The sequence below is a fragment of the Eublepharis macularius genome, chromosome 8 (assembly GCF_028583425.1).
Source record: "Eublepharis macularius isolate TG4126 chromosome 8, MPM_Emac_v1.0, whole genome shotgun sequence".
Classification (NCBI taxonomy): domain Eukaryota; kingdom Metazoa; phylum Chordata; class Lepidosauria; order Squamata; family Eublepharidae; genus Eublepharis; species Eublepharis macularius.
In genome coordinates this window covers 20,273,449-20,345,537 of record NC_072797.1, presented here as the reverse complement: position 1 = coordinate 20,345,537, position 72,089 = coordinate 20,273,449, and the positions used below count along the sequence as shown (strand labels likewise).

General features: G+C 44.4%; 1 protein-coding gene across 1 annotated transcript; it reads right to left on the bottom strand.

Annotated features, from left to right (window-relative positions):
• Window positions 1–29,922: 29,922 nt before the first annotated feature.
• Window positions 29,923–69,487, bottom strand: ZNF532 (zinc finger protein 532). Its single transcript, XM_054986970.1, has 8 exons — window positions 67,151–69,487; window positions 53,856–54,037; window positions 47,151–47,327; window positions 43,998–44,160; window positions 42,316–42,594; window positions 36,317–36,429; window positions 32,761–32,908; window positions 29,923–30,417 (listed from the first exon to the last, which is right to left on the bottom strand). The coding sequence occupies exons 1-8, from the start codon at window positions 69,485–69,487 to the stop codon at window positions 29,923–29,925; spliced, it is 3,894 nt and encodes a 1,297-aa protein (XP_054842945.1).
• Between the last annotated feature and the right edge of the window lie 2,602 nt (window positions 69,488–72,089).

Genomic DNA, 72,089 nt, shown 5'->3' with positions numbered 1-72,089 from the left:
CTCTTTAAGTGGGAGAAAATGGAGGGGAGGGATGATGTCATGGATGCAGTGACATCACTTCTGGTTGCTGGGTATGTGACGGTCTAGGAATTTACCCAATCTTTATGGTCTCTGCAATAGAGATTTGGGGAATTCTTAAGAGTGTTGGGAGGTGGTGTCATAGCTGCATCAGCAACACTCCTCCTCCCTACACTCCATGCCACAAAAGGTGGCTGCTGCAGGTCTACTCAGAAGTAAGTCTCATTTTAGTCAATGACGTTTACTCCCAGGAAAGTGCTTTTAGAGTCAAATAGTTTGTGGGAAATGGACATTAGAGAGTTGTTAACAACTTATCTGGTGGTGGAGAGTGCCCTCAAGTTATACCTGACTTATGGTGACCCCCTAGTGGAGTTTTCATGGCAAGAAACTAACAGAGGTGGCTTGCCATTGTCAGCCTCTGCACCTCTGGTCTTTGTTGGAGGTTTCCCATCCATTTACTAACGATGGCTGACCCTGCTTAACTTCCAAGATCTGATGAGATCAGGCTCACCTGGACTATCCAGGTCAGGGCTAACTACTTATCTAGGTCCTAATTTTTCCAAATGGGCATCCCCTCCTAAAACTGGCTCTCCTCCTGACATGCATACACATTCCTCCCTGTTTCTTGCCTCGTTTTTCAGGACAGCTCATTCTACTGTCAGCCTTGCCTCAGGGCTCAGGAAAGCATGGCATTAGGGACATAATCATTTGCCATCTGGAAAAGCCCAGAGGAGACACCCTAGCCAGGGAGCAGTCATGATGCCATCAGCTCCTGTGTGGACCACCAATGGCCTGAGAGAATTCTGATATTTTCATTGTCTGTATTTTATTTTATTGGTCTGTTTTTACTATTTTAAACGTAAACCACCTACAGCGGCATTGGCAGAAAGGTGACCCATAAAAGCAGTCATAAGTGTCAGTTTACTTACCTGATCAGGAAAAATGTGTCAACACCTAAATAAAACGGACCACTTACAGAATACATGTAAACAGGGTTTTTTAGCACTTTGTCTTCCCACTCCAACACATTATCTGCAGCAACATAGAAAGAATATATAAGGACATGATTTTTGCTCCTGCTTGCAGTTTATTCTGCCTCTCCTAGACGTAGTATTTGAGGGGATCCTCTCTGATAGCCGTGTCTTCTTGAAAACTGCCAGTGAAGGGGAGCTCACCACTAGAGATGGGCACAAACTGAAATACGAACCAAAATTAAGCATGAACCAGGCTGGTTCGTGGTTCGCGAACTGTGGTTTGTCAGATCCCATTTCTGACGCACCGCCACAAACTTTAGGCAGGTTCATTTGGTTCGTTTTTTGGTTCGTGACTGCAGACTGTCAGGTCCAGTGTATATCTAAACTGTACTGACTCCATTTTCTAATGCTTCTAGTGTTTGAGGGTTTTCTTCCCAGGTGCACCAGTTCCCAGGCAGCATTCCCACCGGAGGAGACTGTTTTGTCTAACACCGTTCCACCAAGCATTGGCCTTGAAGGAGAGCAGCTTCCCAGGACTGAGAGATGTTGTTTTGAGAACTGTGGGGGGAGGCTGATCCAGATGGGTATTGTTACTCTGTATCTTATGCTTGCTCTTCATTGGTAACAATGATCATGTACCATCCTGATTCTCCTATTCAGGACAGTGGACTATAATGGACCTTTTCTGCAGTAAAGTTTCCTTTTCCAAACAATGGACTTGTGTTTGCTTCTAAAGGGAACCCTGTAGTGAGTGCCTTATTTAGCCACAGTCTGACATTTTGTTACCAATCATGTCTGAGTCGGGCCCAGCGGAATCCAAGGTTGTCCCGGACAGGGATCCTTTGTTTGATCCGTATGCGTCTCCCGACAATCAACCTGTGCAACCCGTGCAAGCCCAAGACTCCCAGGAGCTGGGAGCAGCCGGGAACGGAACCGGAGCCTCCACTTCCACCCCGCCTCTCATCGAACTCAGTACTCGGGACGAGACCGAAGCCGACCTCGAGGCAAGGCCGAAAGCGACCGCTCTCCCCTTGATTTCGGTACCCACCCCGTCGGAGTGGGGAGCCAGACCCCGAGAAACCAGAGAGCGTCGGGCAGGTGGACTCCATCCACGAGTTTCGATGGAAGGGCGCCGAAGCCTAGGAACCGTCCCGGAGCTAGACAGCAGCCAACCATGGCGATATTGGAACAGGACGTTCGAGCAGACGGAGGGGGACACGTCTTGCCGCGGCGCCCTGAGTTGGGATTACTCCGAACTTGCTCCGTGGAAAGAGCCAACGGAGGTCCCTGAACAAAGTTGGGAGCAGATACAAGGTCGCACCTATGCGGTGGATACCAGCATCTCGGCCGTGACGGGTATGGCCAAGGGAATTCTAGCCGCGAGATCGAGAGTCGTCCAAGGGGACCCTCCTCCTTGGGGCCCCTTTTCCCCGGTGAGTGCAACGAATGAAGGTTCCATAAGCGAGCAACCGGGGCCAAGTCGAATGCAACAGTTAGAAGCTAAACTGATGGATATGGAAGAAAGTTTGGCTCATGCCATCCATTTAATTTCGGCAATGGGAGCAGGGGAAAGACTGTCCCCTGAAGAGATGGCGATACAGCTAGCTACCCTCCAAAGTGTCATCTCCTATCCGGTGGAGGATGTCCAGCAGCGGCCGTCACCTACCGGCGAAGGGGGCACCTATCCTGGCGAATCGGGAGAGCAACCCAAGGAACTTCCCGCACAGCAGGAAATTCCACCGAGAAGGGATGACCCGGTTGAGCCACCCGGAGAGACCCCCACCGAACCTCCTAACCAGGGAGGGGATGCGCCGCCAGACGAGACTCCCGTTGAGAGGCCTACGGAAGGGGAAGAAAAGCCAAGTGATACACCGGTGATACCCCCTCTTACTTCTCCTATAACGGTCCGGCCGGACCAAGCGGGAGCACACGCGGCTCCATCCGAGGAGGGAGCCCCTCGCCAACCGCGAGACACTGTCCCCGTCGGGCAACCTACGGGGGACGGTCTAACAGCGCCAAAAGGCCAGCCGCTGCTTCCCAGATTAACAACGCCCGGAGGGGCAAGCCCGCGCGGCCTTCCACCTGTTCAACCCTCGCCGCTGCGGCCCCTCTCACCTCGACCGCAGCTCATACCGTTGCAGCAGCCCCAGGACCAGCCCGTTTTACCACCCCCGAACCAACCGGGACGGCCTGCACCACTACGACACCTCCAACCCCCTCCTCAGCGGCCGATCTCCATTCAACCACACCAACCTCCTCCACCTCGACAGCTACCGCCAACGCCTCCCGTGTTACCAGCCAGACCGAGACTGCCGCCTCCTGCTCGCCCGCCACTGCAGCCTCCGGCCCAACCAAGACCAACCCCGACAGCGCAACCACGGCAACCTCCGCCAGCACCGCCGGTCCAACCTCCGCCCGCACAGCCAGCCCAACCCCAGCCGGCACCGCCGGTTCAACCGCCGCCAGTACAGCCGGCACCGTTGCCCCGACCGAGACTCCAGTTACCTCCTCCTGTGCCTCAGGCGCAACTAAGACTGCCGATGGACTTTTACCCAGCGCCCGCTCCGAGACAAGAACTCCCGATGGGCTGGGTGAAGCTGGAAGCCACCTTCGATGGGGATCCCTCCAAATTGGGATTTTTCTTAGTACAAGTGGTACAGTTTTTCAACCGATGGGGGCACCTTTTCGGCAGTGAGGCCAGTCAAATCGAACATCTTGGATCTCGTTTACAGGGCAAAGCAGCAGATTGGTATGTAGGACTATACAATGTCGGGGCCCCAGAACTCGATACTCTCCAGGGGTTAGTGGATGCTATCCGAGCGCAATATGAAGACCCCTTAGAGGAAACCAGGGCCCGAACAGAATTGCAAGCCATCAAACAAGGCAGCATGTCAGCCAGAGACTATGTCACAAAATTCCGGCAATTAGCAGCCAAGTGCCCTAGGTGTGAGGAGTCCACCAAGATTATTCTGTTCAAACAAGGCCTTAACCCGAGACTTTTGGACAGAGCCCTCATGCAAGACAATCCCCCCACGCTGTTAGGGTGGATCCAACTTGTTTGCGAAGTAGAGAATCGCATTTTGGAAGTCCGTTTGGTTGAACAACAACAACAAACGGGACAAAGAAGACCATTGACCTTACAGAGGGGAACACGGGGAGCTAGCTACGCCACCCGTGGAGCGAGAGATGCTAGATGGCAACAAGGGCTGTGTTTGCAATGCGGACAGGCTGGTCACTTTGCAGCACAATGCCCTTACCGGCCTGTGCAAAGACCTCCGCTCCAATTACGGCGTCCAACCCTTGCTCCGTTTCCTACGCTCCAACGCCCGACTCCAGCACCACGAGCAAATAGAGGCCGCGGCGCTTCCCAAAGGCCAGCCTCGGAGAGAGGGCTGGAAGCGGAAGAAGTCATGGAATACGATCCCGCTTCCCCAACCGCAGAAGCCAATCCAGAAAGTCCCCAGTCGGGAAACGAAATGGATCTGTCGTGAAAGGACCCAAACGACAGATCCGCCCTAAGCCCGTCCCTGCACGGAACCGGCCGCCTGGGTCCATCTTATTCATGCCAGTGACTCTAATCAATCCAGAGAGGAAGATGCACATTCGGGTGCAAGCTCTTATTGACTCGGGCTGCTCAAGAGACATCATCGCCCCTGCTCTAGTCAATGGACTAGTCCTACCAACTCGGGATCTACAAAATCCAGTAATCTTTGAGCAAATGGATGGTACCAACATGAATCCTGTAACAACTGAAACCATCCCAGTGATCACAGGCATGGGACAACATTGGGAAAAGAGGTCCTTTGTCATCAGCTCTACTGCCAAGTACCCGTTAATCCTAGGCAGCAAATGGCTATGTGATCACAATCCCTACATAGACTGGGCACAAGGATGTATTACCTTCAGTCATACCAACTGCAAACATCACCGTTGGAATCAAAACTGGGGCGAAGATCCAACTCATACAGAAAAGGCCCTTCTCACCCAAGAAGAAGTCAACCAAATACCCGAACCGTACTGGCCTTTTCTAAATGCTTTCTCTGAAGAGGAAGCAGATACTCTACCCCCGCACCGACGAACGGACTGTGCGGTAGAAATTTTACCCGGAGCCTCACTGCCCAAAGGACGACTTTATCCCATGAGTCTCCATGAACGCGAAGAGCTCCGGAAATTCATTGACACCAACCTCCAACGAGGGTTCATCCGCCCAGCCGCTAGCCCCCACGCCGCTCCAGTCCTCTTCGTGAAAAAGAAGGATGGGGGACTTCGACTGTGCACAGATTTCCGAGGTTTGAATGCAGTGTCCACCAACAACGCCTATCCTATACCGCTCATCCGAGACCTTCTCAACGTCGTGGCCCAAGGTAAGATCTTTACGAAATTAGATCTAAAAGATGCTTACTTCCACGTTCGTATCAAGGCAGGGGATGAGTGGAAAACCGCTTTCAATACGCCCCTCGGACAATATGAATACTTAGTTATGCCTTTTGGTTTGACGGGAGCCCCGTCTGTATTCATGTCCATGATAAACGAAGTTCTACACGAATTTCTGTACAAAGGGGTGGTGGTGTACCTTGATGATGTGTTAATTTACTCGGACACCGAGGAGGAACATATTCAAACGGTACGAAAAGTCTTAGCCACCCTAATGAAGAATAAGCTACCCATCAAACTGTCCAAATGTGAATTCCATAAAACCGAACTCACTTACCTCGGGTATTGTATCTCCCAAGAAGGTCTGAAAATGGATCCAGCCAAAATACAGGCGATCCAGGACTGGCAGACACCCACCACCCGTAAAGAACTACAATCCTTCCTGGGTTTTGCCAACTTCTATAGAGACTTCATAGCAAATTTCGCCCAAATCACGCTCCCTTTAACAGACTTGCTGAAAACCAAAGATAAAGGGGACCAAGCTAAAAAACCCTCTGCCAAACTGCAATGGACCCCCGATTGCCAAACGGCCTTCGATTGTCTAAAAAAGCAATTTGTAACAGAACCCATCCTCTCCCACCCCAACGAACAATCCCCTTTCATAGTACAGGTCGACGCCAGCGATACGGCAATAGGGGGGGTTTTACTGCAGAAGGGGGAGGATGGTAGGCTGCGGCCTTGTGCTTTCTTGTCTAGGAAATTTTCGGAGGCGGAAAGGAATTGGAATGTGTGGGAGAAGGAGGCCTTTGCAGTAAAAGCGGCCCTTACTAACTGGAGACATTGGTTGGAGGGGGCGCGATACCCTTTCGAGGTCTGGACGGATCATAAAAATCTGGAGGCCCTCCGAAGCCCACGCAGACTGAATGCCAAGCAATTGCGATGGGCGGAATTCTTTTCCAAATTCAACTTCACTCTAAATTATCTCCCGGGCAAAACTAACTTTTTGGCAGACGCCCTATCGCGCATGCCCCAACATAAGAGCAAACGGGAGGAGACTGTCGACACTGTCTTCTCGCCTACGCAACTTGGGGGCGTGGTGACTACTCGCAGCCGTGCCAAGCAGCCCCTCCCGGCCAACCAAGAGTGGAAATCGAAACTTAAAACTGAAGTGGAGAAGGAGGGGGATAGGGCTCCGCGAAGCAAACTGACCCAATCCCCACAAGGGGATTGGTTAGCCGGGAGCAAGTTTTATGTCCCAGACAGCCTCAGACTGGAAATTTTGCAGCGCTGTCATGATGCTCCCACTGCTGGACACTATGGGTATCTGAAAACTTTGCACCTAATCCAAAGACAATTCTGGTGGCCGGGCATGCGCAAAGACATTTCCCAATACGTTAGTTCCTGTCCTGTTTGCCTCAGCGCCAAAACCAGGAAAGGGAAGCCTCCGGGTCTCCTGCAACCATTGGAAACGCCAAACAGACCCTGGGAAATAATATCCATGGACTTTATCACTGATCTACCTATCTCAAAAGGACATAATTGTATTTTAGTTGTGGTAGATCTGTTCTCCAAACAAGCTCATTTTATCCCCTGTACTACTATACCCTCCGCTCGAAAACTAGCAGATTTGTTTCTAAAACACATCGTAAAATTACATTCTTTTCCGTCCAAGGTGATTTCGGATCGCGGCGGACAGTTCGTTGCCAACTTCTGGCGGGAGCTTTTGAAAATGTTGAATATTGAACAAGGCATCAGTTCAAGCCACCACCCACAAACCGACGGGCAATCCGAAAAAACAAACCAAATATTAGAACAGTTTCTTCGTTGCTACATCAATTTTCAACAAGATAACTGGGTGGACCTTCTCCCTCTGGCCGAGTTCTCATATAACAACAGTGTACACGCTTCGATGGGGGAGGCCCCCTTCAAAATTGTCTACGGAACTCACTTCAATCCCTTCCCGTTGGATGCACCCCCTCTCCATTCCTCTAAATTGCCAGATGTATCTTCGTGGTGGGGGGAGGCGGCGCAGCAATGGACTCTTATTAAGAAACACCTTGAAAAAGCCAAACTGGATTACAAAAAATACGCAGACCGCCATCGTGTGGCCGAATGGGAATTACAACCCGGAGATCATGTGTATATTTCCACAAAAAATCTAAAACTCGCTCAGACAAGCCGCAAACTCGCTCTGAAATTCCTAGGACCTTTTCCTGTGCGCAAGATAATAAATAAAGTGACTGTTGCTGTAACTTTGCCCAAGAACCTGCGCCATGTGCATGATACGTTCCATGTCAGTCTTCTAAAGAGAGCTCCCATCGACAACAAATGGCACGTCAAAGCTCCACCCATTCCAACTTTGATTGACGACCAAATACACTATGAGGTACAACAAATCTTGGACTCTAAACTCAAACGAAATCAGCTTTTTTACCTCATTAGATGGAAGGACTTTGATTCTGGTTACGATGAATGGGTGAACTCTGCACATGTTCATGCTCCTAGATTAACCAAAGCTTTTCATACTCGCTACCCATATAAGCCAGGGGGGGATCTGTTTTAAGGGGGGCAGAATGTCAGGTCCAGTGTATATCTAAACTGTACTGACTCCATTTTCTAATGCTTCTAGTGTTTGAGTGTTTTCTTCCCAGGTGCACCAGTTCCCAGGCAGCATTCCCACCGGAGGAGACTGTTTTGTCTAACACCGTTCCACCAAGCATTGGCCTTGAAGGAGAGCAGCTTCCCAGGACTGAGAGATGTTGTTTTGAGAACTGTGGGGGGAGGCTGATCCAGATGGGTATTGTTACTCTGTATCTTATGCTTGCTCTTCATTGGTAACAATGATCATGTACCATCCTGATTCTCCTATTCAGGACAGTGGACTATAATGGACCTTTTCTGCAGTAAAGTTTCCCTTTCCAAACAATGGACTTGTGTTTGCTTCTAAAGGGAACCCTGTAGTGAGTGCCTTATTTAGCCACAGTCTGACACAGACAGCCTGGTGCCAATCAATCAGTTTCCTAGGCAACAGAGAATGGACTTCCTGCAGACCTTCTGCTGGCCCAGAAGTGACCTTCTGCTGGCTCGGAAGTGATGATTTTCTGACTCGGATGTGATGTTTTCACAAACCAAATGAACTGCAGCAGGTTCGTGAAAGTTTGTCATTCATGAAATTTGACGAACCACGAACCGCATGGTTCGGGTTTTTTCCGGTACGTGCCCATCTCTACTCACCACCTCCCTAGGCAGCGGATTCCACCTTTGAACTACTCTGACTGTGAAAAAGTTTTTCCTAATATCCAGCCGGTACCTTTCTGCATGTAATTTAAGCCCGTTGCTTCGGGTCCTACCCTCTGCTGCCAACTAGAACAGCTCCTTGCCCTCCTCCAGATGACAGCCTTTCGAATATTTAAATAAAGCAATCATGTCCCCCCTCCATCTCCTCTTCTCCAAACTAAACATTCCCAAGGCCCGCAGCCTTTTCTGCAGCAGAGCAAAGAAATAACCCCACCCTCAGGCCGTTTTGGCTCATGAAAGGGGCATGGAAGGCCTTCCCCTCTTCCACACCACAATTCTGACTTTAACCAGGCTCCCACTAATTTTTAAAAATTCTTTGCAGCTCCTCTGTGGCTTCTAGAAAAACAATCTAGTTTGGAGAACCTGACTTTTTAAAAGCATCATGTCTAGTTTGTCCCTCAGAAACTAACAGAATTGATTCCAGCATAAGATTTTGGGAGTCCACATTCACTTCATTTGATGCCTTGCAGTGTATTATTGTACATGCATTGCCAATGGATATTTGCTGAAGAAATATACGCCTCAACACATCATCACAAAAGCGTATGCTGGGATAAATTCTGTTTGTCTAAGGTGCCACAGGACTCCTGTATAGTTTCACTTCTTTAGACAGGCACTTCTTTTTCATGCATGCGCACACACCCTCATAGCCAACCAGGCCCTATTTGGGATTAAATGAAGGTTAAGAATCCCATTTTGTTGGGAAGAAACAAACTCCAGCACATCCAGGGGCCTGCCCTGCATTCAGATCTCAAGGAGCTGATTCAAGGCCTCCCAATCCAGAAAGTTTTTTTAAAATCACATTCCACACACATTCCATACAAAAATACACTGGTGCTTGTCATGGACAAATCTCTGTTGGTTATGATGTGTGGACACAGCCGATGTGATTAACTACTTTATAGCTTTTTCTAAGACCTCATTGTCCTGCACTTTCTCTTCATAATTGATTATGCCCTGTAAAAACAGCCCAAATTATATGCCAGCTGGTCCCAGCCCATGAAACCATAGCCCTGAATGTCAAGCATGGAATAAAACAGCCATTGACTTGATAAGCGAGTACATAAAGAGAACAACGAGTTTGCTTTAAATCAGAAATATATCTACCTTGATAACTTTGTGGCCCATACCTAAGTTCTGCCAGGTCGTCATTTGACTGGTGTGTCCAGAAATAATCCATAGGAGACTCAGGGCTCTGATCCCATTTAGAGCCGTAGAGACTTCTCTCGAAGGCTTTGTCAGCCAAACAGCTGAAAGATTCTTTTGCAAGGAAAAACATTGGAGAATCCAGTCCAAGGTACCTGATAAAGTTGACCAACAAGAAGGAAATCCACTGGGAGTTTTCATTCCTTTATTATGCTATAAATTCTGTTTCAGGTGAGGTTTGAAGATCTCTTGGAATTCGACCTCCAGACTACCGAGATCAGTTTCCAGACTACCGAGATCAGTTTCCCCTACGGAAAACAGCTGCTTTGGAGGGTAAACTGTAAGGTGTTATGCCCCGCTGAGGTCCCTCCCCAAACTCTGCCTTCCATAGGCTTCATCCCCAAATTATCCAGGGATTTACCAACCCAGAACGGGCAGCCCTATCTGTCATGCTAAGTGCAGTGAAAGTCTTCTTTTGAAGGCTAGTTACAGCCTGGTAATGAATGGGGAACCATTAGTATTGATTAACAGGAAATAAGTAACGAGAAATCTTGCTTCCCATCTTAAGAGTTGAAATCTTCCTTCCAATCTTAAAGAGTTGAAAACAGCATTGTGTCCTTAGCACGGGGAGGCAGGGGAGGGGAAGAGATTTTCATAGACAGTTTTCAAAGACAGAGCCGTGCGAGATCGCTGGGGGAGAGGAACTTTGCAACTGTTTTCTTACAATCTCAATGGAGTGATGAACCACCAGCTTTGTCCCTCCCCTGCTGTCCCGTGCAAAGGACATACCGCTGTTTTGAACGACAGTTCCCAGGTAACGTTGCATCCCCGACATGTTAAAAAATGTGTAACTGGCATCACTTGTAGCTTAGCTCAGAGCAGGGATTCAAACTTGGGTCTTCCAGATCCTAACCCAGCATTCTAAACACTGATCTACTTACAACTGATTTTTTAAAAAACTGACCAGGACACAGACACATGCAGCTGGGGAGGGAAAATGCTTGGTGTGAGAGGAAATAGGAGAGAAAGGAAAACCTAGAAGATTGGCAATGGCAGGGTGATGTTGTGCAGAACCCAAACATGACTCCCTGCTGTGTGGAGGCCGGGGAGACATGGATTCAAACCTCCATGTGGAAGCAGCAATTGTGAACTCCCCATTTTTTGCTTGTTAGCCTCCCTCCCTCCCCTTTCGTTTTGTCTAAAAGCAGATTGTAAACTCCTCAGGCCAGGGACCTGCGTTTTTTATGTTACTCTATGAGCAGAACCACAAGTGACAAAAGGCACAGATTGGACACTGGTCTGCTTCCCTCAAGTTTTGATGGGAAATGTAGGAATCCTGGTCTCGCAGCTTCACTCTCTGACTGCTGTCCAATGGACTTTTCAACTGTCACTTGTCCAACATCCCGCCAAGCTGCCTACATTTCCCATCAAAACTTGAGGGAAGCTGACAAGTGTCCAACCTGTGCCTTTTGTCACTTGTGGTTCTGCTCTATATCACAACATGTTCATGGTCGGCCTTGTAAAAACAGTGTGGATTCCTGTTAATAAAAGGCTGCCTTTGCTGTGAACCATCAAGTGCAAGTGGTGACATGAACAGCCATTCCTTTTCATCTCTTCTTTTGATTTACCCTCCTCTTTTTCATTTGAAGACATCCTTCCGTAATTTGAAGAAGGCAGTGCTGGGGGCTTGCGTTTAGCTTTCCTGCATACATCAGAAATGGTCCCAGCGATTGGCAAGACGAGAAAGGAGACACTAATAAAGCTGGGAGAAACAGAAACTCATTACTGAAGGATAACAGTTGCTTTCGGAAGGATCCAAGGAATCTTCCCACCCTCCAACTTACAGACAAACAGCTACAAATGCATCAAAGGGGAAAAGGTCCTTTGCACATCTGGCCACAGACACATAGGAGAGTGTCGAATTCAGAGCGAACGGAGAGGGGAGAGGCAACAGGAAAGAGACGGTCTTGAATTTCAATATATCTGTCAAGAAAGAATACATTAATCTCCCTCAGCCAGGACTGTTATGGCCGCTGTTCTGAGCAGCTCATTCAAGAAAGGATCCAGAGAAGTTAGCCGTGTTAGTCTGTAGTAGCAAAATCAAAAAGAGTCCAGTAGCACCTTTAAGACTAACCAATTTTATTGTAGCATAAGCTTTCGAGAATCACAGTTCTCTTCATCAGATGCATGGAGGGCAAAAAGAAACTGGTCAGATATAGAGGAGGAGAGGGGAGAAGAGAACTGTGATTCTCGAAAGCTTATGCTACAATAAAATTGGTTAGTCTTAAAGGTGCTACTGGACTCTTTTTGATTCAAGAAAGGAAATGGAAAGATTTATTCTTTGATGTTCTGGAAAATATTTCTATTTGGCACAAAGAGATTTTATTATGCTAACTCTAAACACATCTCCCCCCACCCCAAATCATGATTTTTTTCAGCATTTAAAAAAACAACTCCCTCTCTTGAGCCTTCCATTTTTCTCACAAAGATGTAGAAGAGACAGAGAAGACACGTGGTTCAGTTCAGACACAACGCAAAACCAATTCTTCGCTATCATTCGTTTATGAAATCAGGTTTCAGCTCATAGATGAACATTTAAATCCTAGTTTACCTTGAGAAATGCTGGTTTCACCACCTTTGCTTTTTACCCTACCAGGCCCTGGCTGGAATCCCAGCCTGCTTTTTGTCAAAGGCAAAACTGGGGGAAAGGTCAGGACTGGGACAGGATGTCCCCCTCATATGAAACCATAATTAAGACTGTGTTTTATATACCACCTTCATACCATGTTTCAGATGTGCGTCTGATGGACCCTAACAAACCATTGCTCATCAAAGGTCCTGCTGTGAGACGGTCCACTAACCACAGTTGGTTTATGTGATGTCTAAACTGTGAAAGCGGAACTACAAGTGACAAAAGGCACAGGTTGGACACTTGTCAGCTTCCCTCAAGTTTTGATGGGAAATGTAGGCAGCTTGGTGGAATGTTGGACAAGTGACAGTTGAAAAGTCCATTGGACAGCAGTCAGAGAGCCAAGCTGCAAGACCAGGATGCCTACAGTTCCCAACAAAACTTGAGGGAAGCTGACAAGTGTCCAACCTGTGCCTTTTGTCACTTGCAATTCTGCTCTGAGCCACCATCAATGGGTGGTCAAGGCCAGTGGCAGTTTAAAGATCACATGACACATTCGGGATGGCAGCCCAGGTCTCAGAACTTGGGTTGCTGCCAAGAAGCAAGCAGTGGGGTGCGGTGGGTGGGTGGGAGAATTTCAATCCAAGAAATGCAAATTGATGCGGAACCTTCCACCACTCATCATTTCTCTCCTGCATACGTCCCCCTTGGATCTTGGCTATTCCCCTCCTTCATTCCCCCCCCCCAACTCATTTTGATTTTGGAGCTCAACGATGGTGAAAAAACAGCAGGAGGAGGAGTGCAAAGGGGCAGTTTCAGGAGAAGGATACAGAATCACCTTCTTCTCTTGCTGTTCACCTCTACTCCACTGGTTGTCTCCATCCAGCTTGGTACCAAGCATAGAGTATGTCTAAGCAACGGTTAAGTTTCCATCAGTGCTAATTTTCTAGTTCAACCTTAATAATCTTGACTGGAAAATTAAGAATGATATTGGGATGGATCATACCCAGGGCTTTTTTTCAGCTGGAAAGCAGTGGAACGGAGTTCTGGCACCTCTGGTCACGTGGCCAGTGGCCCCGCCCCCTGATCTCCAGACAGAGGGGAGTTGAGATTGCCCTCCGTGCCACTGGTGCAGAGGGTGATCTAAACTTCCCTCTATCTGGAGGTCAGGGGGCAGGGCCACCGGCCATGTGACCAGTTTCGTCGAGGGCGATTTAAACTTTAACCCCCCCCCCCTTGTTCCAGCTGACCTAAAGTGACATCATTGTGCAGTCCTGAGTTCCACCACTGAGTTCCACCATCTCTTTTCCCAGAAGAAAAGCCCTGATCCTGCCCCTAAGTCTAGCACTCCCCTGGGCAAAGTTTACTCATTTATTTATTAAAACCCCAACTTTCCTTTTGGCTGAAGCTTGAAGTCTTCCTCCCATTTAAGGAGACTTCCTCCAACATCAGTGGCTCTTCCACTGGAGGAAGAGCAATTTAAGCTGGAAGAGCCCTTTAAGTTGGAGGAAGACTATTGCATCCCTCCCAATAAGACTTCCAGCTTACACTTAAAGACAGAATCCCATAACCTGCTTCAATGCACTTTTGTGTTATTTGATTAACTCTGTTGCTCTTTGAAAGAAACCAAAAAGACAGAATTTCAGGGTTTAGTGAAAAGGTGTTTATAACTCTTGAAGAGGTTATACAGTCATTTCAGTCAGCAAGTGAATAGATTCTGTTTCTTCTGTGAACATTAAAATAACTGGATATTGGGTACTATAGTCTAAGCAAAACAATTCCGAAATCAATACCTTTAATGTCGGTTGGTTTTTACATTGTGGGCTGGTTCCTGGGTTAAGTCAGAGGCAGGCAATGGCCAACCACTTGTGGGATTCACTGCCAGTAGGGATAGTGAGGGGGGGAAGGCAGCATGGTATAGCCTGATCTCATCAAAGCTCAGACGCTAAGCAGGGTCAGTACTTGGATGGGCGACCACCAAGGAAGACTCTGCATGGGCAGGCATTGGCAAACCACCTCTGCTTCTCACTTGCTTTGAAAGCTTCTTGCTGGGGTCACCATACGTTGTTTGTCATTCAATGGCACATACACACACACGCACAGATAATGATGGTCATGAGCACAGATGGCTTTAAAAGGGGTTAGACAGATTCATGGTGGAGAGGTCCATCCATGGCTTTTAGCCAACAGGACAAAAGGGAACTTCCATATTCAGAGGCGGAAAATTCTGAATGCTACTGTTGGTGGCACCAAACACACATACATGCCTTTGCCTCTATTCCCTGGTGGCTTTTCCTCATGGATCCTGATGTCTCCATTTGCAAAATGGTTGTGGGCCATTTGGCTTCTGTCTTTTGGGGCGCCTTTTTTGGGAACGCACTTTCTGCGGTCCCAGAAAAGGCACTGAAAAACGGAAGCCAAATTGCCCATATCCATTTTGCAAAGGGAGACATCACCAGAGTTCCGTTTCTGTGCCATCCCTTTAAGGGTGTGCGGAAATGGCTTTGATCTCTTACCCCACTGTAGCAACAGAATTGTACAACTCTGAGCCATCAGCCATCAGCCAATGGGCAAACTTCCTGTACTGAAATATACAGTGTTCAAGTTTTCATTGGCTGATATGAAGGTTCCTGTCCATGGTGGTTCATCTATACTGGCTCATTTACACGATGGCACAGCATCACTTGAGGCTCTGGTCAGCAGCAATCTATGAACTCGCATGTCAATAATGAAAGGTGCATTTATGTGGGTTGGAGGGAAGAAATTAGGTTTAGGGAGCAGAGGCACCGGCATTATTGAGAAGCTAAAACTAAGTGCAAAGTGCAGGGATCTCAGTTCAATGTTTTCTGGCCAAAGCAGGTTGGTGCTATCATCAGGAGTCATAGATCCAGAGGAGTTAGCCATGTTAGTCTGTAGAAGCAAAATAGAAAAGAGTCCAGTAGCACCTTTCAGGCTAACCAACTTTACTGTAGCATAAGCTTTCGAGAACCACAGTTTTCTTCATCAGATGCATGGAAGGTATGAAGAAACTGGTCAAATATATATAGGTTGTGAGGGGAGCGAGGAGTCGATGCAATCAGTGGCTTCTGATAAAGGGATCAGTTTGCTTCTGATAATGAAATCATGCTGATAATGAAATCATCAGTCATGCTTCTGATAATGAAATCACTGATTTCATTATCAGAAGCAAACTGATCCCTTTTAGCCACTGGTTGCATCTACTCCCTGCTCCCCTCACCACCTATATATATTTGACCAGTTTCTTCATACCCTCCATGCATCTGACAAAGAGAGCTGTGGTTCTCGAAAGCTTATGCTACAGTAAAGTTGGTTAGTCTTAAAGGTGCTACTGAACTCTTTTCTATCATCGGGAGTGCTATTTGTTGTATGGTATTATCGGGAAAATAAAAGAAACGGCCTGAATGTATGTATTCTTTAAATATATATATATTTTCTATATTGCTTTTCAGCATCCATTGTAGTTTGATACGGTAATGTAATAATAAAAATGAAGGAAAAACTAGAGAACATGCTTAAATAAATCCGATATTTATTTAGGAAGGATGCTGAGAATCAGAGCCGTGCAAGAACCACAACTCCAGCTCCAGGTCCCAAAGATGGACACGCACACAGTAGATCAGTACACATTAGTTCTTCAGACAAAACTTTACAGGAAGCTTTACACAAACTGTAAAGCCTCAATTTACCTAGGATAGCTAGTTCTGTGACATCTTCATCGGAGCAGGAACTGGGCACGCAGATTCCACTGTAGTAATCAGTGCTGTCCTAGAGGACATAATCCTTTTTTAGTACTTGTCTTATTGTCTGAATAAATTGAAAGGAAAATTGGGTTGATACAGGCAAAAGCAAACATACGAACGTACTGATTTCAATGACGGTCAAGCAAAACCTTTGAAAAATCTCAGGATTTCACATAGACCCCGGATGTGATGAGTGTTGGAATATGTGTGTGTTGCAAGGTCTGACATTCAGTCATTATGGGGTTCATGTGTTTACCTACCATGCTATTGTTTAGATTGACCTGGAAAGGGAACCTGGCACAGAGCCAATAATCTGCAAGCCCGGGAAACTGAAGTGTGTTTGTAAACTGTTATTGGTCAACAGGTCAGGTGACTTTCTTTCTAGGGTCAAGAAGGAGGAGGAAGAAGAAGATTCTCCATTCAGTTATCCCAGCTCTTTGTTTGTAACAAGTAGTAAGAAAATGTAGCTCTAGGTGTTTGTTATTTTGTAGGCAACCTGTGACCCTTTTCCTTTAGAAGTAAATGATTTTTAAAAGCTAAACTCGTGTGCTGACTCTCTATTGATTCGAGATCCATTGCAACTCTGATTTTAAGCTATTTTAACCCTTTTCCCCAACAATGAGCAGCATTGCAAGAGAAAAGCCGTACCTGCAGAATTCCTTCCTTCTGGCCAGTTATTAAAAGCTACAGAACACCTGTTCTTTCTGTGGCCTCCTTAATTTGTAACTGAGCTCAGAGGATAGTTAACTGGGGTTATCCTGTTTTCTCATTGCAAGAAAACCTGTAAAGTAGGTTAGGCTGGGAAACGAAACTTTGCCACCGAATGATCTTCATGGGAATTTGAACCCAGATTGGAGTCCAAATGTTTTGGTTGGTGTTCGATAGCTCTGTACTGGTACCCTAGATTGGGCATTACATCATCTTTGGCCATATCATTGTAATATTTCTTTTTAGGTAAGGAATTAGGAGCTCTGACCTGGATAGCCCAGGCAAACACGATCTTACCAGTTCTTGGAAGCTTAGCCACAATGTGCCACAGAAGCAATGCCTAGTCTAGAGTACCAGGGTTGGCTTTGGTTAGTAATTGGACGGGACACCTCCAGAGAAGACCAGGGTCACTATGCAGAGTTCTTTTGCTAAAGTTGCCCTCAAAGGAGAAATACCAGGATCTTAACAGCCCTTCACCAAAAAAGGGCTATGCACCCAGGCGACATACCTGCTGTACTTGGAGTTTGCAATACTGCCCTCGGAATCTTCTGGAAGGAGCTTCAGCAGAAACACATTCACTATAACTGCCCAGTCTGTCTATATTCCCTCTAAGGATATTGCTGCCGAGCTTTCCAACAGAATCATACACTGAAATGTCAAAGAAGAGAGGCTGAATGTTGCCTACCTACTAATCAAGTAAAGGAGAAAGGAGCAACTTCCATTTTATTAAAACTCTTTTATCCTGCCTTTTTTCATCATTCACAATGACTCACGGCAGAAAACACATTAAAAGTAAAACAACAACTTTCCACGGACAATAACATTGAGAAAAAGGCCTCCAATATCCTCTCAAGCATGGCTCACCGCCACAATCTTTACACCAAGGTCCTGTCTAGAGAAGGCAGCCTTAGGCTACAGTGGATCCAACCATCTTCCATGAAGCCTTCTGCTTCCAGCAACAGAAGAGCCACTTAAGTTGGAGGAAGGCTCTTAGACTGAAGGAGGGCTTCAAACTTGGCTCAGTAGAGAGGAGCTGCTGTAGTGTAGTGGTTATGTGGTTGGGTTCTGAATCAACACTCTTCCGGTTCAACTCTCACTATTGCCATGAGTTCAATAGGTGGCCTTGGGTAAGCCATTCCTCTCAGCTCCAGCTCCCCAGCTGTATTGTGGGGATAATAACAACACTGACTTTTTAAACTGCTCTGAGGGCCAAGCTACAAGTGACGAATGACACTTGCCTGGCAAGTGAACAGACTCACTTGTATTCCTCCCTATTCACTTGCCATTCACTTGTGCTCCAAGTGAATGGCAAGTGAACAGGGAGGAATACACATGAGTCTGTTCACTTGCCAGGCAAGTGTCATTCATCACTTGTAGCTTGGCCCTGAGTGTGGCAATAATTTGTCCAGAAGGGTGGTATATAAGCACAATTATTGATATTATTATTATTATTGGATAGGGGTAGGATCCACCTGAATTTGCAAAACGGAGCAGAGCGGGGGCCCTCCTTACGGGGGCTGTTCCAAAGTAGCGGGGCCGCTAACAAAAGGGACCAAGCTCGGATCGACGAGTAAATACTTGGGTTGAAGAGAGGGTTCCAAATGAAGGAATTTCTAAGAGGTCCTGGGGAAGCACGCAGGCTCAGGCCAGGAGAAGCAAGCAGGCATGCCCCAGGTTGAAAGGACCTTAAAGGTCAATAGCAGCACCCTGAACTGGACCCAGTAGCATATTCTATATGGTTAGCAGCTGCTTTGTTCTTCCTCAAAGTATATTGTGGGGTAGCAGTAGTTAGGGTGGAAGGTGAAAACTGGACACTCACTGATAAGCAGTGACCAAGAGGAAAGGGTGATGAATGACCTCGTGCTAGTAGGCTTCATGGGTAATGATTGTGACCTCAGTGGGTGGAGAGATCAGTACCATGTGAGTACACAACTGCCTAATGGAGAGTAGCATTCAGCACGAGACACTGATGTCATTGTCCACTGACGCAGCTGCTGCTGATAAAACCCTGCCCCCCCCAGCCACTTATGCCCCAAAACCGCAATAGGGACTAGTCACCGTGCCTTGTACCTTGAAAACATTTTGTTCTGACAAGTGAAACTGTTGACAGACTGTTAGAAACACATGAAAAGCTCGGAGTGAAAGAGGCTGATCTGCCTTTCAGGCTTCTGGTTAGTCACCCCAGACTGAAAGTTTTAGATTAATGCAATTAACGTTTGCAGTCTTAGGTTTAATATGAAAAGTATGTTCTGGGTTATATAGAATTTTGTTCTGTACATAAAGGCAAAAGGGTTCAAATTAGGGTTGCCCGGTCCCTCTAGCCTCCCGCTGGGAGGGTTGGGGACCTGGCACTTACCTCGTGCCAGCAGTGTGTCGTTTTTTGCATGCATGCTTTGCACATGTGCACTCCAGAGACGGTGTAATGATGTCACTTCCAGAAGGGATGTCACCATGCCAGCCGTGAGAGTGCTCCTGTGCTCTGCATGAGGCCGATTCAGCCGGTTTGGCGCCCAAATCGGCTCCAAACGAAGCATGAAATGCTCCTGTGGCTGGTGCAACAACAGCACTTCTAAAAGTGACTTCGCCGCTCTGGTTGGGAGCATGCGCATGGCACATGTTCCTGAGGTGCCTGCCAATGGCAGGCAACATCCGGGAGCTTGCCCCCTCTCACTGATCGCTGGGTAATTGGCAGACGAGGGGGCAAATCCCCGGGAGTTTGCCCGGCACCAGCAGGCACCTGGGAACCCTAGTTCAAATACAGGCACATTACATTTGTGATTTCTGCATTTAGTAGTAGCAGCTTTTCCCTGTCGTTACGTTTTTGGTGCTCCAACAACACATAAGGGGAGACGATGTTATGTGTGATCCTCTCAATATTTGTGGTTGAAATTGTGTGAACAGGTCAACATTAGGGTTGCCAGCTCCAAGTTGGGAAATTCCTGGAGATCTAGGGGGTGAAAGCTGGAGAAACCTAGAAAAAGTGGGGTTTGGGGAGGGAAAGGACCTTGGCATGGCATAATTCCATAGAGTCCACCCCCCAAAGTAGCCATTTTCTCCAGGTGAACTGATCTCTGTGGCCTGGAGACGAGTTGTAATTCCGGGAGATCTCCAGCCACTACCTGGAGGCTGGCAACCCTAGTCAACATACACATTCTCTTGCTTCAGTATGTCAAAAAAGTACCCTCGAAAACCTGGGTTTCCAGTTGCAGGTACCAAAATATACATACTAATATATACTACCTGGAAAATATACATACCCTGTTTACACAAAATGGCAACCTCACATATTAAAAAGTTCACCCACAATCACCAAAAATGTAACAACTGAAAAGGGCTGTTGAAACAAAGAATAGTCATGGGACAAACGTCTAAGATCCCCAAGACAGAAAAACCAAACCCCACACACACGTTCAATGGTGATAAATTATGTAGAGCCAGTTTGGTGTAGTGGCTAAGAGTGGCAGGACTCTAATCTGGAGAACCAGGTTTAATTCTCCAGTCCTCTGCTTGAAGCCAGCTGGGTGACCTTGGGCTAGTCACAGCTCTCTCAGAGCTCTATCAGCCCCACCCACCTCACAGGGTGATTGTTGTGGGGATAATAACATACTTTGTAAGCCGCTCTGAGTGGGCATTAGATTGTAATAATAAATAAAATAACTGACAACTTTCCCCTTTACAATCAACTCCAAATCCTCCACCTGACACTGCCTCCATCTGGCCTTGCCGAATACGACAGTAGAGTTCACATCAGAGCACAATTTATGCAACTATACTTTTAAAAAATTCTACTTACTCTTCATGGCATAAGCTTTAGGGTTTGCCGCATTCAGGTCAGAAAGGAACGCAGTGACATCTTCCCAACATCCGAGGGAGAGATTTCTTGCAAAAGAGGCATAAGGCAGTAGCAGCAGGAGCTTGAATATGGATGCCACCATTTTGTCACCACTCTTGTTTACTTCCAGGCTTCGTTCTTTAGGCCTGGCGATATATTTAAGGACCTCAGGGGCTGACTTGCTTGAGGACAAGCGAGGCAACTCCACCTCTTTATCTTAGTCAGAAGAGGCTTAATGCACAACTGCTGCGTGATGGAAATTGTACCAAGCGTGAAAAGGTCTTTAGGCACTACCATTTTCTTGAATCAGACAGCTTGTGTGTTTCCTTTGTGCCCTTTTCCCCACCTGCTACAAATTAGTTACACAGATCAAGACAGGGCTTCTTTGCCCTTTGGTGGCACTCTCTTCACAGCTTCATAATTACTCCACATGCGCGCACTTCAGGAGTTGTTATGGTTGCTCCAGATGGTGCTGAACTGTCAGTGAAAGGTCTCGTTTGCCCGTGTTAGGTGACAGTGTAGTGACAACTCAGTATTTTTCTGCTAGCATCTTACCATTTATTACACCTCTGTCTTGCTCTTACTTCAAGGAACACAGGGCAGTGTACATAATTCTCGGGCTAGTCAGTATAATGTAGGGGTTAGTGGCAGACTCTGGCTGATTCCGCCCATGTTGGATAATGCACTTTCAATGCACATTATCAATTGTTTAAGGTGGATTTTTTGTTCCGCACACAAAAAAATCTGTTCCAAATGATCTATAAAGAGAATTGGAAGTACATTATCCAATGTGTGCGGAATCACTCTATGAGAATTCTGAGTTCAATTCCAAGAGAATTCCACTCTGCCATGAAACTCACTGGGTGAGCTTGGGCCAGTTACTTAGCTCAAAACGGTTGCCATGAGAATAAAAATGAAGGCGGAAAGAACCACAGAGATAGCCTTGAACTTGCTGGCGAAGGAGCAGAATAAAAATACGACGGAAAGAGCCAGTTCCTCTCAACATAAGGTCACCTGGTAAGCTTCGTAGCAGGATGGGGATTTGAACCTGCATACCTTTACCTTTTTACTCTCAGACAACAGTCTAATCACTACATCAGTGGTCTTCAGCCATTCCAAATCTGAGACCTGCTGAAGATGGCCTCCACTGAGCTGCAAGCTCAAGACAGGATGTCACATGACATCAGAGATCTGTGACAGGAAGGGCGGGCAGAGTTATGACTTCACTAATTTCAAGGGTCTTAAATCAGTGCAAATGATTTTCTAGGTGCTGCAATGGCTTCCTAGAACAGCACTTAGAAGCACTCAGCGTTTCCGAAGTGTTAGAATAGACAGTCCTATTGCAATCTGAATAGCTCCGTAATAGTTTTCTCAAGCTTTAGGATTGCTACTTCAAGTTTAAGTTACAGAGCTACTAAAAACGCTGGTCATTTCGAATTGCAAACAATTCACGGAGGCCATTGGCTGAGCCACCCAATATAACAGGTTAGTATTGAGAGGTTAGATCATCCTAGCACTGAGTAGCGGTGCTTTCATGTCTTCCAACTCATTTTACTGCTTATATATTCTGCTTTTGAAGAAACATGAGGCAAATATCTGTTTTTCTGGGCTACTGAGAAACCTTAAAAAACGGACTTTCTGTTTTTCCACAACGGAACAGCTAATATATGAAACAGAAATATGTTCAGGAAAGGGAAACGAGACAGCTCACCAGTCTGCACATACTGACCCCCAAAGGAGTAAACAAATCCACCTTCAAAACATTTTGTTGGCTCAGTCTCTGGCATACATCTTCATAGACCCCCTTGTTCTCAACTCTACTTTGTTTCTTCTTCGCCTGAGCTCTCTTATTCCTTGCACCTTCCAAGAAAATGGATTCGGAATGGACAGAACAGAAGCATTCTAAGACTTATCCCTTGTTGTGGCCTCAGACACAGAATATGGGCAGACAAGTGAAGAAAGGCGGCATGCATGGTCAGGAGGCAGAAGTTCTGGAGATTGAGAGCAGGAACAAGCAACAAAGAAACGTGCCCCACCTCCTGAGCAAGGAGACAACAGTCTCCACAGTTTACATTCGCACTTCCCTATCTACTATTCTAATTGCCCACCTTTCCCTTTCTTTCATACATGTTAGTGCAGTGAAGACAAGGGATAGGTGGCCAGCCCTATGTCAACCACATACGGCCAACAAAGCCTTGCCGGGAATATAGCAATATATATTTTAAAAGTCATAATCCATGCACGATGAAACCATTATTGCCGACGGTCCGATGTGTGCACTGATGTTTCAAATCCCGTTTCGTGGCAAAAAGGCACTTCTTCATGGGCATTTATCTTCTGGAAAGTAATAACACCCGGTCCAACACACTCCCGGATCCAATATACAATCAATTAATATGACAGATTATGACTTTTAAAATTATTTATGAATTTTCCTGGAAATTCAGTTTCCAACTGGAACTCCACCTCCCCTTCCTTGGATCTCCCATTGTGGAATATATATATGAACATTGACGGATTTGATTGTGACTGATATATTTGTTGCTTTTTGTACACTGTTCATAACACCTTTGCTATTTGCACTTCAATGCACTTCAATAGAATAGAGATATATATTGCTATATTCCCGGCAAGGCTTTGTTGTTTGTTCTCACTAACCGGGTGGTCTCCCTGATTTTAACCACATACGGCCTACAGTTGTATTTCCAGCCACAGCCAACAGCCTGCCTGAGAACCTACTTTAGTGAATATTGGTTTTGTGTTAGCTTTTTTAGTTTTTGTGTCGGTTGATGGCGGTAGCACAAACCTACAGTCTCAGTGTGTTTCACCATTTAAGGCCATGGATAATGGGAAGAGTTGCATGCAAATCAGTTGTTCCTTTAATGCAAGAAGGACAAGTTTCTTTTTGATCCCACTAAAGCTATGCTGGAGATCATGAAAGTGGTAACAAAGGAATCAGGCGAGATTGCCCTTTTCCCCTCTTGCATTTGCAGAAAAGTTGGTGGGATCTAAACTGTTGTATATGATATACAAAAATAACTACTAGGAACGATTCCTGTAATAAAAAGGTAGCCTTTATTATTTCATTCATTCTGTACAAAAAAAAGGAAGAAAAAAACCACACCATCACTGCATAGTGACAACCCATTTGATATACAAGTCAAAAAGTGCACACCAACAAGCGTGAGGGTTTCAAGAGGTACACATTTTTTTTTAAAAAAAGGCAGTGATAAGCAAGTACACATCACTGATGGAAGGATAATGGGAGCCCGAGTATACTCAGCTACAGTTTCAAAAAAAAATCCAGAAGTTCTCCATAACCACCCAACACTTGAGGAGTAGAAAGAGAAAAGAAAGGGGGCAGAAAAACGAGTATTCATTAGTCACCAATGAATGAAGAGCAAGGAATGTCCAGAAGTGGTAACTCTTCTCTGACGGCATATCTAGAAGAACTCTTAGAAAGATCAGCATTTACTCTGTTCCCACACATACAAAGTTTTCATCAATAAATAACAGAATCAAGCAATTCATTAGGGGCAAAAAAATCCCTCACATTTATTTACATATGAAATGTGTTTAGTACAGTCATTATGGACAAAGGATTTAACACCCGAGAGCAGCGAGACTTCCTCTTTCAGAATGGAACATTTACCTATGGTATAGTCATGCAGATAATCTCTCTCTATGTATATATACATACATACAAACAACATTTTGCGTTTTTTTTTAAATTTTAAAAAAGTACAAAATTGGTTTTGGGGAATACATGTGTGGTATAAAAGCAAATGAAATAAAAACATAACTCACAGAGAGCTCAATGTAAAGGAGGCAGTAAATGGTACATTTTTTCCTGTACTTCCTGAAAACATTCACTAGTAAAAACAAGTACACTCAAGAGTGTTAAAAAAAAGCACCAGACCTTGCACCAAAGGAATCCATAGCCAATACTCATAAAATGCAAATCAAATGATGTTAATTTAGGCATTCATGCCATGAGAATAGGGGTTGGAAGCCACACGGGGAACAAAGACTTTGAAATGTTTTCTAATCCACCTCCTGCCACATGCCCAGGCAGGCTGTCTTTTGACATTCACCCTTGCCAAGTGGTTTTGGTGTAAATAGTAGCAATGCCACCATGTACAGGAAGCACCACACTCATGAGTAAGGGACAGCTGTCGGCACAGAATCCCTGTTTTCGCAGAAAACAACGGCTGTTTCCCTTGTACACCAGCATCTCCATTTCAGCATTTGATGACTGTAAACCTCTAGATCATACCTGCTGCCGGCACTTTTGCAATCTTAACTATATTTTGTAGGCATCTCTGACAGACTTGGGATCTGAACGACGTCCTTCAATATTGATGGGAGCTTATCATGTAGTGTGGATTGATATGTGGCGAACGCAGCTTTACGGTGGACAGCTGGGGGGTTGATGATTGTCAAATCTGTTACTACTCCTACACTTCGTAAGGTTTACAAACTTGTACTTTAAAAAATGGTTTTCAGGAAGAGCCCAAATGCTACACTTGGTACCATATTTTAGTATAGAATACCGGGCACTAGGATCTATATAAAACACGCAGCCCTGGGTTTGCTTTTTGAGAGGACTAAGCTAATGCCATTTCACATGACTTTGGGAGCAACGCAATGCAGGCGAGAGCATTCCTAGCAGGGAAGAGTCTGAGCTAGGAAATACAGAGTTCAAATCTCATCCCAGCCATCTCATTATACGACCCTGGGGAATCCACTGACTGCCAGAATCAGTTCTTCCTCCATTGCCTGTTGCATGTGCAAGATGGGGATAACAACACAGACCTACCTTACATGGTTGTTAAAAGGATACAAGTTTCATCCAGAAAATGTAAAAATCTACAGGATGTAAAATGTCACTTACGCCCCCGACTGCAATGTCAGAGCACCATGGGGCAATTATTAATTTACAGTATACTTGTATTCAAAGTGCTTTACAATCCTTAGGTCACTGATCTCCATGTGACGTCTACGGCATTACCGTATGGCTACCACCTCCTTTAATGCACGCCTTAAAAAAACCTCTGTGGTTCTACAGCAGCAATCCTTCTTTCTAGCCTATTAAGCACTCAACCTTCACAAATCTCTGTCTCATTTATAGAGCCAGAAGGTTGAACAGGTACAAGGAGCTCAGGTTTACCTCTGGTTTTAATCGAGACAAGACTGCCACAAAAACAGTCACCTGACGCAGTTCAGAATTCAAAGCAAAAATACTCAGCGAAAAATTGTAAACAAAGGTATATATCAGGCTGAAATGCAGCTAATGGCCCACTTGTCGTAACTAAAGGTGGGCAGGAACAGGGAAAATGGCTGTTTGTTGTAGTTCGTCACGTTTCATGAACCACAAACTGGCATGAAATGACCTGGTTCACAAACCTCTTTGTTTAGTTTGTGAATACTTCACTTCCGGGGCAGCAGAAGGTCTGCAGAAAGCCCATCCCCCACCCCTGCATTGCCTAGGAAACTGATTGATCAGCGGCAGGCTGTCTGCAGTGACGAACCAAAAAATGAACCAAACGAACGGGCTTAAAAATCATAGCGGTTCGTCAGAAATGCCCTCCGACGAACTGCTGATTTGCAAACCAAAAAGAAAAAGAAAAAAAGGCCCGGTTCGTGACCAACTTTGGTTCATATTTCAGTTCGTGCTCATCTCTAGTAACGACCTTCACTCAATAGACTCCTAGTTTCCTGAAATGAGCAAACAAGACAAAAGAGTCTTAAAGACAGGCCACTGTGTCATCAGGCCTCCCTGCCAAAGTTGTCAGAAAGCAACAGCCCTGTCAAGCAGGATTTTCACAGTGTAGGAGATTAAGAGATCGCTCAGGCCTTAAAACATAGAACCAAGACAAGGAGTCAATTGTTGGCTGGCGCCACCACACCTTCACAGGGGCAAACTTGCCATTGTTTTGTTATGAAAGATCCATCCAGTGGCCTCTCATTTTGTGCAGACTCCAAACTGAGTTCTACATCCTATATCAATGATATACATATATTTGCCGATTCTGCATAATTTATTCTGCTCCAGCTAGTCATGAGGGCGGACAAGGAACTGCGCATTGCATGGAAGTATCAACCCCAACTACTAGAAAACATGCTCAGACTGGTTTCTGAGAACCTGAATGCATGATGCCCTTGAGTTGGGCCTGGGTCTGCAGAGGGGCCATGGCTTAGTGGAAGAGCATCTGCTTTGCATGCAGAAAGTCCCAGGTTCAATCCTTGGCATCTCCAATCAAAAAGACAAAGGAGCAGGTGCTAAGAAAAGATTTCTGCCTGAGACCGTACAGAGCCTCTGTCAGTCTGAGTAGACAATACTGACCTTGATGGACCCATGGTTTGATTCTATGTAAGGCAGCTTCGTATGTGTTTGTGGGCTCTGAGGACCATCAGTCAAGATGTGCATCTTGCAAGCTCTTCACCAGGAACTCAGTTTTCAGAGCGTGGGGCTTGATATGGATCGGGACTGTGGTGCCCATGGTGCTTTTGTCTGAAATGGGTCTGGTGGAGTGCTATTTGCCCCATTCGGGAAATCTTGGTGTACCAAATCAATACAGGTGGAGCCCTCAATATTTATTTATTTTTTATTTATTTATGTCATTTATAGTCCATTTTTCTCACTTTAGCTGTTTTGGAAAGGGGAAATCGCATGGGGAGGAAGCCAAAGCCCCTTCTTGCACACCAGAGCACCACAGTTCAGACTGGAATCAGGCCCAAATGACTGGAAATAGAGTTACCAATAGGGAACTTGCAAGCAACGTGTGGATTGTACAGACCTGGGGTGGGGGGGGGGAGAGACATTATGGGTTGGATCCTACCAGCTTTGTCTCTTTTGACAACCAAAAAAGGTCATGCCAGACATCATGAAATAAGCATGGATGGAAACCATGCAAGTTTGGGGAGGGGGTACATATGTAGTGAGGAAGGGAACTCAGTGAGTTTGATCCAACCTAGTGCGTAACTAAGCCCTGTGGATTCTAAGTTATTCTTCGTAACTTAAAGGACTTTGAAAAAAATGTAAACTGAGATTTTCACAACCAGCTTTTCCGCTAGTGAAAAAAGGGAGAAGGGGGTCTCATTGGACCAAAAAAGCCACGCTGGGGATCATGAGCCCTGCATAGAACAAAGCCATGTGGGATGGGGCCTGTAGTAAGGAGGCAGGAAACTGGGTGGATCCAACCCTCTTATGTTTTGGTAATGCAAACACAGAACTGTGGAAGACTCACCTGCCTAAAGCTTTCAGTCACGGGCAGCAAAATACACTTGGCCCAACACTGTCCGTTAAGGTGCCGGGCTGGAAATGCTCAAAACATTTAGAACAAGCATCTGAAGCAAAAATTGAGTGTTAGCTTATTAACCATATTAGAGGTTTCATATTTATCATTCAAGCATTGGAACAGTTGGCTTTAACAAAAAAGAGTGACCCATACCATCCAACGCAAGCCATGCATTACGACTTACTGTCCTTCCAATCAAGTTAAAACGGATAATGCCTGATTAATGATTCCAATATAAGTGTTTAAGAAATTACATGATACACAACGTTCCAACCCCACCCCATGTAACCCTCCACAATGGTAAACGTATTCACAGAACTGTACACATCTGTTCAGTCTCGAGCAGCTAAGCTTACTCTGCATCACGTTTTGCAGGAAAATACAAACTTAAATACTGGCTTACTGATTTTAACTAGGTTTATGCGGAGTCCACTGACCTTACTCAAAAGTGCAACTGAGGAGCTAAGGAGCATGGTGCTTAGAAACACAAGCAGCACGATCCACAGGCATGTTCTCTGGCACAAGGGCCACTGAAATGATTAAGAGAGTTCTTGTCTGGTTCCTATAAATTTCAGTGGGGCTTCAGAGCAAGAAAAACCCCAAATGGATTAGATCCAATGCAGTTCTCCATATATGCAGAGACCTGCGCTCTGAAAATCTTTCCGGATAATGTAGGAAAATCTCTCCATGTATATTCAACGCCCCAGAGGTGCGCAAATACATCTGAATGTCCCACCTGCACTAGTCTCCATAGTGCTCTTACATGGCGCCGCTTCATTTCAATGGGCCTCTTTTGCAAGTGAACAGCCAGGTGCAACATGCCCAAATGTGTCCTTTCTGTGTGGAGAGACTCTCCTACATTATACAAGATTTACAAAAAAGCACCTATAAGTATTATGCAAGAGATCATATTAACATGATTTCAAATACTCCCCCCTTTTTGGTCATGAAAATCTACAAATACGCTACATTATTTGGGGCTCCAGTCCTGTTCATTATTCAGAATAAAAACAAATGGAAAAGAAAACCTCAACTTGCCTTCGATTCGGTTTTTATCAGGCATAATCTTATCCTAAAAACACTTCTTAGGGCCCAATCTGACTTTTAACTTAAGAAGCGAGGAGGATGCTTTGTTGCGTATGTCCTTCCTACATTGGTAAATCCAGGAGCTCTTAAGTTATGCAGGAGTCCAATGGCGGCTACCAAAAGCACTACCTCCACCGCCCTGCAGGGGGAGTGCTGGCATGGGAAGGGATCATGTGATAAGGGCTTCTCTGTCACTTGATTTGGGAACTGACATTATCAGAGCTGTTCTGGAAGGATGCATCTGTCTCTCACACTGCTTATGTAACATCAGAAAGGGACCATGTGTTAAGCTGTTTAACGGAACCCTAAGTATTGCCCCAATATTAAGAACTCTGCTTTAAACAAACTATTTAAAAAGACAAAACAAAAACAAGGTTTTTCTACTAAATACCAATACAAACACATAACAAAGAGTATAAAAATCATCTGTTTAAATATATACATACTCTGTTCAACTCAAATACTGTTTTATTTAATGCTGTGTTTTGTGGGGGGGGGAGGGTGGACTTTATGTGAGTGTATGTCTGTAGGTGTATACACACATACACACATGTCTATATATATATATCACTATCTCTCTCTATATATCTATTATCTATAGTGAAGAAGTGAGGAAGATACATTTAAATATAGACTATATTGCAACAGCCGGTGCAGAACCGTTAACACTACTGTAGGTGAAATTTCTGTACCCGCCAAAAATTGTTTGTGTTCTGAAGTAGAGAAAGCTTTCTTCTTCATCTTCTTCTTCTTCTTTTGCTTTTGAATTGCATGTGTGAGATGGAGGAGGGGCAGGTTATTTTTCAGTCGAACTCATTCGTTTTGATTTAATGAAAGCCATCCCATGGGTCCGCATGTGGGTGTTTAAGGCAGCTTCCGTTTCAAAGGTCTTTGAGCAAACTTTGCATTTCCGGTCGGACATGGCATTGTCCGATGCCTCCTCCTCGTGGCTGGGTTTATTTTCCTGTTGGCTATCTTCCCCGGATCCATTCTGTTTGGAGACTAGCTGAGGCTCCTTCAGCTTATGCACAATGAAGAGGTGCCTGGAAAGAGAGACGTGGGAGGTATAGCAGAGACCACATTCCCGGCACTGGTAGGAAGAGCCGTCCGATTTATGCTGGGGGATATGTTCGTGGAACTGAAGGAGGTTTTCTGTTGTGAAGCCACACACTGCACACTTGTGGACTTTGAAAACGTTGATCTTCAACTTCTTCAGTGGCTGCGTGATGGCACCTCGAGGGGGCCTGAACTCTAGCACTGGTTCCTCCAATTTACGCTTTGGACTGGGAACCTGAAGTGGACAAGACAGCCATTTTATAAAAATCCAGCTATAACCATGCAGTTTTGCTCCGTTATATCCCGTGTTTCCATACTTCTAAAGAAGCAGAAAACCACTATTTGAGCTAGGATCTGTTTATACAACAGATCAATCAATCTGACTAGCAGTAGAGTTCAGAACAGACAAAATTAAATAAATTTTCACACAACGGAAGTGCTCTAGCAGTTCACACCAATGGTCAATCCACTCCCTATTTCTGTTTCCTACAGTGACTATCTAGATAACTTGGACAGGCAGGGCAGGGCAGGGCAGGGCAGGGCAGCAAACCTTCCCCATTCAAAGAGATGTTGCCTCCAAACAGGGAGATTCTATTTAGCATCAAGACGAAATCCCTTTTTGAAATTATCTAAGACCATGGTTACTGCTGCATCCAATGGCGAAGAGTTCTACAAGTTAATAATGCACTGTATGAAAAATCTAACTTCCTTTAGCCTGTCCTAAATCTATGGTCATCATCGTGTTATTGCAAATGAGCCATAGAAAGTCGAAACAACGTTGAACACAAACCACTGTTGCATTACCAACAGCAGGGGAGGCCGAGAGCATCAAGGCATCTAAGCCAACTGTGCAGACACCCCAGAGTTCTAATATTTTAAGTTCTCCACATGCACCCTTCTGCAATTAATTTTATGGAATCCAGTGCCACAAACCTGATCTGCTCATTGCTTGCTGAGATGGTGCAAAAAAAAATAAGACTGAACAGGGAGGTCAGGATTCTCCATGACTGCCAGTGTGGCTTACTACATTACTACGCCGTTCTCTTCTCCTCCATTTTATCCCCACAACACACACCCTGGGAGGTGGGTCAGACTGACAAAGCAAGACTGGTCCAAGGTCACTCACTGAGCTTCCACAACAAAGTGCGGATTCACACCTGATCCTAGTCCTACATTCTTAACTCTCTAGCCAACTAAGTATAGCTAAATGAGGAACTATATTTACAAGCAGAATCCTTCTGCATATGAGATGCTGGAGGCAGTTCATTGTGGAAGGCCACCACACCCTTATCTTCCTTGTCAGTTTCCACAGTCATTTGGATAGTGGGTGCAGCAAGACTTTTTTTTTTTTTGCATTCTTAACTAACAGGCACACGACAAGTTTCTTGTTTGCTAAGTCTTGACAGAAATTTGATGATGATGAAGCTGGCTCTTAAAACACCGACGGCAATCCAAAACACTGCCACAAATGTTTCTGAGTGACAATTGTGGTTCCAGGCAGGCATCCAACAGCAGAGCCAGTGTGGTGCAGTGGTTAGTGTCAGACTAGGATCTTGGAGACCCGGGTTCGAATCCTCTTCCACCATGAAACATCAGTGGGTGACCTCAGTCACACACACTCATGTACCTCACTAGGTTGTTGTGATGATAAAATGAAGGCGAGAATGATCCAACCCACTTTGGGTCCCCCTGGGGAAGAGGGGAAGGATTACAAATTAAGTAAGTAAGTAAGTAAATACTTGCTGTCCATATGAGGAAATGTAAAAATCCTGCAGCAGACACTGCCTACATTTTCCCAAACTACTCATCACCACCCACATTTTCCACGCATATCTTTGTACAGACATGCAGCTCGACCCACAGATGCCTACTTCACCTCCAGCACTGCGACTGTAATCTTCCTTTATTATGGTGATCTAAACTGTTTCTTAGGTCAGAGCCAATGTAGCCCATGAGCCCAGCACATAAACGCCGTGTTCTGTTTTCCAAGCCAATGACAAATAAAGTTCTCCCCCTATGGGAAAAGCATAGATAGAGCTTCACTGGACTGGACCTTGTTGGGAGAGTTCTATGCATAGTGCTAGAGCACATGCCTCGGGTCTAGGTTTAATCTCTGGTTAGGGAGAAAGACACTTGCCTTAGGAGAGCCACTGCTAGTCAGAATAGCCAGTTGCAGGGTGGATCAATCATCTGACTGCATATGGCTGTATTATACAAGACAGGATATTGGGTGGCCACGCTTTTTACACTGAACACTGTCCTTCTGCTCAGGGCCAACTCAGTCTGGAGTTTGTGTGTACCTCGCCTCTTTAAGCATGCCTGTCTCAGTTGTACCAGAAATATCTCTGGATCAGGCTAAAAAATCAACACACACATTAACAACAACAACAAAAAGGTACCCATCCAAGCACAAAGACTGTGCCAATCTTCAAAATGGGCCACAAAACAGGACTGCAAAAGGCTTTCTCCTGATTAATGAGCCTTCTGCTCTTTCTAGCTCTGATTTGTTGTTCAGTGGAGAGGATTCCGGTAACAAAAAACATCTGTAGAGAAATCAGACTACTCGCATCTCTCTCACCTTGGTGTCTTCCTTGACTTCACTTTCTCCTACGTTGGTTGATTCTGTCATCTCTTTCACATCGGGCTCCTTAATGCCATGCATCAGCTGAATGTGTTTTTCGAGCATCAATCGCTTGGTAAAAGTCCGTCTTGAATCTGGGCAATGTCTGTAGAAATGCACAGCAGGCATAAGTAGGCACCAGGCTTTCATGCCACTTGAGCCACACAAGACCAAGAAGGAGGAGGAGGAATGCGTGAGCATGCGCACATCGCTCATTTGTGCATGCAAGTGGTATAAACTTACTGCACGAGGATCTGACTGACTGAAGTGAGGTGTCACAAAAGTGCCCAGGTAACTTTGCACCGATGCCCATGTGGAAACAAACTGGATTAGAACTCAGGAGCACCAGCTAAAGCTGATGGGCACTGGATTCAATCAACCATTAATTAAGTTGTGGAATTCACTATCAGTGGACATAGGGAGGGCCATGAGGGTGTGACAAAGACATTTTTCATGCCTTTTCAGGCTCTTCATCCAAGAGCTGCAAATTGCACTTAAAAAAAGACAAAGCACCACCACAAACACAAAGCATACCGCCATTCAACTATTATTATAATATTTCTACGTTGCCTAGGACTTATTAGAATTATAGAAAAGAGCCAGTAGCACCTATAAGACTAACAAAAGTTGTGGTAGGGTAGGAGCTTTTGTGAGCCACAGCTCACTTCTTCAGATAGCAGTGAGCTGTGACTCACGAAAGCTCATACCTTACCACAAATTTTGTTAAGTCTTATGGGTGCTACTGGACTCTTGCTCTTTTCTACTGCTACAGACAGACTACCCACTTTGATCTTATTATAATTAAGTAAACTTTAAATAAAACCACCAAAATCAGCTAGAGACGTAAAGCAATGGCCCAATGAGTGCAAGATCCAGGAGAGGTGATATTTGCAATGTCTTTTTGGAAAGCCAGAGTTAGGGGTTGTTCTCAAATTCAGTGGTAGTGTCCAAGCAAACCTTCTGGCTTTGAGAAAACACTTTTATCTACCCATTGCCCTCACCACCACCTTTATCTCTAACCTAGACTAACTTCCCTTATTCCTGTTTTTTGCTTGACATCAAGGGAGATAAGCGTTTTGGCATGCAGATTCCTAAAGCATAATCTGGAATGCCTTGATCAAATCAACAATGAGCAGCCACAGGGAACAGTCTAGGGTGCGCTTTCAGCTCCAACTGGACCAACTAGCTTGACTGTTGCCACATGAAAAGTGACAATGCCACCGAAACTGTCTACCATAATCTTTTGAATCATGCAAACTTTCACAGTGGAAATGTAAAGCTTCTGAAGCAGATGGATTAACCTGCAAAGGGTTCCTAGCAGGTGCAATGTTGAAATCCTCTCTCCTTAGGTCCTGGATTCTACACTGAGTCAAATGCTTATCAAAGGAAGGATTACTTTGATGAGTTTGAAAGTGCAATACAAATGTTAATTATCATCATTAGCAGGCCGGCACCAGCATTACTTGCTGCCGCACGAGCCGAGGCGGGCAGCAGCAGCGAAGGGGCGGAGAGGCAAGCAGGGCATCCTGCTTCCCCACTCGTCTCCTTGCTCACTGCCAGGGCGCCCAGCTTGCCGGGACCTGAGCTGAGGCGAGCAGCAGCGGCAAAGGGGCGGAGAGGTGAGCGGGGACGGCGACTCCTTCTAAGTTCAGCACTCACGGCAGCTGCCCCCACCACCTCAATGGACGCGCCAGCCCTGATCATTAGTAACAATAAGGAAATTTGAGTAAATCTGGCTGCAGTTGCTTTTTCTCCCTCTCTCCCTTTCAGAGTTTTAAAAACAAAACAACTTTAACATCTAGATTAGATTGTTGCAATGAGCTCTTGAAAAGTGCTCTGAAATTTCATTTTGTGCAGAATGCTGCAGCCTGGATGTTGATTGGAGTAGGTCGTAGGGACCATATTCCTCCAGTCTTGGCCCATCTACGCTAGCTCCCAAACTGTTTCAGGACCCAATTCAAGTTGTTGGTGTTGACCTTTAAAGCCCCTATACGACTTTGGACCAGCATACTTGAAGGACCGCCCACTCCCATACAAACCTATCTGACTGCTAGTCATCTTCTGAGGCTCTGATTCAGGTGCCCCCATCTTCTGAGATTGGGTGGCTAGCAATGTGAGAGAGGGCCTTCTCAGTGGTGGCACCAAAACTACTCTCCCCATAGATATTCATCTGCCCCCTTCTGTTACTGTCTTCTGCCAGTGGGTGAAGACGTTTTTGTTTCTTCTGGCATCCCTTCAGGGGTCCCTTCTTCCTGTCCTATGTTTTAATTGCTGCCTTATGTGTTTTTAAGTTTTGGTTTTAATTGTTTTTATGATATTTTCCTTTCTTTGGTGGATGCACACCTTAATGTCGACAGGGGGTCGGAGTGTGTCAATTAACCTGAGAGCAATAACATCAGTTACTCAAAGTGGCATGGGCAAAGCTGAAACACCATACTAAGATGTATCCACCCACTTTAGGGCACAATATGGGGAAACCGAATGGTTTCCAATTGGCCAAGTTGTCAGACAGGATATATTTTATCACCCTGTCTGTTCAGTATATGTGCAGAACATATCATAAGAAAAGCTGGATTCGTTTTAGATGAAGGCGGAGTGAAAATTACTGGAAAGAATATTAACTGTTTGAGATAGGCAGGTGACACTGGCAAAAAAACAGTAAAATCTTGAATCAGCTACTGATGGTTAAAAGACGAAGTTCCAAAGCAGGATGACAGCTGAACATCAAGACAACAGAAGTAATGACAACCGAGGAATTACACAACTTTAAGGCTGACAATGAAGGAATTGAAATGGTTAAAGATTTTCTATTCCTCAGCTCAATCATCAACTAAAGGGGAGACTACAACCAAGAAATCAGAAAGGGAGACTTGGAAGGCAGCAATGAAGGAACTAGAAAAAAAATCTTTTAAGTGTAAGGACATGACACTGGAGACCAAGATCATGATAATTCATACTGTAGTATAGCCCCTTTCCTATTTATGGAAATAAAAGTTTGACAATGAAGCAAGCTGACCGGAAGAAAATTTATTCATGCGAAACATGGTGTTGGAGGAGAGTTTTATGGACACCATGGACCAACATAAAGCCAATTAAGTGGGCTCTAGTTCAGATCAAACCCAAATTCTCCCTAGAAGTTAAAACAGTTAAACTGATGCTATCATACTTCAGTTACATGAGGAGAAGACAAGATTCATTGGAAAAGATAGTAATGCTAGGAAAAGCTGAAGGCAGTATGAAAAGAAGACCTAACATGAGATGGATTGACTCAATAAACATGAGGTGGATTGACTGGTTGCAAGAGCTGAGCAAGGCTATCAACGATAAGATGCTTTGGAGGACATTCACTCGTAGGGTTGCTCTAAGTTGGAAGGAATTTGAGGGCATATCACACACACGCAATATTTTTATAGTGTTTTGTTCTAACTGAGAGCCACCTTGGTTGCTGTGACGGAACAGAAAGGAGGCATAGAAATGCTGGAAACAACAAATAGATAATAAAAGCAGAACTTACGAGCAGGTATATACTTTCCTAATGCCTTTGTGCTTGATACGGTTGTGGCGGCAGAGACTGTGCGAGGAACTGAAAGATTTGTCACACTGTCGACAAGGATGCTTCTTCATTTGCTTTAAAGAGAAAGGAAGAAAAAATTAACATGGAATGGACACCGTGACATGTTAGTAGCAACTCGGGGAGGGACTTACTTTCACATTCATTGGAGATTTCCCTCACTCATCACCCCTTCTACCTTTCTACATCACAGAAGAACCACAGACTACATAGAAACTTCCAAAGCCATACATCCACTAGAGGGCGCAAGGCTGTGTACTAAAGGTCCGGCCTCCTTTTCACCTCTGCCACGGTGCTAGTTATAGAGACCTGAGTTACAGTGACAGGTTCTTTTGGCGTTTCAAGCAGGATCTCTTCCACCTTATTACCGTTGATCCTTTTGCTGCAGATTAAACCAGGGACTTTTTTTTTGCAGATGAACAGAATGCTCTAGCACAAGCTGCAGTATTTTCCTCTACTTCCACCATCCCATGATCAAAAAGATCTCCTCCACACACACACCCCAGTTCATCCAGCCACCCACCTCTCCCCTTTTAAGCCCTCTCTCAAGAGGGGCTGTGGATCAGTGGTACAGGACCTGCTTGGAATGGGTCAGTCCCCAGCTAAATCTCCAGTTAAAAGGGTCAAGTAGCAGGTGATGCGAAAGACCCCTCTGCCTGCGAACCTGCTGTTGGTCAGAATGGACAATACTAACCTTGACAGACTAGTAAGTGGTTCTTAAAGTACACAGGTCCACCATGTCCCCTAACTAATCCCCTAATACCAGCTTTGTTATTTGTGGGTCAAACACTCCCTTTCCTAGTACGTATGCCATCCATTGTGGACTGGAACAGTATCTCCTTCTATTCTCTGTACAGTTTGTAGCCTGTTATAAGAAATGTTCTGATCTGGGCCCTTTTCACACTGCTTACCTGCTGCCGCAACGTCGCGAAATATCGTGCAAAAAACGCAGAAGATAGCGTCTTCTCGCGAGAGTTTTGCGTGATGTCACGTAAAACTCTCACGAGAAGACGCTATCTTCCACGGGTTTCGCGCGATATTTCGCGACGTTGCGGCAGCAGGTAAGCAGTGCGAAAAGGGCCCTGATATCATATCAGTAGCTTAAAAACTACCAATTTTTTCACTTTCACTCTCCTCTTCTTTAATTACTAATTACAGCTAATCCCCAGAGGCAACCCAGCGGTGAAATGGACTAGAGCAGACGGCAAATAGTTCCTGATCTAATCAGCCTCACATAGGAGGGAGGGGACAAAGTTCTTCAACGGCCGGCTACTGATATGAAGGAGATAGTCTTACACTTAGTTTTTTTTTTAAAAGGTTATGAATTGATGTGTACATAACCAATCATTCATCAACCATTACCCCAAAATATGCACAAGTATATTGTGGCTGGGCATTTTGTGTCACTGAATAGCTTTGGTTTTGCACAGGTACTGGTTCTCGAAGCCTGAGTCAGGGCAAAACCAGCGTGACTTGTGGAACAAGAAAAAAAAAAGAAAGTACCAGTTTGTGTTGCAGATAGCAACAGCTCCTCAACACAATCTACAATGTTCTGAAAAGCTAAAGGTTTTATAGACAGACTTGCAATCATTACAGACCCAGTGCTCTTGGTTTTAAAAAAAAACCTTTTTGGATAACGCTTGTGCATATAAATAGTGCCGTCAAGTTGTAGCTAACTTATGGTGACCCCCACAGTTTTCTAGGCAAGAGACAAACAGAAGTGGTTTGCCATTGTCTTCTTTTGTGTAACAACCCCGGTGGTCTCCCATCCAAGTACTAACCAGGGCAAACTCTGCTTAGCTTCTGAAATCTGATGAGATTTTTTTGCTTCAGTTTTAGGAAATAATTAGCAAAAAGAAAAGGTCTGTCTTGGACTCCAGGACAGGAGGTGGAAGGGATGGGGTCCCTGGGTGAGCTCCCTCTCTGGAAGAGGGCCTAAGAATGATGTCCCCGAAATTTAAAAAAATAAAACATCAAATCAGCCGTTAACAACCTACTGACAGCTACACCTGCAATTGTATAGCTGTCTTTCTGGGTAGCGTGCTTCTGCAAAGGTACCTTCAAAAGGTGTAAGATTCGGGTCCAACAGCACCTTAAAGACCAACTAGATTTCCAAGGTATGAGCTTTCGAGAATCAAAGCTAAAAGTCTAATGAAGGGAGCTTTGACTCTAAAAAGCTCATACCCTGGAAATCTACGACAGTCCAGTAGCACCTATAAGATTAACAAAATGTGGTAGGGTATGAGCTCATGCCCTACTACAAATTTTGTTAGTCTTATAGGTGCTACTGGACTCTTGCTCTTTTCTACTGCAACAGACAAACACAGCTACCCACCTTGATCTATCTCCCTGGGAATCTAGTTGGTTTTTAAGGTGCTTCTGGACCTGAATACTGTAGAACAACATGGCTAGCCACCCGAGACTATCTTCAAGAGGAGTCAATCGCTTGCCTACAATGCAAGCCTAAGGCAAGCAGGGGAAGGGCAATGGCCGACAGCCACAAAACCTCGATGCATGGGAGACAGCCTCATCCTGACAGTATATCCCTGCTGGAAACAACAAGTGTAGAGAGGCAGTTTTTAGGAGTGTAATTTGCACGAGTGTAAGCTCACATGCCAGTAACTGAGAGAGAACAGACTAGAAAGCTTGTTCCCACTCAACCTCTGTGCACAGTATTTCCACCCAGGAGGCGTCATCTGAAAAGGGCTAGTATCTCTCTTGGAACAAGGAGATGCCGGAGACAAAAACAAGAGTGTAGAGCACGACCTTTCTGCCCTGCTAGGCAAGAAGAGGAAGGCTTACTTCTTGGACCAGAACGGAATGAAGCAGACGTGAATGGATGGATGTGTGAAGACAGAAAGGAAGAAGATGCATCTGGAGGTCCTAGTGTAGCCAGTACTTTGGAGTCTGAGGAGTAGTTCTCAGGGAGCTCAGGATCATCGTGAGAGGATATGCCAACCAGAGACTCCCAAGGTGACAGTTCATACACCTCCTCAGAAGAGGACTTCCTGCAAGCTCCCAATCCCAGCCCTCAATCGCAGTCCCCAGCGATGAAGAAAAACTTCCGCGAAGTCGGCATCCAATGTGATGGGGTGTCCCTGGCAGAAGCCACCAGCTGGGAGAAGGGAGATGCAGGAACTGACAGCAAGCTCCAGGAATCTGAGATGGTAGGGTATCACCCCCATTTGTTTGTCCCCAGCTTCTTTTATTCAAAGATTGACTGCTTCTGTATGCAGAAGCTCTATTTAACCCTACAGAGAGTTCAGTCTTCCACAAATCTGTGACTTTTAATGTATTTCTTTAATGTTGTTAGCCACCCTGAGTCCAACTGTGGGGAGGGCGGGGTATAAATCAAAATAAATAAATAAACAAGATCTCTCAAGCATCTGTCAGGTTATAGCTGGATGCAGATTGCAGGACCGATCCCTCAAGGCAATTCTGAGGGCTATGCTCATAGCTCACCCTAGCCACTGTAGTTCTACAGCTTGCTGGTGTGCAGACAGGACTACTGCTGCCACTCTCTCTCTCTTGCACCTGAGCACAGGGTTGCCCCATAAGCTCAGCCGCAAGCCTGTCTTAGCACACCACTACACAAAGGATAAACACCAGGAAGGATCTATATGTAGGTGAAGACCTACATGATTCAGCTTGGGGGGGAGCGGCTTCCAAATGTACAGCAAATGGTACACGCAATCCAAGGGAACGTACTAGCCGTCAGCACATATCCCAAGAACTTCTCACAGTCTGGTACGATTCACTTCTGCCCTTTTCAGCTTCTGTCTCGGAAGGCTGCTGTGTGCGGGAATTTCATTATGCTGCCCTTCACCCACCAGGTCCAGAAAGTTTCGGCTGTGCTAACACCTATGAGCTTATTACATTTTCACAATATTTCCCACACGGCATCTGTAGCTTTCTCCCTCTGCTACCTCAGGCAGCAAAACTGACATGATTTTTATTAGTTTTACTCAAGCCCAGGGGTTTCTGCTGAATATCAGCCATGGAAATTATGTGCTGGGTCCCCCCCACTCGCCCCTTTCCTCCTGTTTAATTTTACTACTTCAAAAACATTCTTAATAGGAGGAATCAGGCTGAAGGCCACAGACAGATATTGGCTTACATAACATGGGGAGGGGAGCAACGGCTCAGGGGCAGAACATCTGCTTGATGTGCGGAAGGTGCTGGGTTCGATCCTCACCATCTCCAATCAAAAAGAATCAGGCAGTAGTTAGTGTGACAGACCTCTACCTGAGATACGGTGCTGGACAGACCAATGGTTTGACTCAGTATAAGGCACTTACGTGGGTGTGTTTCTGTTTGTGCGTACGCATGTGTTGGAGGGAAATTCCATGAATTTGAGAAACTCCAGTGTGGTTTCATAACTAGCTGATTTGATGCACGTGACATCCAATTACATCTGATCCAGTCTGTCAGGATTACCACAGCTTCTCCCACAAGCCATTTTTCATTGTGGGGGCTCAATCCAAGGCATTGTGGGGCTAGGGGTAATGGTAAAATGCCATCATGGTGAGTGTACAGCAATCCCTGTCTGAAACAGTCCAACTTTTAGGGCAAAGAGAAGCAGAATGATCAGCTCACAACGAGGGCCTTACTAGCAAGCTTCAAAGCAAGCACCCTCTTGTTTACAGAATGCCGTTGCTAACCTTTCCAATGTGGGTTGACCTACGGTAGAGAAGATCAGAGTTGGTGCTTGTTATGAGTTATTGCAGGGGGTGGGGGGAAAGATCAAGGATGACAATGAGCAGAATGGATGCATGAACTGGCCCGAAAACAAGTTCTGTGGAACCTTACCCGCTAACAGGCTGGCTATCTATGGTCAAACAAAATGTACGAAGTACTAGAAATCTTATATATAAAAGTATACTGAGAAGCAGAAATCACTCAAGAGTTAAACATGTCTATACCAGCGTGTGACGGACTGCATGTTTTAAAGAAACCTGGAAGGGCTGGTTACACACACATTTGCAGCACTGTTAAGAGTTAATCCCTCTCAGAATCAGAGAGCTGTGAGCGGCAGGCTGCTCCAGGGCCTCTGATCGAGTAGCTGAACCAAGAAAGGAGGATTTTGAGTCCCGGCAGAGAAAAATGGAAGTGTGTGAGGGGAGTGGAGAGATGGAGTCCGCAGGGAAAGCGGTTTCAGCACTGGCAGGAGAGCTGGGAGAGTTGGCAGGAGGTTTAGGTAGTAAGTGCAGAATCCCAAACGGGCCAAAAAGAAAGGGGTGGATCTTCTAAAGGAGATGGTCCCTTCCCTGTTGAAACAGGGAGACAGCTCTAGGGAGAGGGGAATCCTTGGTCGGGTGTGCGGAGAACGGCCTGAGGAGCCTCCCAGATTCAGTTGAGGACTGAAGGAAAGAACCGGTGTGTATGAAGAGAGGGGGCTCAGGGTACTAAAAAGAGTGTACCAGCCTTCCTAGCCCCGGAAGTGAAGGAGAATACTAAAAAGAAAGTATATTCAACTGCTTGAGGGAAGAAACAAGGGAAACAGAAGCCTTAAGTGACAACGAAGAGCCTAAAAACTGAAGTCTGTGCATGTTCTGAAAGTTACCTCAATGAACTAGATGCATATATGTTGAATTTTACCTCAAAAAGCTTCACCTCCTGACTTCATCTAACCTTTCCCCATCAATGTAAGTAAACTCCTTAGTTATTTTTGAGTTTTAAAAACACCTCTGGTGCCATTTCTGTGGTTGAGGAAATGTCATACAGCTATTCACAACTTGTATGTAATATGTCAATAAATATAAGAATACAAAATACAATGTATGTACAGTGATTTTAAAAATACTGAAGCTGATATGAGAGCAAATGCAATCCACCTATTTATTTGATGCACCCGTGAAAAGGCAGACTGGTAAAATCTTTCAGCGTCAGGCTGACAGATTCTCTCTTTCTCTCGTCCATGGAAGATACAGCCTTTTATTTACCTTTCCATGCTCTTTCCTCATGTGAGATATGTAAACATCTCTCTGCGTAAACAGCCGGTCGCATTCCCAGCATGTCCAGCCAGGATTGGGTATTTTTTTGGGCTCTGCTTTCTTTACAGGGGAGGGGGATTTCTTCTCTGTCTTTTCGGTCCCGTTAACGGCCTTGGAGTCCTCTTTGTTGTGACCCACTGAGTTCTGAGTGGTGGGCTTTGTGCTCAGCGGCAGACTGATGCCCAGGTTTGGAGGCCCCTCAACACTTTTCAGCGTCCCGTGCATAGACTGAAATAAACAAACAGATACTCGTTGTTTAGAGAGGACCCAATGAGCTACCATCCCCTGACTTAATAAGCCGAAACGTCAATTACTCAGAAGTTCAGCTCCACTGAATCAAAGGGACCCAAGGCCCGTGTACACTTGCTGTGCAACACCTGATACAGAAGCACTAGACTTCTTTGGGCAGATAGCAGATGCAGAAACACAGAGCTAGAAGGGATCTCAAGGCTCATCTAGTCCAACCTCCTGCACAATGCAGGAAATCCAGAGCTCCCTCTCCCTACTCCTCCAGGGACCCCCCCCCCCTCCCTGCTTAATGCTCAGAGGAAGGTAAACCTCCAAGATCCATGGCCAATCTGGAGGAAAATTCCTTCCTGGCCCTGAAGTGGCAATCAGCATTACCCTGGGCCCATAAGAAAGGGCCGCAAGAGCTGAGCACTGGCTCACCCCTTCCTACCCTCCCTCTCACAATCTAAGTTCGTACTGAGTCATACAATCAGCATTGCTGCCAGTTGGCCATATTAGCCTCTGCTTAAAATCCTCCGAAGAAGGAGCTCTGGGTTGTTTTCCATAAGAGTGATTCAAAAGTTATCTTATATATGCATTCTCACTAGTACAAATGCAATCACTTACACTTTGTTACTGAGCCAACTCTGACAGATGCTGATCAGGCTCTAGTCTGCAAAATCGTATGCTGTCATAAAACGTTAAGCATTAAGATGTCAAAAGGATCCTGTTTAATTTTTGCTACAGGCTAAGAGTGCCATCCTAAGCCACTTTCTAAGTCAGAGCTTAGAAGTCAGAGTTTAGAGCTTAGAATTAGAGCGGAACTACAAGTGACAAAAAGCACAGATTGGACACTTGTCAGCTTCCCCCAAGTTTTGATGGGAAATGTAGGCAGCTTGGCGGAATGTTGGACAAGTGACAGTTGAAAAGTCCATTGGACAGCAGTCAGAGAGCGAAGCTGCAAGACTAGGATGCCTACATTTCCCATCAAAACTTGAGGGAAGCTGACAAGTGTTCAATCTGTGCCTTTTGTCACTTGTAGTTCCGCTCTTAGACTTGCAAGATAGCTACCCCTCTAGACAAACTACTGGACTCTCTACTATTTTGCAACTACAGACTAACACGGCTAACTCCTCTGCCTCTAGACAAAGAAAAGCCTCTGAAAAAGGATTTAGAAGAAAGTGACGTCATCTTTGTTCCGGGTAAACCACTTTTTTTCAGCCCAATACTATGCAAATTATATTGTGAAGTTCTGCTGGATTCCAAGGGCTGCTTGCCTGTTGAGAACAGGTGAACTACCACCTACCGTCATTTACAGTGGTAGCTTCCCTGCAATTAGCTGACTTCCCACGATTGTTGCATGCAACAGTCTTGTTTCCAAACGAAATGAGACACCCACAGACCTTGATATGATCCATCATCAGCTGCTTCTGTGCGTACAAAAGAGAACAGTCTGGGCACTTGAAGACTGATACTTTCTGGTTGTCAATGTGCTGGTCAAAGTGGCGATAGAGCAAAGGCTGCAGAGTAAACACTGTGTCGCACATGGAACATTTGTATATTATTCTAGGAACAAAAAGGAAAGTTGAAGAAATAGAGCCAATCACCACTGTTACTTATTTCTTGGCACAGGTGACACTCCAGTATTCGTGTCCACAAGAGAAAAAAAAGCATCCAAGCCAACCTTAAGATGTGCAAACTCTCTTCCCCAAAAGAAAGCCCTGTATCCCACCACTCCATTAAGCAAAGTTTGAAGCTTTCCTCCAGCCTACAGAATCTTCCTCCAAATTAAGTGACTCTTCTGTGGGGAAAAAAATCCACTTAAGTTGGAGGAAGGTTCAATAGTAGGAAGTTTCTCCAGCCCAGGGCTTTTTTTCAGGGGGAACATGGTGGAACGGAGTTCCGGCACCTCTTGAAAATGGTCACATGGCCGGTGGCCCTGCCCCCTGATCTCCAGACAGAAGGGAGTTTCGATTGCCCTCGGCACCAAGCGGCGCGGAGGGCAATCTACACTCCCCTCTGTCTGGAGATCAGGGGATGGGGCCACAGGCCATGTGACCATTTTTGCTGAGGGCGATTTTAACTTTTAAAAACTCCCCCCTTGTTCCAGCTGACCCAAAGTGATGTCATTGTGCAGTCCTGACTGTTCCACCACTGAGTTCCACCACCTCTTTTCCCAGAAAAAAAGCCCTGCTCCAGCCTATGGTAGTATACCAGCCCAAATATATTATAATTCAATCAACTGCATTCTTCATGGTTTATTAAACAATACACCACTGAAAATCAAAGTTAAAAGTTAAATGAAATCTTTGACTTCTGACTTCTCTCTACTCTTCACCTCTGCTGATGCCTTTTGCTCATCTGTTTGCAATGGATCTAAGCAGATGGAGATTGTCACAGTACCTCTGATAGCCTTTGGCTAAGCAGATTATACTGAATTGGGCAAACCCGATGGAGACAGCCCAGGGCAGCAGGAGATTTAACTCTAAGGCAAATGTTACAGAATTAAACAGCGTGTCGTGCTTTTTGGCCATAGGCTTTCAAATGGCGTCTAGGGACTGCAAATCATTTTGGGGGGGTTCTGGCATCTTTTGCTGGCGGCCTGCAGAAGACAACTGCTGCTGCTTTTAACGAATAATCTACTCCTTAAATAGAAGTGGACCCAAAGCAAAATGTGAGGCCGTGACACATCAACATGACTGTCAAGGGCAAAAGACTTGTGGTAAGACTCCTTTTCACAGTGAGTGCATGCACATCCTTGCATATTAAGAAAAAGGATTATACGTACATCCCTGCCACAGAGTCCATCAACGAGAAGCCAGTTTAACCATAATAGTAATAACATTCGATTTATATACCGCCCTTCAGGACAACTTAATGCCCACTCAAAGCGGTTTACAAAGTGTTATTATTACCCCACAACAATCACCCTGTGAGGTGGGCGGGGCTGAGAGAGCTCCAGAGAGCTGTGACTCGCCCAAGGTCACCCAGCTGGCTTCGTGGAGGAGTGGGGAATCAAACCTGGCTCTCCAGATTAGAGTCCCATGCTCTTAACCACTACACCAAACTTTGGCCATAGGCTTTCAAATGGCATCTAGGGGCTGCAAATCATCACAGCTTCGCTCGAGAAATCCTAGTTTGGCAAGAGTGCTCAGAATTCTCTAGTCCTTTCAGACAACATTTAGTGGAGACTGAACATACACATGGGAAGGAAGCGGCATTGCAATGACAAGTTCAGCCCACACGATGCATTTTTGGGAGGAATCCCCATCGCATGGACAGGTGCCGACACATATCCTTCTTTATACATATACTGCACTTATGCTGGGGTAGCATTTGCTACCATGACAGCACTCTCTGCCATATACATTCTGTCTCTATGGAATACTGTGCAAATGTTAACATTGGTAACTTTTAATCACCATTACAGAAACAGAGTTCCCAGAGTTAACATTGAAAGGAATGAGAGTTAAACTAGTTTGCATCTGGAGTGAGAGTAAGATTACGCCCAGGTCTTCAACAACAAAGATGGATTTGGTGATCGGGAAAAGGCTGCAAAATTCCTACATGGGAGTTGCTTCTCTGCAGGAGATACGGGCTGTCATGCATAGAAGCAACCACAGTATTAAATACTGCTTTAGCTCGAGATCTTTTTAACACACTCAAACTAGATGAATCACAGTATGATAATTTCATTTCATCTTCCACCTAGGAGGACAGCAGAATAACGGGCATTCTTGGGCACCCATGTCTTTGGAAAAACCAGGAGGCCTTCAAAATGCTTATCAAGTTCCACCTGGTAGGTAAAACGCTCTTGGCTTTCCAAATGCCAGAAATGATTTCTTACAGATGCACTATGGGGCAGCTGAGCATTTGCCCTTGATAAACCACGATCTTAAGCAATTCCAACGGCAATATGACATTCACTCTCTTGTGCCAAGTAATAACTTAGCAAAGAACTTTGCCAAGTTATTTTCTTTAAAGGACAGAGGACAGTTCATATGTTACACAGGAGCACTCGAGTTCTCATTCCCCTCTTACGCTGTAACACAGGAGCGAGACTCGGGGCAAGCATGAGATCCACAGACCTCTGACGAAGAGAGCTGTGGTTCTCGAAAGCTTATGCTACAATAAAGTTGGTTAATCTTAAAGGTCCTACTGGACTCTTTATTATTTTGCAACTACAGATTAACATGGCTAACTCTTCTGGATCCTAGACCTCTGAGGTTCACAGTACAAGCTTTGAGACATTCAGTACACGATGTGGCCCAAAACCTTAGTTTGCTGCTGATTCTATCTTCCGCAAGGACCTCTCTGATGACTGTTACTTATATAATACACATTTCCAAACTTCTCTTATTGACACATACGGTGGAAGCAGGGAAAGAAAGTGTCCAAGTCACCCCTGCTTCCCCTTTCCCTGCTTCCCTAATAGCCTTCAATCAAGATCTGCATCCAATACAGACTGACAGCCATTGGAAGCACAACACTGAATGCCATTTGCCCAGCAGTTACTGAAAGCTGTCAAGCAGGAAGACAAGATGGGCAATGCTTACTTTGGCTCCCCTATCTTGATTCCAGGGTGCTGCGTATAGGCGTGGGAATGGGTGCTGGGTGCTGACTTGAATGCCATTGGACAGATGGGACATTTGTAGAAGACTTCACAGTGGGAGCCTTGAATGTGAGACTTGAGCGCTGCCACATCCGAGTACACCACATTGCAATGGACGCACCTGTAAGAGAGACAGAGAGGGAAGACCACTTTTGAGCATCACCGCTCTGAAGGGTTTATCTTGACCAACCTCCTAATCACAAAAGAAGTCAGTCAAGGGTACTGCAGAGGATCTATTCCGAACACACAGTTTGCATTCCGCACAGGGACAAACACCAGCTAGGAAGTCTGTGTATCATTTCTCTTCTCTCCCCACCCAACCCTACCCATACCAGCATGTCTTGTTATATGTTAATGTCTGAATGTCTTCTTCACACACTGGGGACCCCGATTGGGAAATGGCTCCAGTGAAAAGCAGACTGGAAGGCAAAACATCTGCCAGATGTTGAAAGCTAAAACTCTGAACTGTTTTTATCAGAACGCTTCCCAAGAGACTTGCTTCCTAGCAGGACAATTGTGTGAAAATAAAGAGGGCTCTCAACAAAGATGAGCACCCTAATTTCGTTTGAAAACACACCCTAAACCTACGTTTCCTTTCAAATAAGAAATAACATAATAGAAAAAAACACTCCCATCAACTGTAACTAGAAAATAAAAAGGGAGACAAACTTAACAAAAGGAGAAAAAAGGGTTCTTTAAATCGTTAAATAACGCAAGGAACAGAACAATGCCCTCTAACTCTTTCTCCCCTATCTCTTTGGCATTAAATCACAAAACACACAAACAGTACAAAAATATATATTAGACCTGCATCAAAGTAGTCCTAAACACTTCAATAAATATACTGTATATCAAAGAATATTTACCGGGCTTTACAATAGACCACTCTGGCAGCCTCAGTTTATTTCAGAAAAGGCAATCAAACCACTAAGAAATCCGCGAGGCTTGACCGCCTGCCCCCTTTAATCAGGGCTGGGTGCGGATTTCCCATCACCCAAACCACAGATTTTACAGGCAAGAGCTTCTGCTTTCCAATGTCTGACTATCACCAACTTGGCCCCGTTACAAGACAGATTTGGTTCAGACACAACTCCAAATCACAGTCTGACGGTACTAAGACACTGAGGTTTGGCCTCATATGTGCCCTCCTCCTTCTATCATTGTTTACTAAAATTCTCCCCCTCCCTTTGCTGTTGCTTGTCAAACCATAATTTATCCTTACATATCAAGTGGGCAAATTATAGTTTGTCTGGAAACCAGAACTGCAAACCATAATCAAATGGGAGGTTGTTTTCTAGTTTCATGGGAAGTTATGATTGCCCCCATTTTCATGTAATGGGAAACTACTGTTAGTCCAAATGGAGGATGGGAAGGAGGAAAGCATCACGTGCGAAGAAACGAGAACAGGAGCTCATACATGTAGCATGGAAGTTATTTTTGGTGTTACATCGGAATCAAACTTCACTCTTTAAGGACAGCCATGCTGTGCCTTGATGTCACCACCCACAACACCAGATTTCTTTGGAATCTGGGCCTCCAGCATCCTACCAATTTCAGTCATATTATTATCCCACCAAACATGAAACAATAAAACAATTCCTCATCTGGTAATGACATATCGCTGTACCTACAACTCCTCTAGCATTGTCCAGCTCTAGTTCCTAAGATATGGCACATTCTACCAGGGCAAGATACACTCATCCCTGACCTAGATGGTCCAGGCTAGCCTGATCTTGTCAGATCTTGGAAGCTAAGCAGGGTCAGCCTTGTCAGTACCTCGACGGAAGACCACCATAGAAGCCCACGGTCACTACCCAAAGGCAGGCAATGGCAAAGCACCTCTGAAGTCTCTTGCTTTGAAAACCCTACGGGGTCACCGTAAGTCATCAGCAACTTAACAGCTCTTTACACACACACACAAGATATCCTTTGGCCAAAATCTGATGAGTACTTATAGATAATACAGGACTAGCTTTATACAGGCAAATTCACTGGCTGATAGACACACCATCTTCAGGGCTGGCAATATCCTTGACAAGGATTCTCATCAGCTTAGAAAGATTTGTAAACTAGAGATATGAGCTGTCAACATGAGACAGGTCAGCAATACTGCATGCTTTGAAATGCATTTAATTATTTCATAATCATGTCTTTAATATCCTTCTGACTTAAAAGACTAATTACCTGCAAACACTGAAACTTGTACAAAGAGATATCTAATTTCAGCAGGATATATGAGTCCAGATTTTCAGGGCATAAGCTTTGGAGAGTCAAAGCTCCCTTCTTCACTGTCTAATTTCACTTTCTCATCTGAGCTAGAGATAGGATTTGATACCCAAATTATCCATTAACTCATATTTTCTTTTACACCTGGGCTTAAAATTGAGAATGCATTAATCCCTAACCCAAAGTAGCTGAATCCTACATACTTTTACCCAAAATGAAGTCCCTCTGAGTTTAGTGGGGTTTAACTTTCTCATAAATTTGTTAAGGACTACATCCTGAAAGATTTCAGTGTCGCATGGGAATCTACAAAAAAAAGGAGTGGGTAAGTAATCCAGTCATTCATCCAGCAGGGGGAACTTATTTCCTTTAAAAAATTCTGGAGGTTGAAAGAAAAAGAAGAAAGCCGCACAGAACTTGGCAGGCCTGATTTCTCTGTGCAATTTCTGGCACACCCTTCCCATTCATACAACTTCCAACAGACCTTGCTCACAAAACTTGCCCCTGGAAAAATTGTGTGGCTAACTTATTGCCACACATCTGTTCCATCTGTAATGACTCATGTTATTTGATCAGGAAACGTTAAGTCAACCCAAATCCTCATCCTCATGAAAGATACAAGCGAACACAAAAACTTTTTTTATTACGGCGTTATTGCAAAACACCCAGTTGAAAGATTTCAGAAACTGTTTCAAGGCAAAACTTTTAACCTCTGCCTTGCTCGTCTACCTTCAGAAGCCGTAAACCTTGGAATACCAGCTTCCTAAGGCAACATCTGGACAAAGCCTTGGTGTCTGTGCCCTGTTGTTCGCCCTCCAACGCAACAGTTTGGCCACTGTGTGAGATAGGATCCTGGACTAGATGGACTGATCCAGCTCTTCTTAAATTCTATTTAGGCCTATATGAGTCAGAACTGACAGCCGACTCACTCAAAAATGCATGCCTAAATTTTATACATCTAGGGAGCCCTTCCCATGTTATAGGTTCACAAAGGTGCCTGCCTGCCATGTACCCAACTGAGTGTTGTATACGATTCTATCTATTTCTACTGCGGAAGGGGAAGCTGGAAGGATATTATACACATTGAAATCAATGTCCTAGAGGAGTGAGTGCAAGAATACTAGCTCCGCCCCTTACCCACACGGAATCACTCAATCGTAAACACGGAGTCTTCATGTGTCACAACAAGTCTATGTGTATAGGCACTGTGCCCAAGAACAGGAATGCTGTTTTTTCAAACCTTCTCAATCACAGGCATGGGGCCTACTTATGTAGACTCTGTGGCAATAAGCTAAGGTGGGGAAATTCCTGGAGATTTTGGAGGTAGAACCAGGGGAGGGAGGAGTTTGGGGAGGGGAAGAGACCTCAGCGGGGTATAATGCCATACAGTCTACCTGCCAAATCACCAGTAACAAAAAAGAGAGGGGTCCCAACCCAAACAGACTACAACAAGGGCACACGCCCTAGGAACCCAATAAATCTATGATTATTATATCAAAATATTTTGTTATTTATGTCTTACTCACCAAGTGAATACAAAAAATGCTGTGAATTAGCATTGATCAGAAACGGAAAATATCCAAATGAAAATATCCATCTGGAGAGTGTGATTGGGACTATTATGTGTGTAGAGGAGGCCAGGATGAAGGGAAACCGAAACGAGCAACTCTAAGCTGGCAGGCTCGTTGCCACCTACCTGGAGATCCAGAGGGATCCTATTAGGCTCTTCTGATATTGCTGTTTTGGACACTTACCTTTACATTGACCATCCTGATGTGAACACAAGAGGAAGAATCATTCCAAGGACTACTCCAGCATATTTAGATTATAGAATTGTCATTGACTCTTTGCAGCAACTATGGGACAGATGTGTGTACTTTGCAGCAACTATGGGACAGATGTGTGTACTTGTTGTATTTATAGATGTATGCATTGTAAATATTTGACTGATTGTACATTTTTTGTATTCACTTGGTGAGTAAGACATAAATAACAAAATATTTTGATATAATAATCATAGATTTATTGGGTTCCTAGGGCTTGTGCCCTTGTTGTAGTCTACCTGCCAAATCAGCCATTTGCTCCAAGGGAACTGGTCTTTGTAGCCTGGAGATCAGCTGCAATTCCTGTAGATCTCCAGCCACCTACTGGAAGCTGGCAATCCTCCTACAAGCCAGCAATCATGCATAGGCAAGGGGTGGAGCCTCTGCACTCGTGCCTGCAGCCCTTCTGTGCACATGATTGCAAAGCTTTTTTGCTCCATTTTGCTGATGCACTATTTACACTCAAGGCAATTTCTTTTTAACACTAGAGAGCATTAAAATGGCATTACTTCAGGCTGTCACATCATTTCGTTACACTTATGTACTACTTTTTAAAAAGAATTCCACCCTTCTTCCATGGGGCTCAGGATAGTATGCAAATTTCTCCTCTCCTCCATTTTATCCTCACGATTTATGAGGTAGGTTAGGTTGCGAGTATGCATCTGGCCCCGGGTCACTCAGCAACGGTTGATACAGAGCGGGGACTTGAGCCTGGGTCACCCAGAGGCTAGTCTGACACACTTTGGTCCGGCATACCTACGGGACCGCCTCCCTCCCTATGTTCCTCCACGGCAGCTCTGCTCATCTGAACAGGGTCTCCTGCAGGTGCCAGGCTGCACACAGGTGAAATCAGCAGCAGCCCGAACAAGGGCTTTCTCTGTGGTGGCCCCTATCCTGTGGAATGACCTGCTTGAGGAAGTCAGAAGAGCCCCCACTCCCCTGGCTTTCCGTAAACAATGCAAAACCAAACTGTTCAAAAAGGCTTTTTACTCAAATGGGAGGGCTGTATTGTAAGGATGGGGTCTCAGGTGCTACACTAACGAGTTGGGGATCATAGACTTCGTCACTATTTTTGCCTTATATATTATCTGCTGCTTTAAATATGTACTCCTATATACAACCAGCGCTCCATGTTGTCTAATGTTAGTCCTAGAATTGATTATGTTTTGCTGCAGTATTTTTTCTACATTGTCTTGGATCATTGCTAATGCTATGTCTTTTAAATTTGTATCTGCTTACCTTATGGTATTGTATTGAAATGTACTTGATACTTGATTGTATTAACCTCATACTGTGTAATCCACCTTGAGTAATCCGCCTTCAGTCTCAGTGAGAAAGGCGGACTATAAATGATGTAAATAAATAAATAAAATAAAGTAACCACTATACTAGCAGCCTCTTGTGCACTAACCTGGCCTGTGGCTAGGCTTACTTGGCCGCCTCGCTGCACTGATGAACTGAAATGGCAGCCTAGAACACATTCAACACACCAAGACTGTGTGTGCCATTGAAGGAAGGTCAGCAGTAGCAAGAAATGTGTCTGAGGAACCCTAGACAAGTTTCCAAGTCTGGACTGTTATCATACTAAATAACCTGGATAGTCCAGACAAGCCCAACATCATCAGATCTTGGATGCTAAGCAGGGGCAGCCTTGGTTAGTCATTGGATAGGAAAGAAGACCAGAATGGCTATTTAGAGACAGGCAATGGCAAACCACCTCACTTAATCTCTTGCCATGAAAACTCCAGCAGGTGTTGCCATAAGTCAGAAATGACTTGATGGCACTCTCCACCATCAATAAGGGTACTACAAGCTTTAACTGATTTACTGGGTAGATTAAACAATGAATGCATTTGTTGGTTTATCCACTGGATAAATCAACTGGACTTCAAATTAAACACACACCTGTTCCCCCCACCCCTTTTAGGAACTCTTATAGCCTTTATGGCATATGATGTATGGTAGTATTGATCTTATTGTTATTTGTAAAGCACCTAAAAGCACTAGGCACTGCACAAAAAATTAAAAATAAAGCAGAATCCACCCACAGACTTACAATTGAAGTGAAATAAATTATAAGTTATCTTCCTTCACCATCTGAAAGAGAGAGACCTATATTGAGGATCTGGTGATGTGCAGATATATCAATTAATTGGCTGTGGCTGAGTGGTAGAGCACCTGCTTTGCATGCAGAAGGTCCCAGGTTCAATTCCCAGTCTCTCCACTTAAAGGATCGGGTAGCAGGGGATGTGAAAAACCTGCAAATATGCAAAGTGCTAAATCTAGGGAAAATAAACTTAACACCTGCTACCAATGATTGGTATAATATGATAAAGAGAAATTTTAATAGCTGAAAAGGTAACTACTAAAATTAAAGCTGCACAAATTATTTTTATATAGAAAAATGGATTTCCCATTTATCATGGTGGTTCAATGAAAAATACTAGCACATGTCTTAAAAGACTGAGATTCATATAAAACAAAACAGTAAGGGTCTTTTAAGTTTTTATAAAAGTTATGACGGAATCTTTATCTGGGAGCCTGCAGTGGCTCTCGGGAGCCGATTATTCCCCTGAATCGCTTTGAATTGTTATTATACTGACCGGAATCCAACTCTTCGAGTGTAATGTAGGCAGTTCTTGGTGACGTGGGTTTGGAAATGGACCGACCTGCAGATGGCGCCGCATTCCGGACAGGTGTATGGAGATTTATGTTGATGGATTCTCTGATGCGATGCAAAACTGCACAGATTGGGAAGTAGCATCTGGCATATACTGCATGTTTTCTAAATGGCAAAAATCATAAAAACTTACATAAGAATCATCAATATTAAAGCAAGCCATAAAAACAAGCCAGGAGCATAAAAACAGCATAAAACGACATTCAGCACCCTCAAATGATATTCATAAAACAGTCCTCAGGTTAGAAGCAGATCATAAAAACAACTTTTAAAAGTATGAAACCTCTGTTAAAACTCGAGTTAAAAGACATGTTTTGATCTGGTGCCTAAAGGACAGCCAAGCCTCAAGATGAGGTGCTACCACTAAAAAGACCCCGTCTCTGGTTACCACCTGCCTCATCTCTGCAGGCAGATACACAGAGAACCAGGCTTGACAGGAGGATCACCCCTAAGAAGGGGCTGTGGCACAGTGCTAGAGCATCAGCTTAGCATGCAGGAAGCCCCAGGTTCGATCCCTGGAATCTCCAGTTAAAAGGATCAGGTTGCAGATGATGGAACATCTCTCTACCTGAAATGAGCCACTGGTTGAGAGCCACTGACCGTCTGAGTAGATAATATTGACTTTAATAGATCGAATGGTCTGATTTGGTACAAGGCAGCTTCATGCGTTCATGTGTGTTCAGGGCTTTTTTTCAGCTGGAACGCGGTGGAACGGAGTTCCGGAACCTCTTGAAAATGGTCACATGGCTGGTGGCCCCGCCCCCTGATTTCCAGACAGAGGGGAGTTTAGATTGCCCTCCGCTCCGAGGGCAATCTAAACTCCCCTATGTCTGAAAATCAGGGGGTAGGGCCACTAGCCATGTGACCATTTTCTCTGAGGGCAACCCACTGAATTCCACCACCTCTTTTCCCAGAAAAAAAGTGCTGTGTGTGTTCAAGGAGAAAATGCAATGGTTAGCAAAAATATAAACATTTGCCATATCTAGCCACTACTTATATATTTAGAAAATTTTTAATGCCGTCTCTGCAGGAACCTGCCCAATAAAAATAATAAAAACATTAAAAATATTAAAACCCAGCAATAGAAAAAAAATCTTTATCATACTTTTTTTAACAAAGTTTTCACGCCCTGATCCTATTACCCATGGCAAAAACCCTATGAAGCTGGGAGTGGAAAGACTGGTGAAAAGTATGGTCTCTACAGTGGTTTATAGGCTTAAGGTAGCTGATGAGGTTCTATCTCCAAACGTAATCAGGCATAGGTTGGGCTATCACCTGAACAGGAGATTGCATAAGGAGCCCATTGTCTGCCATTTGAACACACTGGAGGAAGGCAGGAAAAGTTAACTCTGTATAGCAATTAATCTAATGCTAACTCATACAGTTAAAAACAATACAGCTATGGACTCCTTCATCCATATGTAAGTCAATTCTCAATGGCCTCGCTGGCTAATCCAGTCACTCGTCTCACCCACCTCATGTAGCAGACTGATTTCCCCTGAATATATACATACACATGCATATGAATGTATAGATAGATACAGGTCTCATTTTGAGGGGGAACGTGCAGGAATGCAGTTCCGGTAGTTCTCCAAAAGATCACATCAGGTGGCCCTGCCCACCTGATTTTTGGCCATTTTGGGCCCTTTTCGGTCTGGATCAGGGCCGAAACAGCCCAATTTGGGCCCAAAATGGCCAGGATCAGGCCCAAAACAGCCAGGATTGGTCCCAAAATGGCCAGGATTGGGCCTCTGACGGTTGGTGGATCACTCTCCTGCTCAGCAGCGGCCCAATCCTGACCATTTTGGGCCCCTTTTCGGCTATTTTAAGCCCCGTTTTGCCATTTTGGGCCCAATTTCGGACCTGAATGGCCAGGATTGGGTCCAAAACAGCCAGGATAGGTGATGTCAGGGGGTGGGGCATATGCAAATCAGTTATGCTAATGATAGACTTCTGGTGATGTCGAGGGGTGTGCCATATGCAAATGAGTTGTGCTAATGAGTTATGCTAATGAGTTCCTGCAGCTCTTTTTCTACGAAATGACCCCTAGATAGATAGATAGCTATATATATTTTTTCATAGATTGTTTTTAAAAAGTTTGCTAGGTGCTATGACAAAGGGTACTTGTGGAGTACCCTGAACAAACAGACAGAATTCTAGCCTGTATTGAGAATTGAGAGCCGGAGGAAAATATGGGGGGGAAGTTTTTTCCCATGAAGTCTTTTCCCCTATTTTTTTTTCAACAGAAAAATTGGGAAATTTGGGGGAGTACTGAAAAAAAAACACCCTATTAAATGTCTTTTGAATATTCTCTCTGAAATGCTTTTAAAGGCAAGATTTGTCTAATTCAAAATGTATAGCATGAAAAAGTTTTTTCCCATTAGGAAAACTGGGGGAACATTAAAAAACCCTTTTTTTTTCTTTTGGAATTACTGCAACGAAAGACTAGGTTTTACTCAAAATGTGAAGTATGAACATTATCTCATTTACAGCATTAGATAATGATGTATGTAACAACATTTTATATGTTAAATCAGTGAAAGAAACAAAGGTTTGCTTAGGAAACTAACTAATCCATATATTTCTGCATTTCCTGAAATGTCCATTTTTTTCCTGAAGAATAAAAATTCTTCCCTCCGTGGCTTCCAAATTTCCAGAAATTTTACATCTCTATCAGTGCAATCCTAAACAGAGTTACTCCAGTCAAAGCCCAATGAAATCAATGGGTTTAGACCAGAATAACTCTGCCTAGGATTGCACTATAGGTCTGTACCACTTGAGATGGTAGATGAAGGGACAAAATTTTCAGTACTCCCTCAGCCCAAACTTCCTTTCTTGTAATAAACTACCTACCCATCAGAGAAAGAGCTACATTAAATATTTCTCTCCAAAGTGCCACTTGACCACATGCAAGGTAATTTTTGCCAAGGGAGCCCTGGAAAATATGACTCCATCACTATGTATAGTCTGAAGAGGTTTTGAATCCTACCACCTCATTCTTGGCAGATTAGCTTTTAGTTCGAAAATGAAGCAGAGCTTGTTAGAAGCAGAGCTCGCCAATAACCTGTAGACAGCCTAGAAACTGTAAGCCACTTTATGCAATTCTACAAGTACCCTTTGCCATAGCAGCTAGCAAAGTAATTTTTTAAACATCAACATTCTCGTTGGTTTTGAACAACCACCACCACTACCACCTCAGGAAGTTTCAAGTAGTTCACATTTAAAATTAAGTCAGATGGGACAATCTCAGAGGCTTTCACATGAATTGTCAACCTCTTTTGTGTTGCTACATCTGAATCTGTGCCAGCACAGAGATAATGCTACACAACAGGTAACAATGAAAAGCAGTAGGGAACTTGCATGTGATGGTAGAGAGTGCCCTCAAGTCATAGTTGACTTATGGCGACCCCTGGTGGGGATTTCATGGCAAGAGATTAACAGAGGTGGTTTGCCACTGCCTGCCTCTGCAACCCTGGTCTTCGTTGGAGGTCTATCCAATTACTAATCAAGGCCGACCCCGCTTCGCTTCTGAGATCTGACGAGATCAGGCTCTCCTGGGCTATCCAGGGCAGGGCAGGGAACTTGCATAAAAGGGAGGAAAACAGAGTAGAGGGGACGGTCAACTATATTCCCACAGTGCCAACCTGAGCAGATTTATAGAGTATGTCCACAGAGGCCAATGGGTTTAGAGCTAACTCTGTTTAGGAGTGCACTGCCAACCTCTTAATCCATGTTTAAGAGATCAGGAGACATACATCTGCACTGGCCTCCTAAAGATATTGTTGCAGAAGCTTGTCTCCAAGGTTGTTTTTACAAGCATTGATGGTTCTTATTACATACATTTAAAAAGAGGAAACCTTACTGAATTGCACTTGCCACACTGGGAGGGTATACCTCCCCACACGTATAGCACATAATCAATAACTTACTGAACAAACTTACTGAAATCTTTGTAATTCAAGGAGGATAGCAGTGAATAGGTCAGAAAAAAGGATTTTTACTCCGGTTTGGGTGCAACACCTCTGTGAACTTTTGCAAAGTTTGCACCTTTACCCAACACTATGAGAGAGCCTTCATCATTTCCACTCTAGACACTAACAGCTGCAGAGGGTCTTGGATAACACAGGAGAAGCCTTAAGTCTGGTGGCCTGAGAACAGAAGTTTGTAGCTTGTTCTAACTTCTAAGCGCTTCCATACCTAAACAGCAAGAGCTGCTGTTGTGAAAACAAAAATGGTCTCATTTATACAGCTGTGACCTTGATAATAGGCATAACAAGTGGAGGACCCACAAAGACTTGCAGGGTGGGGGGCACCTTATTTCCTCCCTGTATCCCACTCCCCACTCAGTATGCTCCTTTCCTTCTCCTGGCAGCCCCCATAGCCCCTCTTTTCATGCTTCTTTCCCTCTTATCCACCCACCTACCTCTATCTGCTCCCCAGCCCATCTTTTCCTCCTTAACTTCTCCTAGCACCCTCTTTCCTTCTTTTCTGTCTCACCCACTCAACCATCTTGTTCTATTTTCTCCTCCCTTCAGCCACCTCCTCTTCCTTCTATCTTTTACCTCTTTTCTTTGACTGACAGAAACCAAGGCCTGGAAGGGTTGGCAATATTATTGTGGTTACCTACCAACCTCCTCCCCACAAACGGCCTCTAAGATTTCATAACAGTCTTCCGAGATTTGAGTGGCCATTCATCTCTTAAAGATACAGACACTGCTTTTATTATTTTGAAGGGGTTAAACCTTCGCTCCAAATTTTTAAGTGTTCATGTTTTTCTGCAAACCTGAAGTTATAGAACAACCCCTCCCGCCCCCCATCCCTTGCCTCATTGTGTGGATTTTTTTTGAACCACACATGAGGGTCTGGTTGAGAATTGAATATAGTGATCCTCAATGCTGCAATCAAAGGTTTGTATATTTCCTTTCACTAGTCACTCAGCACTCTGTCTAGAGATTGTGGCAGCTCAAGTGGTGCTAGAGCCAAAAAGGTGGCTATGCAATGGTGAAAGTGAGAAGGTTGCTTGGAACTGGTGTTTTGTGTTCCAGATAATAATGGGAACGAATCCTGGGATCTCAGGAAAGGGCTTTTGGATCCTGGCTCTGGATCCGAAATAGGACTGAAAAAATTCAACAAAACAGTAAAGAAAGGCACAGAAGGGCTGCCTCAATTATAAACCACTGAAGTAAAACAAAGAAAGAATGGCCTAAATAAAATAATATTGTCAGTTCCAGAATGTGACATACCTACATTCACTTGACTCAATAAAGGAGGCCACATTCTCTCCATTTTGCAAGATCTGAGCAAGGCTGTTAACAAATAGATCATTATGGAGGTCTTTCATTCATAGGGCTGTCATAAGTCAGAAACGACAGCACTTGACACACACACACGCACACATTCATGAAACAAAACTCATGGAGGTATCATACCTCACATTATATCATGACAGTTAAAGAGAGATAATAGGCACGTGCCCGAACAGTCTAGTAGCATAACTAAAATGTCTCAATGAAAAAACTTTGGATGTTGTTTAAATATTGTCAAAAGCTATAATGAAGATCCCTCGCACAGACACACACCTTGGCACCTTGAAAAAAACACCCGTCTGCCACAGTAGAAGAATCAAACAAAATGGGAACTGTTTTCTCAGAGGCTTCATAACTAGCTTGTTTGCCCAAGCCTCCTGGGTTTGTTCTCAGAATTAACCAGACAAATCATTCCCACCAATAGCCACACTAAGAGCCAAACCACGAGTGACACCTGACACTAGTTGGACACTTGTCAGCTTCCCTCACGTTTTGATGGGGAATGTAGGCGTCCTGGTCTTGCAGCTTGGCTCTCTGACTGCTGTCCAATGGACTTTTCAACTGTCGCTTGTCCAACATTCCGCCAAGCTGCCTACATTTCCCACCAAAACTTGAGGGAAGCTGACAAGTGTCCAACCTGTGTCATTCGTCACTTGTAGTTTGGCTCTAAGTAGTCATACTTGTTGATCAAGAATGTCATCCTTTTCTTCAAGGCTGTTTGAACACATGGACATTATCTATTTTTTACTCATGTTAAATGTATTTGTATAAAATATTGCTGATGGCAGCTTTTGAACTACATAGAAAGCTGTCTTATATTGAATCAGACCATGGATCCCCGTACAGCTCAATATTTTCTATGTTGACCAGCAGCTCTTTGAAGTCTCAGACAGAGAAAGGCATTTCCCAACACTTGCTAGGAGCCGAAGCCTTCCATACACGAAGCAGAGGCAGTACTGCTGAGGCACACATTCTTCCCTATGACGCAGATGCGTGAGTGTACATATATTGCATCAATAAATATTCATTACTCTCCGGGAATGACTGTATATTTTATTTAGAGGGTTCTCTCTCTCTTTTTTTGACCTTAAGGAATTCAGGGTAGGGAGTTCGTTGTTATGACTCTCCAAAGCACTCTGACTTTTTCCTTGCAAAGGCACGGTTTATGCAAGAGTGTTCCAGGCCAACAATTTCCTCCACCCCATTGCACTCTCTGACCTTCCCACAATTATCCCCTAAACATGTGGCAACAGGAAGATTCCCATACACAAGCACTTCAGCACGGTTAATATGATAGGTCACGGCACCACTGAATGGGCTTTGTTCCTCATCTTGTGACCCAGTGGAGAAGATTTTAAGAAGTGTTCTTCAGTACTATTATCCCTCACAGAGAGAAGGAACAGAAGGAAAGGCTGGGGGGAAACCACAAAGCAAATTACTGAAAGAGCAGGAGGAACTATGTTATTGATAGGGGACATTAAGAGATGCCTATGTCATTGAAACATTTTGATAGTTCAGAGGGCAAAACATCTGCAAAGTTTGCTTGGCTATGAACTTTGTTATAGACACACATCCTGGGAAATTCTGGGAACTGTAATCCACCTTGTCTTAAAAATCACAAATTTTATTTGCTTCCAGTGAGGAGAAACTCTACACAAGCAGAAGACTATAGCAATACGATACTAAGCTTTTTTGTAACAAACTTTGTTTGGCTAAGTTTATTTTTAAATTCTATCCTCCTTATTTCTTCACATTTACCGGCAGCACAACAGTGTATTCTGGCGCACAAGAGTATATTCTGGCACACTATCTTAAACAAAACTGTATTCTGTTTTCCCTTGCAATGCCATTCACCTAGAAATGATGCAAATATCCCAGAGGAAGGAAGCGAGCACACTGTAAATTTTCTCTTACACACAAATACATGTACCTGAACTCTTTGTGTCTGCCTAATAACATGCAGACTTTTCTGTTTCTAAGTTCTGTGTTTAAATTTCACTTGAGAAGTTGGGATGTTTTTGAACATTCCCTGGCATCAAAGAAATTCAGGCCATGGCTAAGGAGGATGTGTACAGTGATATGTAAGAGCCCCATTGTTGTACTTCATTTTGTTCTTTATCAGCTTACTATAATGTAAAACTTTTGCAAACTGGAAAAAAAACCCTGTTCATGGCATGTGATTTAATCTTATTTCTATCTTTGATACAGGGCAAAAAAAATTACTACAAAATCTACAGTAGCATAGAAAAATCAGCCTTCTACTGAACAGTCATTAGATATATGAAAAGCAGCATCAAAAACACAACCTTCCATAAAGCAGCACTTCTCTTTACTATTTATGATGCTCTGAAAGCCAGGGGCAGCATTTCTTTACACATTAATGGGGGAGTTCAGAAGTCAAGTGCCCAGAATGCAAAACAAACTTTATATGCAAAATTTAACAGCTGAAAATCCAACCAAAGAGTATGTCAGGTCATGCCCCTCAACTGACAAATTATTAAGAGGCACACATTTAATGGGCTGCATTGTGCAATACAAGCAAATGACAAAACTACTGCCAGCACTTGCCAAAAAAAAATAAAATACTGCATTGCAGAAAACTCTTGATTCAAAATGCAAAGTATAAAACACAAATAGAGGACGTGTGAGGGGGCCTATTTTCTCCCTGTATCTCACTCCCCACAAGATTCCCTCTTTTTCTTTTCTCCACTTCCTTCTCTTCCTCCCTCCTACCCACTCCCTACCCATACCTGGATAGCCCAGGTGAGCCTGATCTTATCAGATCTCAAAAGCTAAGCAGGGTTAGCCTTGGTTAGTAATTGGATGGGAGATCTCCAACGAAGACCAGAGTTGCAGAGGCAGACAATGGCAAACCACCTCCGTCTCTTGCTGTAACCCCCCCCCCCCGAGGGGTTGCCATAAGTCACCTATGACTTGAGGGCGCTCTCCACTACCACCCCTAGCCTACCCATCTTTATCTGCTCCCCCTCCCATCTTCGGCTTTGTCTCTTTCCCTCTCCTGGCAGCCCCTCCCCTTTACTTCTTTCCCACCTACCTACCTTTTCCTGTTCTCCCACATTTCAGCTTCTTCTTCCTTCCCCTTTAACAGCTTCCTTCCCTCTCTTCCATCTTTTTCAGCCCCCCTCCCCTTTGACTGATAGACACCAAGGCTTTAAAGGGCTGGTAATACTGTTGTGCTTTCCTAGCAAATCCTATCCCCCCCACACACACCAATGGCCACTGGGATTTCATAGTATCATCTCACGAGATCAGTGTGCATTCAGCCCTTGAAGCTACAGAAGTTGCTTTTATTATATTGGGGGGGGGGGGTTAACCAACAATGCATTTTTTAAAAAATGATTTCAGATTTTTGTGCAAACCTGTGGCTTCCTATAGGACTGAGGAAAAATCCCACCTGTCCCTGGCCCCACTGTGGATTTTTTGATCCGTACCCTCGGACCCAGTTCAGAATTACATATAATGATTTTCAAGTTGTTTAAACAGGCTTCATAATCAACACAACCCATTACAGTTGGTTGCTATGGTAAGGAATAGATCTGACCTCCACCATGTCTGACACGCTGGCCTAACAAGCCTACCTGTCCCAGGTGTTAGACAACGCTCCTCTTTTTCCAAAATCACAGCAAGAAGGCAGCAAGAAGAAATAACTTATCAATGCCACTGACCCACCAGAGATGGCGGGTGAGCTGTATCTGTCTTAGCAGATCAGAAACTGTGCACATGTGGAACTGAGGTTAGCCAAAGGTGGTATCTGATGCTGTGTGTCTGGGGGTGTTATCATCAAGGACTGCGGTCATACCGATCCCACTGAAATGAAGGGAACCATTCTAAAGCATGAACTGTTAGAATACATTCTAGGGGCAGAGATCTTAAACAAAAAGCCAGTGAACTTAATGTCAAATAAAGTCTACCACGGAAAGGAGGAGGAGGAGGATGTATTTGGAAAAACCAGACTGAACCCCTCTATCCCCACTTGTTGGATACTGAATACCTGAGGAAGTTCTTGGAGATCAGATGTGCAGATGTACCGCCAGCCTTAGGAGGTGGTACAGGGCTAGGTGGACCATTGGCATAACTTTGGGATGTTTGAGATAATCTTCTTACTCATGTTCCATGACCACCAAAATTGAGCAGCCATATACTCTCACCCACTGCAAACTATGTGTACACGCAGAGGGAATACGCAAAGCATTCTTTGTGGTGCAACCCTTACACAACAATTCTTACACTAATATTCTGCAATATTCCATTGTATTCATGCAATCTCCACCACATATGGTTCTACCTAGTGAGCAGCAAAGAAGAAAGATCTCTACCAAGGGTGAAAGTCCTTGTTGGGAAACCTGATCCAGTAGGATTGTGTGGGTGTGTATACCGGAAAGGGAGTCTCTGCTGATGCTGTATATTTTCCTAATTCGTACTCTCTGTACAGAACTCGTTTTTTAAAAAAAGAAAGCACATGGTGTACTCAAATAGTAAGCTGCAAGTGAAGGTAATATCAGTCTCTTTTTAAAGAACATTTCACCTTTTGTTTTTTACAAACTACATGTGGTGTTGTGATTTAAATGGGAACACTGGGGGAAAGGTCTTTTTAACCCTTCCCCCCCAGCTGATTTTCCCACTAAAAATCCCCATCCCATTTTTTAAAAAATCTGATTGGAGACTGTATATCTTAATGTTTCCCAAAGAGGGCAAAAACATTGTGAGAACTGTGGTTTTCAGTGAGGAAACAGGTCAAGATGAAAGGATTAAAAGCACCCCCCCCCATCCACATCTCACATGCCCCCCAAGTAGCTGGGTTTTATAAAGAAATAAAACATGCTAATAAAGAATCACATAATGACAACCAGATGTAGTTCTCTGCTTAGAGAAATATTTTTAAAAAATAATTTTTAAGGGTAAGCAAAATAGCAGTTAACAACGAAGCTGTGATAAAATCCAAAGTTCTAATTTCGGTGTGGCCGTGAACTTGCTAGAAAGTAATTCTATGAAAATTTGTCTAACCTATTTATTTCAACGGGCCTAAACTGAAGTAACTCTGCACAGGATTGTACTCTATCCAGGGGTCATTTCGTAGAAAAAGAGCTGGAGGGACTCATTAGCATAGCTCATTAGCATATGCCACGGCCCTTGCAATCACCGGAAGTGTGTCATTAGCATAACTGATTTGCATATGCCACACCCCCTGACATCACCTATCCTGGCTCTTTTGGACCCAATCCTGGCCATTCAGGGCCGACATTGGGCCCAAAATAGCAAAAAAAAAAAAAAAAGGCTGAAAATGGCCCCAAAATGGTCAGGATCGGGCCACTGCTGAGTGGGAGAGTGATCCACCACCTGTCAGAGGCCTGATCCGGGCTGTTTCAGCCCCAATCCAGGCTGAAATGGGCCCAAAATGGCCGAGAGCCAGGTGGGCAGGGCCACCTGACACGTGACCTCTTTGGGGAACTGCCGGAACTGCGTTCCTGCGCGTTCTCCCTCGAAATGAGCCCTGACTCTATCAGTACAATTCTAAAACCACCTTCCTAGGTGTAGATCCCACTGAGTAGACTTCAGTGGGATTCTAGGTAGATCTGTTAAAAATTGTTCTGTTGGAAAATTAAGGCAAACCAATTCCCAATTTCTGATGTGGAGATACAGATGTGAATTTCAGGGGGGGGGGGGAGAAATGGGGGAAACTTTTTCCTGATTCCCCCCCTAAAAGACTTTCAATGCAATCCTATGAAGAGTTACTTCAGTCTAAGCCCACTGAAGTCAATGGGCTTAGACTGGAGTAACTCTCCATAGGATTGCACTGTTAATTTTTTAAAGTTTCCAATATGAAATGTTTGGAGAGAACAATAATAAAAAAAACTCCTAGGAAATACTTTCTCATTTTTAATGAGCGAAATGCCTTTTAAGACAAGGCTTTACTCAAGTGCAGTAGGAAGTTCTTTATATAAGGCAATTTACAGCATTAGAAAATGATAATTCCAGTAAATATTGTAATCAAAGATATTACTTTCAAGTATGTATTCATTGTTTAAATGTGACTAGTTTAACACAACTGAAGAGTTTGATGTTTGTAAAGTTACCAAGTTTCACTTAATATCCAAATATCCACCTAGCCTGGTTATGGCTGTATGAGACTGTTTCTGGTCCAAAGGACACATATTTTGTTTACTATGAAAATGTGTGTTTTCTATTTTCAACTTTTATTTCTTCCTATCATTCAGAGGGCAAAACTAAGATACATGTGCAAAGACAGCAACAGGGTACAGAAGACTGCAGCTGTATTTGCAATTTTGCTCATAGAAAACTCCGGTATTTACAACTTTAAATTTCTTAACTGCGCTGCCAAATAGTACAATTTCATATGCAAGGTTATAAAGTATGCATTTTATATTGTTCAAGTAAGTTTAATAAGCAAGCACATACTGCATGTATTTCAATCCCTACCCCTGAGAAAAACAGCTCCCCTTTCCCCATAGCTTCTTGAAATTTCTTGAAATTTCTTGAAATTTCTTGAAATTTTATGCAAGGATAATTCCTCAACCTGATAATGAGGGTTCAGACACTTTATTTTGGGTTTTCCTCCACAGCAAACTCATTCTGGATCAGACTCCTGACCAAACAACATACTGTCACAATCCAAAATGGAACCAGATCTTTAGACGCCCCTCTAAGACTTGGCATGTGTCATCAGAAGCAGCATAGAGTAGTGGTTAGAGTGTCAGATCAGAGACATGGGAGACCGAAATTTGAATTCCCACTCTGCTATGGAAACCTGCTGGGTGATGTTGGGTCAGTCACACACTCTCAACATAAATAAGGCCCGAGTGTCAAATCTACGCACTAGCTGTGGCCTTGGCCACAAAGGGACTCCTCTCCCTTGGAGTTACTTACCAGAGGCAGGAAAAAAATCATTCAATTTCTGGCCCAGGGCAGAAGACTTCACCAAGTTCCTGGACAGTCCTGAGTAGTCATTGCATATCTTGGGCTACAAACTCAGTCATGAGAGCTACAGCACAGATGAGGCCCAAGAGTCCAGGGTGGACCATAAGTACAGGGCCAGGATGCATTGTCCAAAACCCTGGTGTGTGTTTTGGGGCACAAATGACCCCTTTATATAGTTTCCGATGAGGAACATGGAAGAGACAGGACCTCAGTTGTGGTGCTGAAAGATGACGCCCCCGCTATGAGCGTAAGCACAAAATCTGCAGTCTGGGTTAATTTTACTGGCACTATTAAGTATTATGGGCAGAGAGATCTGTAAACGGAAGCCTACCTATTGAGAATTATGGGTGCTTTGAGATTTCAAAAAAATGAAAGAAATTCAATAGCTACCTCCACAGCAACAGATTTCATCCAGTCCGTGGGATCTGATAGAAGGTTTTATATGAATACTTAATTGTTTGAGAGTTAGGTTGGCCATAGCTTTTAGATTGTTGTACGCCACCCTGAGTTTTCAGCATGGGCCAGAATATAAAACCAAATAAATAAGACTGTCACTTACGAGGCTAGTCAAGAGTTCTTAAGAGCATTTTGTTCTTTAAAGAAATAACTAAAGTATCCTTTTTGTTTCCAAAAGTTTCATGCTTCACCCCTCTCTCCCCATTTTAAAGAATGCTGCTCCAGTCTTTTGACACTTTTCTTAACACCAAGAAGACGATAAAGAATAAAACTGGAATCCTGCGACACCTCAAAGACTAACGAAATTTATTCTGGAGAAAGTTGGGAATAAATTCTGCCAGTCATTAAGGTGCCACAGGACTCTAGTTTTATCTTGCTGTTGCCACAGTCTAGCTCGGCTACCCATCTGAAATTATCAAAATAAAGAATGTGTACAGAAAAAGAAAACAGGCAGAAGTACAAAATTGCCCACATATATGCAAAATGTGAGATACTGTACTTGTCCACTTGAGTCAGCAGCATGCTGGAAGTGCGTAGCTAGAGACGTCTCATCTTGGAAAACTTCATTACACTCCAAACACTTCAGGCTATGCCGGCATAGCTTTGATGAGTCTTCGTCCAGAGGCATAGCTGGAGGAACAGGAGTGCTCGCTGGAGCTGATATGACTGTCCCAGTTATGCCAGACTGTATCTTTGTTACAGTATGGGTGCCCACACCACCAGGGCTCTGAAGACCAGACGATGCAACGGAAGTATTGCTTGTAGGAGAAGCTATCATTTGATCTGTTGGGACCGGTTTCAAAATCAAATGGGAACACTGCATCACAACCCCTTTCTCCTTATGTCCACGAGCATGGGAAAGGAGGCTGCATTTGTTGTAGAAAACAAGGTTTTTCGTGCAATGATTGCAGGTGACCTCGATTCTCACACTCCTCCTATCGTAGTGTTGCGTCAGACTCTTTTCGAGAGCAAACGAGTCCCCGCACTCCAAACACTTGTAACCACGGGTGGGCAGAGTGATGCCTGCATTTGCAGGAGGACTGAGGTTCGGGATGTAAACTGGGACGGGGTTAACACTGCTAAGCACCTTGTTGAAAGCTTCAACGACCGAGCTCTGTAAAGATGACACCACCTGGACTCGAGATACTTTTTTAGAAGGCTGCGAAGCAGCTGCTGAAATTATTGCCTGCTTAATCTGTTGCTGAGGTTTTGTTAGCACTTGGCGGAGCTCAGAAGTGGTCTGAGCGCTTTGAGGCAGTAGGTTAAGGTTGGCAAGATGGACCGTCTTTGGCACAAGTTTTGCACTGGCAAGGCTCGACGCTGGCACCACAACAGTCTGCTGCTGTATCGCGTTGGCAGCTTTGATAATGGCACTGCTGGCACTCTGTACCGATGCAGCGGATATCACCGTGGCTTTCACCGTTGTGTTGTTAGCCAGTTTCAGATTGATAACTTGTGATCCTGCCGTCTTAACGGCCGATACGGGAAGAAAAGCAGTAGCCACAGGCTTAATGGTGACCTGCTTGGGAGCCAGTTCCGCTGACGTGACGGCATTGGCGACAACTGTTGATTGAAGAGGTGCCCTAGGGGGAGAAGAAAGGACTGCAGAAGTTGGAGAGGACAACAGTGATGTCACAGATGCAACCATGGAACCAGCTTGGTCTGGTTTCCTCCCACTGTCCAAATCAACTTCCGGCAACACTCTTGTCACCGTTCTCTTGATTTCCCCAGATGACGTCTTGATGGTTTTTATGCGAACTTTTGGAATTGCTGGTGTTGAGCCTGCGGGAGACTGAGGAGACCCTTTACTGCTGTTTTCACTCGATATACTCCTGGGACTATCAGGCTGTTTCACTGAAGATTTTTTAGCACAATCAATGAGACTTTGAGATTCAGGTGATTTGTCAGAGGCCCTTGGACTTTCATTCATATCTTTCGGCAACGGAGATGATTCTCTTGAATTAGACTGTGGGTCTTTACTGGTGTCCGTTGCTGCTTTTTTAGCACTAAGTGCTGCAATTGCAGCAATACACGAGGAAAGTTTTGCTGATGTTTTTGCTTTTGACTGTGAAACACTGGCAAGGGTTACTTCCCCTTTCTCTGTGCCCATTTTTCCATCAATTGCCCTATTTTCAAGTAATTTTTCAGAGTTTTCCTTAAGCAGCTTATCATCTATTTTCCTTGTTTTAAAAGGTTCATACATACCTAAAGTTGTTGAGTTTGCTTCAGAGTCCCTTTTAACAACTTTGTTTTTCTCTGCATTGCCTGAACTTGCCACTCCAGGTTTAATGAGGTTTTCTCCTCCAAGTACCTTTAGCTTCTCATATTCCTGCTGGGAGACAGACCCCGTTAATACATTTGCTCTGAAGTTTCCACGCATCTCTTCTTTATCAGGAGGATCATCCACCTCAATTTTTTCATCATCATCAAACTCTTCGGCGCTTGAGATTGGGCTAAACTGGTTGAAGGCAGACTCCTTCAACGTCGTCTCCGAGACGGAGGTATCATCCTTCAGAGACTTCCCTTCCTCTTTATTGTAGCCCTCGAGAGTCGATACAGTTAGAAACCCGTTATGCAAACCATTGCCTGTGGAATGGTGCCCATCCTTCTCCGTTCCTTCAGAAGAATCAATAGTCCGCACGTTTTTCACAATGACACTTACACCGACATCTGATGACGAGGGTGCGTGGGAATCGTCATCAGTGTGTACGTTTTGTTTTATGTGGCTTTCATGATCATCGTGTCCAGATTCAATAGCAGCTTTAGGGTCAACCATATCTGGGATGTCAAATGCCGCAAGGAGGTCATCAAAGTCTGGGGTCTTCATATCTCCCATGGTCACGTTAATTGTTCAGAAGTCAATCTACAAAATGAGCAGAAATTTTTTATATGAGTACTACAATATGGAGTCCCATCAAGTATCTTATCAGCATGCATTACTCATTTTATAACGCCCATATTAACAACATGAAGTTCTGGCAAAACACGTAATCATCTCATATGAACAGATATTCTTTACTTAAAGCTTCCTTAACACGGACTCAGAGCACAGGTCCATCTATCTCAGTGTTGTCTAACTAGCAGCGGCTTCCCAGGATCTTAAGCCAAGAGACGTATTTCCCAATACATGCTACCTTTAAATGGAGGTGCTGTGATTAAATTTGGAACCTTCTGCTCTGCTACTGAGCTGTAATATCCTCCTTCACCCAGTCTTCACTGTGCTGTAGTTATGTACGTTCAAATCTCTGTTTTTCCACCGACAAAATACGGGAATCAATTTCAGGCCAAGCAACCTGACCATATGCTAATGAGAGGGTTTGATACTTATTGGCAAACCACTCTCCCCCGTTCCCGTTTTCCTGTAGATGAACAGTCTCATAACAGAAAAATATATTTTTCCCAAGGGATAGGAGGAAAGCAAATTTTAAATGGAAGATCACATTCCCAATTCCCGGAGCATAAGGAAAACCACCAAAAAAAAAATGACCAGAAACAGGAAATGACCGAAACAGTTATAAAGAACAGTTATACAGAGTTATAAATTCAGTTTCCAACTCTGAACACAGAAGGAAACATGGCTGAAGGGTGTTTTCATCTGTAGGTGTAAAGAACGTGGAAAATGCATCCTTTACACCTTCTTCCTACAAGACAGGCGGGGAAATGGATCACTTGTAAGCGCCATTCTCCTTTCTCCTGTCCTTCTCAATGGACAGTCTTGTCAACAATACAGAGTTGGAATTTCAACTTCAATACATTTTTTCCGTTTAGAAACAGATGCCTTCAAACTGGGCTTCAGGACCAGCAGCCAAATTTCACATGCGTCAATGAAAGTCAGTAACTGCAGGGCAGAGACAAGCCAACCGCTGCCATCTCACAGCAGGGATATGCTTCTTACTCCAAAGCAGATGGAGATGGGGGATGCCCCCACCCATGCACACATAAGACCCCAAGCAAATCTGCAAGCCTTCTGGCCTACACGGTGGCACAACCAGTCTGCGAGAATGTCTGCCAAGGAGAAATGGAGAACCCATGAGATGAAAAGGGGGATATTTTAATGGAAACATCCATCCAAACACCGTGGTTCAAAACAAGCAAACTTTGGGAGTTTCCATGCCCCCCTCTCTTTTACAACAGAGTTACTCTACCCATGTGCAGGAACAGACTTGCAAGTCCCATTCCCACAGTCTGAACTTCTCCCGTTGTCCCTCAACACATGGTTAAGATCGAGTCCCTGGATAACCTATTCAAGACATGAGTGTAAGAGTAACAGCCCAACAGAAGAGTGCTTGTTCCCAGTGTCTTGATAATTTATACACTCCCCTTTGAGAGTCTATCCCCCTCTGGAGTTGGTACTGATCCTCCTCTCCAAGGGGAAGAAATTACTATCTAGCCGTTGGCTGTCCCAATAGATATGACATTCCTGCAAGGTGTGAAATAGTAAAGCTTTTGTTCTTACTTCAGCTAGAGCCATTTGCATAGCTAAGCTCTGGAGTGCTCTGGTCTTGAGAGAGGGCTGACTCATCTCCTGTAGAGTTCCAGTTTTCTAGCTAAAAGCTTACAACAGGGTCCCAGCTCAGAGTGCAGACCAATTACTGAATTATTACAGTGCATTCTAGGGTAGAAGGAATTTCTTCACAATCTGTAACAGTTTAAACAAAAAGGAACGAGTGTGCAAATTAAGAAGTTTAATAAATTAAAACAGAGTGCCAGAAGGGTCTAAGAACCCAAAATATAACAGAAAGTTATCCTTAACAGCAGCCTTGTTGCCGAAATCTAATTCCAATCGGGAATGGCCAACCTTGTGACGTCTTAGTGTCAGTTTAATGTGGTGATTCAGTACTGAGCAAAATGAAGAACAGTTCAAATTTCATGCACAGATGCATAAACGCTCATAGCAATGGAAGACAATACTGTGTTTGCCAACTATTTCCTGTTAAATGAAAATTACTCCATTTTTTAAAAAAACAACAACCTTGGTTTGGCACGTTTGTTGAATGTAATTATACAGGGGTAATTTTGTAGAAAAAGAGCTGGAGGAACTCATTAGCATAACATATTAGCATAGCTCATTAGCATATACCACACCCCTCGACATCACCAGAAATGTGTCATTAGCATAACTGATTTGTATATGCCACACCCCCTGACATCACCTATCCTGAATGCTTTGGACCCAATCCTGGCCACTCAGGGCCAAAATGGCAAAAAGGGGCTGAAAATGGCCAAAAGGGGGTCCAAAATGGCTGAGAGTCAGGTGTGTTCCTGCACGTTCCCCCTCGAAATGAGCCCTGTATTTATATCTAACTTTGGTATGAGGTTAAATCACTTTATTACTAAAGACTTAATGCTCCAAAGTCATAATTAGCAGAAGGCAATGCACAGTGTCAGGATCAAGTTTGCAGCGTATACACACAGCACATTTTTCAAAGTTCTTCTAC

Bases quoted from the DNA above. Each gene is read 5' to 3' on its own strand.
- ZNF532 (XM_054986970.1), bottom strand. From the start codon at position 69,487: ATGGGAGATATGAAGACCCCAGACTTTGATGACCTCCTTGCGGCATTT. The intron at 36,430-42,315 runs GTAAATAAAAGG...TTCTCTTTAAAG, and splicing joins TGAGGAAAGAGCATGGAAAG to CAAATGAAGAAGCATCCTTG. The intron at 30,418-32,760 runs GTGAGAGAGATG...TGTCCACTTCAG, and splicing joins AAGTCAAGGAAGACACCAAG to GTTCCCAGTCCAAAGCGTAA.